Source organism: Nicotiana tabacum, chromosome 2, assembly GCF_000715075.1.
Source record: "Nicotiana tabacum cultivar K326 chromosome 2, ASM71507v2, whole genome shotgun sequence".
NCBI lineage: Eukaryota > Viridiplantae > Streptophyta > Magnoliopsida > Solanales > Solanaceae > Nicotiana > Nicotiana tabacum.
In genome coordinates this window covers 8,607,507-8,679,595 of record NC_134081.1, presented here as the reverse complement: position 1 = coordinate 8,679,595, position 72,089 = coordinate 8,607,507, and the positions used below count along the sequence as shown (strand labels likewise).

Here is a 72,089-nt window from a genome sequence, read left to right as displayed (position 1 = left end):
TTTTCTTTATTACATATATTCCTTGCTTTTCCAAATTTCTTAAAACAAGTTTAATTACAACTCAAAGGGAAACATCTCCCTTTTCTGCTGACAACTAGTAATAAGGGAGGTCCAAATATCCATTTCTTTACATGATTTAGAGACAGAATCATCTCACTTCTTGGTTTACTGATATTGGACCACCCTCATTTTATATTAGGCCTAATTTATTTCTTTACACCACATCAGCTAATAAACTCATTTAATCTATTTATCTATACTATATTAAAAATATGAATGCTCTTAGCGAAATGTCGTTCGCCTTTATTACTCTTTTAAAATAGAATTCACATTAGACGAAATAGTCATTTAATTATTCTCCTAGCTAATATTTTGGTGTTTGAATCAAATCAAATTTATTATTTTTATATCTTTCCTTATCTGAATTAAGTAAGAGGTCCTTATATTTAGGACTTTAAAATAATTAAAATTTTACCTAGATTGTTTCCAAGGCAATACCTTAATTTGCTGTAATGCATATTTCCGTCAACTAGATGAAAAGGACTTTTTTTGGCAAAAAAAAAAATGTTTATTATAGAATTTGACTTTAAGAAATAAGAATTAGCTTTGAAATTCGTCTCATAGCTAATAGGATCCATCACAAACCTATAGCTAAATTCTACTCAGCAATGAATATTTGCCTTTTAGCTACATAATTTATTTGTCATTTTTTTTATTTCTTTAGTTGCCCTGTCTAAAATACATATTACTTAGACAATTATTTTCATCCGAAGTTAAAATGAAATAAGGATAAATAATAAATTACTAAGCTATCAAAATTATTTTTGCTGACTAAATAGGATCAATATTCGTCATTTTCAAAAGCTTATATTTTTTAAAATTTTATTTTATAATTCAAACACATTATTTAATAATATTTATATATTTTTTAATGTTTACACCCATTGATATAGGGTACATGCGCAAAGCGCGTATCCTAAGACTAATATTATATTAAAAGCACGAAGGCCCTTAGCGAAACGTCGTTCGTCTTTTTTATCGTTTAAAAATAGAGTTCACACTGGATAAAATAGTAATTTAAATATTTTCATAATATGTAGGATTGGTCATTTTACTGTTTTTCTAATATTTGGGACATTGAAATCAACTATAATTTTCATTATTAAATTTTTCCATATTTGAATTAAGTTGAGAATCCTAATATTTAGGTTTTAAAAGCAATTAAATTTTTATTTTACATAGATTTCTTTATCTAAAGCCCATTAATATTAATGCTCTTATGAATGCTAAAGCCCATTAATTATCTAAAGCCCATATTTATCTAAAAATATGAATGCTCTTAGCGAAATGTCGTTCGCCTTTTTTACTCTTTTAAAATAGAGTTCACATTAGACAAAATAGTCATTTAATTATTCTCCTAGCTAATATTTTGGTGTTTGAATCAAATCAAATTTATTATTTTTATATCTTTCCTTATCTGAATTAAGTAAGAAATCCTTATATTTAGGACTTTAAAATAATTAAAATTTTACCTAGATTGTTTCCAAGGCAATACCTTAATTTGCTGTAATGCATATTTCCGTCAACTAGATGAAAAGGACTTTTTTTGGCAAAAAAAAAAATATTTATTATAGAATTTGACTTTAAGAAATAAGAATTAGCTTTGAAATTCGTCTCATAGCTAATAGGATCCATCACAAACCTATAGCTAAATTCTACTCAGCAATGAATATTTGCCTTTTAGCTACATAATTTATTTGTCATTTTTTTTATTTCTTTAGTTGCCCCGTCTAAAATACATATTACTTAGATAATTATTTTCATCCGAAGTTAAAATGAAATAAGGATAAATAATAAATTACTAAGCTATCAAAATTATTTTTGCTGACTAAATAGGATCAATATTCGTCATTTTCAAAAGCTTATATTTTTAAAATTTTATTTTATAATTCAAACACATTATTTAATAATATTTATATATTTTTTAATGTTTACACTCATTGATATAGGGTACATGCGCAAAGCGCGTATCCTAAGACTAGTACTATATTAAAAGCACGAAAGCCCTTAGCGAAACGTCGTTCGTCTTTTTTATCGTTTAAAAATAGAGTTCACGCTGAATAAAATAGTAATTTAAATATTTTCATAATATGTAGAATTGGTCCTTTTACTGTTTTCCTAATATTTGGGACATTGAAATCAACTATAATTTTCATTATTAAATTTTTTCATATTTGAATTAAGTTGAGAATCCTAATATTTAGGTTTTAAAAGCAATTAAATTTTTATTTTACATAGATTTCTTTATCTAAAGCCCATTAATATTAAAGTTGTAGTAAACTATATATCTTTTTATCATTCAAAACTTAGAAATTAAAAACTCATATTTGTTCTGCACTACTTTAAAGCTACTAAATATAGGCACACATAAGCTATATATAACACAAAATAAAATACTCATTATATTTGGCAAAATTAAAAGGAACACTGAATTATTAATAAAAATTAAAGAACAATAATTGTAATTTTCTTTTTTCCATTAATTGAATTTTTTCTTAAAATTTTAAATGATATTTGCCAATATATTTTTGGACAAGTTTGTCTAAGTATTGTTTTACATGTTGTATGAAGCGCAGGACTTTTTTAAAATTGAGTTGAAATATTTGCTTTAGCTTCTTATAACTTTTTGGGGCTATTTTCTTTCTAATGTCTTTATAATATAACATACTTAAGGTATTTAGATTCTTAAATACATTGGCACAGTAAAATCAGGGTTTATTTTCATCATACATTAACAATTTTATAATATTAATAAATAAATTGAAAGGAATAATCGAATAGAAAAAAATTAATATATATCATTTCTAAAGAGCAATATTCAGTTTAGGTAAATAGATATGCCACATGAGTGGAATATGTTAAAATTCGAGCGTGAGATGGAAGAGTTGTAATCCCCATTTTTATCATTTTAGAAGTACAAAAACTAGTATTTTGTACTCATCTAAATAATTTTGTGTTACTAGATTTAGTACTTAATATATAATTCAATTGAAGGACAATTTGAAACATTATATAGATGTTATTATCTTTTATCATGTGAATTTTGTTTCGCTATAAAAAATAAAATAAGAGAGGTAAGCGTAATTCTCAAACCGCAATAGTAGTTTGTGTTATAAAGAAAATCTCGGAGGGAAGTTTCCGACATTATCCAAATTGTAATTATAGCTAAATATTAAAACATGGGATGAGTTAATATTAAGCTTTAAATAAATGAAAAATATTTTCTTTAATGTTTAAATAAATAGTTAAGTAATTAAATTAGCTAAGAAGCAAAAGAATGCAATTCATTTTTTTCAAAAATAAGTAAACGTATTTTCAAATAGAAAAAACTCCTAGGATACATATATTTGTTCCATAAGAAGTGCATTAACGGTAAAAAAAATAAGAAATAGATTAAAATCAGTTATTATATAATATTGAGTCAAATCGGTAAAAATATAAACTTGAAACGAAAAAAATAAAAGAGTAGAAGACAAAATATATTCTATATGAGTTGTCACTCATTTTGTTTTTTAAACATTCCTACAAATTGAACTCCCTATATCCTTTTAATGTATTTAGTTGTTTATTATAAAATATTAATTTAATATTAGTCATTCTTAGACTTTAGTCACATGTACCTTGTTTCTAAGAGCCATAGGGCAAATCTATCATTCCAAAATCTCAAAAAGATCAAGAGATTATATTTCTAAATTTGTTTTATTTGCCAAATCTTTGATGATGGTAAGTATTTTTGTGTTACTTTATTGTTTCGATATTAGATACAAAAATAATAATAATTTTTATAAGATATTTCACATAATTCTAAGGACTTATAAGATGCATAATTTCTTCTTTTATTGAACTAGCTAAAGCGGAATTAGCATTCTATCAATTTTAGGAACTTACTTTTTTTTTATATCTCAACTGTCACGACCCAAAATCCACTATAGGTCGTGGATTGATTGATTTAATTACTCATTTTATTACTTTGAAATCATAATTTTCATTACTTAAATAGTATAAAGTGGAAAAATGTTAATAACTACGTGATCTATAATGACAAACAACAGTAGAAACCCCCAAAATCTGGTGTCACAAGTGCATGAGTATCAACTAGGAAATATAATAAAATACAACATCTGTCTAGAATATAAAATTAGACAGAAAAAATATAAATAACTCTGATGGGGACTCTGTAGATTGCGGAGTGTAACATGGAATGCAGCTCACAGTAAAGTCCCACAATAGCCGCTCCGTTCCGCCCAAAAGACCATCAGACACGTAAGTACCTGCACAAAAAGTGCAGCAAGTGTAGCATGAGTACGTAAATCAACGTGTACCCAGTAAGTATCTAGCCTAACTCCAGAGAAGTAGTGACGAGGGGTCGACATCGACACTTACTAGAGGTCCAATAAGACAGATACAGTAGGAGTAAACAGATATGAATCAGAGTAAGTAAACGAAAATAACATGTATAAATACGTGGTACAACTCTCTCCTCAAAGATATCTCAAGCGCCCAGCTAGTAGTTACCTCCTCAATCAGAGTATATATAATATGGACCTTACCAAATAGGTCGTCATAGTTCAATCGGGGGAAGCTCACAAACATGTTGGCTTCTTCCCAATTATTGCGCACGATTTCATAAGAGTATTTTATAGAAATGTCGAGGCGTACGGCCCAATCCATCATAACATTATCAAACCATAGATACATCTATTTTATTGCCGAGACGAACGGCCCGCTCCCATGAGAGTGTGGTACATAAATTCTGCTGTGGCGTACGGCCCAATTCCATTAGTGTGTGCACTGCCAAGGGTCGAACGACACGAACCATAGATGTATCTATCCTACCGAGGCGAACTACCCGATTCCATTAGAATAAGAAGCTTTGACGGGTCCTTAACCCTACTCACGAATAGACGTGTGAGTTATAAATTTTAAGGGAAACCTCTCGGTGAAAACGCATAACGTGGGAAAATTCGTAAGAGGAGTACAATTATCTCGCGGCTAATCATGAAGTCCGTCGAATCTCTACAATAGCAAGTCTATCACTCTACACAAGTCTAGTCTCAAGTCTCAACACAATATGAAGAAATTTAATAGGAAAGAGACAACTCAAATAGTACAGTCATAGCATGGTAGGAACCTAAGTCTACCCGGACATAACATGAATCTAGCTACGCACGGACTCTCATCACCTGGTGCGCACGTAGCCCCCATAACGAGTAACACATAACAAATACAACACCTAAGGGTAGTTTCCCTCTCACAGAGTTAGACAGGAGACTTACCTCGCTCCAAAGTTCCAAAAGCGGCTCCAAGGCCTCTCTAACGCCTCAAACCAATGCTCGTCGATTCAAAACTATGCAAACAAGATGCAAACCAATCAAAATATACTCTAATATTATGATGACCCAAAATGTCATCTATAAATTTAATAAATAATTATGTATTCTAAGACCTCAAAAAGTACTATTTTATCATTTCTCGACTTGCGTGCGCAGTCCGTAAAAGTTTCCGGGAAGTTTTTATGTGAAAAATGGATTAAAATGTGAAATAGAGCCTTAAAACTCAACTGAGTTGACTTTGGTTAATATTTCGAGCAAACAAATCCGGATCAATATTTTGATAGTTCCGATAGGTATGTATCGCGATTTGGTACTTGAGCGTATGCCCAGAATTTAATTTGGAGGTCCCTAGCTCAAGTTATGACCATTTAACGGAAACTAGTAATTTAAAGGCTAAAGATTTTCAAGTTTGACCACGGGGTTGACTTTTTGATATCGGAGTCGGAATCCAGTTCCAAAACTTTTCATAGCTCCGTTATGTCATTTATGACTTGTGTGCAAAATTTGAGGTCAATCGGACTTAATTCGATAAGTTTCGGCATCGAATGTAGAAGTTGAAAATTTCATAAGATTAAAGTTTCAAGTGAGTTCGCACAAGAGCTAACTTTAAATAAGCATAACTCTCATGATACGAAGTTGTGTATGGTGTATTACCTATCGAATGAAAGATCTTTGAGTCTAGTTTCTGACACTTCAAACCGTTTGTCATTTGGACATTTCTACAAGAAGTTATGACCAAATTACCAAAGGCTGATAGAATGCGATTCTGCGACCATTATGTGATCGCAAAATGGTTATGCGACCGCAAACTAGTCAAAAACACCCCGGTTCTGGGCACCGATTTGTGCGATTATTTTGCGACCCGCACACCAATTGTGCGGTCTATTGTGCGACCGCATACCTATTTTCGGAGGGGTAATTTTTCTATTTTCATAACCCTACCCCATTTTAATAAATAGGCTTTGGGATTTATTTTGGGGCATTTATCTGATGATTTTAGAGAAAAGTGAGACTGTTCTAGAGAGAGGAAGTAGATAAAGTGTCTTGTTCATCAAATTCTTGTCCAAGCCTTGAAAACCAACAAAAAATTCCTCAAGTTCTTCATCAAAAAGGTAAGGTTCTAACCCCTAATCTTCAATTTCGAGTTTGGGTAATGATGGGTGATTAAGAGTATGATTCTTGGGGTAAGTGTTCCTTATCCTATATTGATTATATTTCATGATTCCATACTCATTTACATCATGAATCCGTGAATTTAGGGAAGAAAAATCAGATTTTTATAAAATCTTCCAAAAACGAGAATTTAAGATTTGAAGGTCCATTTGATATCGGAATTGGATAATTTTTGTATGGTTGAACTCGTAGCGGAATGGGTGTTCGGATTTTGCGAGTTTTTCCAGGATTTGGGATGTGGGTCCCACTGTCGAATATTTAAATGAATTTAGGATTTTTATCCGGAAAATTAGAAAATTCATATGGAATTAATTCCTATGATTCGTATTGAGTATATCGAATTGTTTGTGAATAGATTTGAAGCTTTTGAAAATAAATTTAAAAGGTAAAGTTATGGTCGAGTAATTGATTGGAATTTGCGAAGCGAGGTAAGTGTCGTGGTTAACCTTGACTTGAGGGAATAGAATCCTAAACTATTTGTTATGTGAAATGCATGTGAACGGCGTATATGCGAGGTGACGAGTGTCTATACGTCGTCAAATTAATTGTTTGCATATTTACTTGAAAAATCATAAATTATTTTAAATCATGAATTAATTGTTATAATAATTATTTCTCTCATTTTCTTTGTCAAATATTAATTATTGAATTCCTGTAATAATTGCTACATCTTATTTGAATTATGTGTATTAATTGCTACTTGACATTTAGCATATTAAACATTAAACCGCCTATTTTCTCCCTGATTTCCATAATAAATTAATATTTGTCATTATTTATTTTATAATTAAATCATAGTTATTGTATGCTTGTTGTCTTATAAATTTATATTAATTGTTACATTTATTGGAAAAATTTCTTCTATAAAAATTGGTAAATGAATATGTTGGAGGAGCGGGTTGCACGCCGCAACAGAATTGATTGAAATGGATATATTGGAGGATCGGGTTGCACGCCGCAACAGACTTATTAAAAGTCCATATTGGAGGATCAGGTTGCACGCCGCAACAGACTTACTAAAATTTCATATTGAAGGATCGGGTTGCAAGCCGCAACAGACTTATTAAATGTTCATATTTGAGGATCGGGTTGCACGTCGCAACAGACCTATTAAAAGTCCATATTGGAGGATCGGGTTGCACGCCGCAACAGACATATTAAAAGTCTATATTGGAGGATCGGGTTGCACGCCGCAACAGACTTGATTAAAATGAATATATTGAAAGAGCGGGTTGCACGCTGCAATAGAATTGAATGTGAATATATTGTGAGAGCGGGTTGCACGCTGCAACGGAAATTGATGAAAATGATAATTGGTTATGACTGCTGAGTTGGATTCAATTATTATAAATGAGTTACCTGATTATTTCTATTATTTGTTGTTGTTACTAATATTGTGTATAAGTTAATGTAAGTGACCCGCCTTAGTCTCGTCACTACTTCGTCCAGGTTAAGCTCAGCACTTATCAGTACATGGGGTCGGTTGTACTGATACTATACTCTGCACTTCTTGTGCAGATTTCGGAGTTGGTCCCAGCGCCGTACTATAGACTTGCTCGGATTACAGCTACTTAGAGTAGACTTGAGGTATAACTATACGACGTCCGCAATTCTGAAGTCCCCGTCTACTTTTCTATAGTTGTGTGTTTATTTCCAGACAACTTTATTTTATTCAGGCCCTTATTTGTATTATTCTAGAATCTCGTGCACTTGTGACACCAATTCTGGGATGGTATTTAGACACCGTTATTTTTATGGATTATTCACTATATTTCAGACCTTACTTTCGTATTTGTTTCTTGGTTATTAATAAATTTAAAAATTATTTTAAAAATAGATAATATTATTTTAACATTGGCTTGCCTAGCAAGTGAAATATTAGGCGCCATCACGGTCTGAAGGTGAAAATTTTGGGTTGTGACAAATATCCATAATTATTCAATTTAATACATTCCCAACCCCGCTCGAAAGTTGATGAAAACAACCCCCGGGCCCACCTGCCCGGAATTCAAAAATTTTTGAAGATAACTTTACCCTTAAAATTACGAACTCAAATATATAACTTATCCCAAATTTTATGTCCAATTTCGTCGTTAAAAATTCAAAAATACCAATTCTAAGTTTTCTACAAAAATCCCATAATTTTTATAAATTTTCATGTTTAAATCCTTGCATAATTCGTGTAATTACCTAACAATGTGCGGGAATTACTTACCTTGCAATAGATGACGAAAACCTCCCCTTGAAACTCTCCAAAATTGCCAAAATCAAGAAAGAAATGAGGAAAAAATGAGCAAAACCCCGATTTAAATAATCTGCCCAACCGACTTTCCGCACCTGTGGAATACCAGCAGCATCTACAAAAATTCCATCGTAGGTGCGGTTCAAACTTAGTCCAGACACGTCCGCACCTGCACTTTTGCTTTTGCGGCCAAGGGGCGCTTTTGCACATGCGCTCATGCGGACCATGTCCACTTCTGCGATCAACAGGCCTTTCCGCTTCTGCGCTCCTTCCTCCGCAGAAGCGACTCCGCTTCTGCGGTCCTCGTGTCGCACCTGCGACCATAGGCCACCTTCTCCAGGTCCGCTTCTGCGTCCAAATGCTCGCTTCTGCGAGCTCGCACCTGCGTTCAATCTTACGCAGGTGCGATTACACCAGAGCTGGTGCACTTCAGCCATTCACACAAGTCCAAATTGATCCGTTAAACATCCGAAAATCACCCGAGGCCCCCGAGACCTCGACCAAATATATCAACCAGTCCTAAAACATCTTACGAATTTAGTCGAGCCATTAAATTACGTCAAACAACATCAAAATCATGAATCGCGCCTCGAATCAAACTTATAAATTTTTAATTTTTTAAATTCTATATCTTGTGCCGAAACGTATCAAATCAAGTCCGATTGACCTCAAATTTTGCACGAAAGTCATAAATGATATGGCGAAGCTATTCCAAGGCTCGGAATCCCAAATAGACATCGGTAACATTAAAAAAAATCCACTTCAAGTCAAACTTGATAATTTCTTAAACTTTTAAAATACCAACCTTCCATGACAAGCGCCGAAATGCTCTCGGATGATCGGATACTCAACCTGAATATACGCCCAAGTCCGAAATCATCATATGAACCTATTGGAATCTTCAAATCTCGATTCCGAGGTCGTTTACTCAAAAGTCAAATCTTAGCCAATTCTTCCAACTTAAAGCTTCCGAAATTAGAATTTTCTTTCCAAATCAATCCCGAACTTTTCGAAATTCAATTTCGACCACACGTGCAAGTCATAATACCTGAAGTGAAGCTATTCAAGGCCTCAAACCACCAAACGACGCACTAGAGATCAAAATGACCGGTCGGATCGTTACATCAACACTTTGTTTAATGCTACATATTTTAATCTTTTAAGACGGTATATTTATTGATATTGAAAACACGCGCTTACCCTAAGACTAGTAGCATTAAATATTAGAAGTACTTACTAAATTACCTTTATTTGTTTTTTAAATGAGTAATTAGTTATATATGCTTTTTTAGAATAGTAAGAAAAGGATTGGGAGAAACAAATTTAGTGTCTTCTTGATTTTATAAAGTAACAAATATTCAAAATCAAATATTTTTGAAAAAATAACGTTGTATAGTCACTCTCAAAATATTAGCCAAAAAATATATATATTTGTTTATATATATATATATATATATATATATATATATATATATATATATATATTATATACTTTTGCGGTTACCGGATGTATATAATTTCAACCGCGGGCTAAAAGTAATATTTTTCCAATATTTTTTATTAATGTGACAAAAAAAAATACCGGATGGAATTTAGAATTTTTTTGACAGATTGCAATATACCAGAAAGAAAAAAAAAATGGTGATTTCAATCTATTTAAGAATCAACAGATCTCATTTTCAAAGTACAACAGTACAAGCATGACGATATAATAGGAATTTCGACTTTCAGTGGAGGCATCTTTCTGTGATATTAATCACTCAAATCTTTATTCCAACTTTATAATTATTAGAGGGACCAAATTAAAGACAAGATTTTCAATATAAAGAATCAAACAATTAAACACCATGACAAAAGAGACATACCAAATCAACCCAACAAGGATTAATTGGACTTATATCTAAACCCTTTTATGGTAGCACATGTTGTATGGACAACACATTTTTTATTTTTAACACCCCACATATTAATTATTAAAAAAGCAAAGAACATTTCAGATGAAAATTAGAAACATATTGGGAAACTAGATCATACAAATAATTAAACACCATGACAAAAGAGACATAACAAATCAACCCAACAAGGATTAATTGGACTTATATCTAAACCCTTTTATGGTAGCACATGTTGTATGGACAACACCTTTTTTATTTTTAACACCCCACATATTAATTATTAAAAAAGTAAAGAACATTTCAGATGAAATTAGAAACATATTGGGAAACTAGATCATACAATAGTATTATATACATATCATTCAATTATTTTTAATTTAAGTTGTTAGGTGGACGGCTATTTAGGATAATTTTTCATTAGTTATTGAACTTTAGTGCTCACTTTCAAGAAAAGAACCACTGCGTGCAAAATTAATATTTAATAACCTGTTTTGCCAAGCTTCTCCAATTCTAGAAGTACTTTTTTTTTTTTCAAAAATAAATTATTTTTTTTCAAAGTTGAAGTGTGTGGCCAAGCTTTTGGAAGAAGAAAAAAATGCTTTTGAGGAGAAGCAGAAGCAGTTTTGGAAAAGCAGAAAAAAATAGCTTCTCTCCAAAAGCACTTTTTTGAAAAGTACTTTTGAGAAAAATGTACTTAGAAGCAGTTTTTTAAAACTTGGTCAAACACTAATTGTTACTTGAAAGTGCTTTTCAAATTATTAGCCAAACACAAACTATTTCTCACCAAAAAAATACTTTTGAAAAAGTACTTTTGAAAAAAACACTTCTCAAAATAAGTTGATTTTTGTAGCTTGGCCAAAAGGGATATAAGTCTTAAATAAATAATGTCTTATAAGGACATTCACACACGTCCTTTTTGTGAATATCCGGTGCGGTTTAAGTTTTTGGAAAACGTCAAATTCCCTTTCTAAGGGTGTATTTGGTAAAATATTTTCCAATTTTTTGGTGGTTGGTTGGCTAATTATTTGAGAAATATTTTTCATATTAACTCCCTTTTTCTCCAATTTTAGAAAAATAATTTTTCTACCACACGAGAAAATATTTTTCGAAACTCTCTTTCGACCCTCCTCACCCTACCTGCACTACATACCCCGCACCCCGCCCTCCCTACCCACCTCACCCACCCTCGACTTCAACCCTACCCATCCCCATTTGCGGGACCCCTCCCACCCCACTCACCCCTAGCCCACACCCCAGCCCACCCCACGCCTACCTCCTAGCCCAAACCCTTTTATTGAAGGAATTGTATATATAATTTTGAAGATGTGTTCTTAAATATTTAATTAAAATACTTTTTATTTAATTTTATTTTTCTTCAATTTCAAGAAAATGATTTACCAAGTAGAGGAAAAATATTTTTCGAAATTCTCTTTCAACCTCCCCTCCCCACCCCAAATCCACCTCGCCTTACCTTGCACCCCAGTCCCCCAACCTCCCAACCCACTCCTGCCCACCCCCACCCCCACCCTCGGTACCCACCTGCCTCATCTACCCCCGGCCCCCACACCCTTTGCTTGAAGGAATTATATGTGTAATTGTAAACGGGTGCGGATCTAGAGCATGAATATTGGGTTCGTCGGAATTCAATATAGCTTTTGTTCATACCTTATATATATAATAAGAAATTAATTAAATATCTATAAATATTATATTGTGAACCCATAAGTCATTGTATATTAACTTGAGATCGTTGTAGGAACCCATTAATTTTGAATCCCGAATCCGCCAATGTTTGTTTTAAGCAATCAAAATGACTCCTCAAAAAGTAGAGATGCTTTGTCCACATTAATAATAATTTAAAGGTTTTGCGTAATGATACAGAATAATTCAAACATATGGGGTCGTTCACGTTGGTGGGAAACTTATCATATAATAATTGAAAATAAATGTAGAAAAGATAGAATGTCTTCAAACATATATAGCTACCATTATGTCAGAGAAGTCAGTTTCACAAGCATTCACTCAAAATTCAGACTTTTCCTTCTTTCTTTTTTTTTTTTTCTACCCGACGTGTGGCATCCATATTGAAACCCAACTAAATTCGGATTCGATTTAAAAAGTCCCGCATTAAGAGATAAAGCGCTCTCTAACAAAGGCGACTCCATACTCAGGACTCGAACCTGAGATTTTTGGTTTAAAATGGAACACTTATTACCACTCCACCACAATCCGGACTTTTCCTTCTTTTAACATCTTGTGGGATTTGATAATCAAGATTGCAAATTAATATGATCTGATGTTTCAAGAAAAAGAAAAGGGTGCAGGGCATATATAATATATCAACTTATCAACATTCATTTTCATACACTTAAAATTATAATGCCAATATTGCCTTACCCACACGTCTAACATGGACAACCACATAGAAATTCTATAATCAATACGACAGGAAAACTCCTCTGAACTCATCTTGTTGTCAATCTTTGTTTCTGTGAGAACCTCTCCCTTCCCCATCTCCCTATCCTGATAAAGTTGGGGTGATGCGACATGACTTTTAATGATCGACCATATAGACTAAAAAAGTTAGTTCGATGCACAAAGTATTCCGCATTCACGCAGGGTCCAGAGATGATCCGCATGTAAGGGTGTGATATAGACAACCGACCCTAACTTTTTTTGATATATCATATGGACTCGTATCACTTTTTTTTTTAATACGAGACTAGAAGTTTCATCAAATTTTATTTTATAATAATATTGGATTAAGACGAACATGAATGGAGCGACAAGGACAGGGATGAGTCGTATAACTTAATTGAGGTCAACTTTCTTGGGATTGAGGTACAGTTGTTGTTGTAGTAGTATAAGATTAAAAGTTTCCTTTTTCTTTCTTTAGCAGAAGATTAAACGTTTCAATTCAGAAACTAAACCTAGAAGTACAAGATCCTCTAAGTGCTATTTGTACGTCATACCTCTTTACAATTTTGAATTTAAGAAAATTGACTTTTTAAAACTAAAACAAGTTTATAAAGAGCCAAAAAACCAATTCATCCCTCCTCCAATTGGTTAGAGCGAATATTGAATAATATTATTTATACTTGTCCATTAAATTAGTGAGTTTAGTTCACCCTCGCTTACTAGCAAATTCAAAGAGTGCTTTTTGTGGTGCTCAACTGAAACATAGTTCATTCTATACATCAGCAGTGTTTTGTTCGTGCCGATCGAAATATTAATCAATAGCATGTCTTTGGTTTGAAATTTATATTAAAATCTTGGGAATAGTACAGAAATGTCCCGAATAAGTCCCAACTTACTAATCTCTAGCTATTAATCATAGAATTACTAAAACTAGCCAAATACATAAAAATTGAAATCCCAAATAAATAAGGTTCTTTCTCTTTAAGAATTACACGCAAAAATCTCCTTCCATATATTTAAACGTGATTAACAACATTAGATGCAAAACGGAAAGAAAATTTTATGGTAGATGAACTAGTAAATATATATATATATATATATATATATATATATATATATATATATGAGTTTACAAAAATCTAAGCAAAAAGGGATCTTTTTCATTGGGTATGGTTGAAATTCTTTGAAAACATATAGATGAGTCAATATAAAATTTTTGAGGAAGATTGGATGTGATTTAGACTGATTTGGTATCAAAATTCGTAGTTAAAATATAGTTCAAAAATTCTTCTACGGCACATGTATCACGCATGTATCTCACACACAAGTATACATAGATATACATGTGATACACATTTGATACAAATATGATACACATGTGTGATACACATAATTATTTTTCATGTTCATCTTCTACTTCGAATTTTCAGTTCAAACCACCTCAAAACTCCACCAAATCATCCCAAAACTGAGATTCAAGTTCCTTAAGATGTACCCAACCTATTCTAATTACACTCACTCAAAAGAAAGCAAAAATTTGACCTTTTTAGCTACAAATAGCTAATTAGCTAATATTAGTAATATTTTATAAATTGGTCAATTTTTGTAATAAGCTACTTATAAATAGACATAGCTGGTAGTTTCCCTAAAATCAACCATTGAGCGTATTTGATACTCCCTTGTTATTAATTAAAGAGTTATAACCACAATTTCCTTAAATAATTTTTTAGAAATCTTTACAAAAATAGTCGTCGGATTCACTGTTTACTTTTTCAAACTGGTATGCATAGCTTATACACTCATTATACACAGTTACACACATATTATATATAAATTAGAGGAATTTTCATAAACCACTATACATATATTATACATCCACTAGCTATTTTTAGTTTAAACGATTGGGTGTGCGGCTGTTTAAGTTAATTCTTCTATTTTTCTTTTATTTTAGATGTGGTATTAATTATTAACTATTCTATTATATAGTTTTTTATGTAGTTTCTGAATATACATTAAAAAACTTAAAAATTTTATTTCCAAATTCACATAGAAATTTAAGTCCGAATTGAGTAGCAACATCCAGTGTCCTACCATGTTAGAAATTAACATCACCCCAATCCATATATATCACGACCCAAGTTCTCCCTCCATGAATCGTCATGACGGCACCTAGTCTCTACGACTAGGTAAGCCTAACACTTGCGAAAATGAAATAAAAAATATGAAAATTTAAAAAACTAACAGTAACAGATATTTTAATAAGCAATTGAGATGCCGCTCAACATATACAATAATCAACTCTCGAAATATACATAACACTCCCAAGACCCGGAACATCGTAAGTCACAAGTTTCTACGAAGTTCTAATTGTTCTATACATCAGTGTCTATAGAAATAAGAGAAGAATCAACATAGAGGAGATAGAGGGGGGGCTCCGAGGATCTGCGGTCCGGGCAGATATACCTTGAAGTTCTCCGAAAATAGCAGCGACTGAAATATGAACTACAAGGAACTAATCTAGCTACTGAAATCAAAGCTAAAGCAAGAAATTAAAAAAATGCCCCAAAAAGTCTCCCCGGGCCCACGTCTCGGAATCGGTTAAAAGTCACAAAATATGAACGCTCGCTAATACCAAAATCTCGATCAAAATACAAAAGTTCGGCCTAAGAACTTTTTTCAAATTTTTCCCAATTTCCCACCCAAATCACTAATTAAATGATGAAATTAAAGACATAATCATGAAAATTAACTAAAACTAGGTAAGAATCACTTATCCCAAACACCCACGTGAAAATCCCTCCAAAATAGCCTAATTCCGATCTCTCAAGTCCAAATGGTGAAAAATGACATAAACCCTCGATTTTAAACTTTTAAATCCGCCCAGGTGTTCACTTCTTCGCGAACGCGGCCATTATCTCGCGTTCGTGTATAACAAAAATTGCACTGACCAAATTTTCTCCTTCGCGAACGCGAGGGACCTCTCGCGAACGCGTACCTTTCACTTCCTGGTCCTTCGCGAACACGATACCTACTACGCGAATGCGTAGACCAAATGTCTAGGGTCCCCAACTGCCTCAATTCCTCTACGCGAACGCGTTCCACTCTTCGTGTTCGCGATGCTTCCACTGACCATAACTTCGCGAACGCGGGATACTTTGTGCGAATGCAAAGAACAAACTTGAGCTGGCCTCCCAGATGCCCTACACGATCGCTATACATCTCTCGCGAACGCGATGAAGAAATGTCTACAACAAAACACCAGAAAATCTGCTATCTTCCAAAGTCCAAAAGTGATCCGTTAAGCATCCGAAACTCAACCGAGGCCCCTGGGACCTCAACCAAACATACCATCCAATCCTAAAATACCATACGAACTTAGTCGAGCCCTCAAACCACACCACACAATGCTAAAATCACGAATAGCCCTCCAATTCAAACTTAAAGAACTTAAAACTTCTAAATCCGACAACCGATGCCCAAACTAATCAAACCACATCCGATTGACCCCAAATTTTGCACACATATCATATTCAACCCTACGAACCTATTTCAACTTTCGGAATCGGAATCCGACCCTGGTATCAAAATTTCACTTTATGTCCAAATCTCCAAAACTTCGACTTTTGTCATTTCAAGCCTAAATGAGCCACAGACCTCCAAAATACTATTCGGACACGACCCTAAGTCCAAAATCACCTAACGGAGCTAACGGAACCGACAGAACTCCATTCCGGAGTCGTATTCATACAGTTTTGACTACGGTCTGAATCCTAAGGCTTAAACCTCTATTTAGGGACTAAGTGTCCCAAAATACTCCAAAAACCAAAACTAAACCTCCCACCAAGTCACAATAGCAGAAATAGATATGGGAGAAGCAATTAATAGGGGATCGGGGATATAACTCTCAAAACGACCGGCTGGGTCGTTACATCCTTTCCTTCTTAAAATAATCGTTCGCCTTTGAACGAGCATAAAGACATACCTGAAGTGGTGAAAAGATGAGGATAACGGCTACGCATAACATGCTCGGTTCCCCAAGTCCCCTCCTCGACTGGCTGACCCCTTCACTGAACCTTCACGGAAGCAATGTTCTCTGACCTCAGCTTTCGAACCTGCTTGTCCAAAATATTCACTGGTTCCTCAACGTAAGATAGATCCTTGTCCAACTGGACTGAGCTGAAATCCAATATATGAGCCGGATCGCCGTGATACTTCTGGAGCATAGAAACGTGAAATACAGGATGGACTCCTGCTAGACTTGAGGCAAGTCAAGCTCATAAGCAACCTCCCCAACACGCCGCAACACCTCAAATGGGCAGATAAACCGTGGGCTTAGCTTGCCCTTATTTCCGAACCTCATAACACCCTTCATAGGCGAAAACCTGGAGCAAGATCCGTTATTCAACCATGAATGCAACATCGCGACCCTTCCGGTCCGCATAGCTCTTCTGTTTGGAGTGGGCTGTGCGAAGTCGATCCTGAATCACCTTCACCTTATCCAGGGCATCCCGAACCAAGTCTGTACCCAATAATCTAGGCTCGTCCGGCTTGAACCAACCCATTGGAGACCGACACCGCCTACCATACAGAGCCTCATACGGTGCCATCTGAATGCTCGACTGATAACTGTTATTGTAGTCAAACTCCGCAAGTGGCAAGAACTGATCCCAAGCACCCCTAAAATCTATCACACAAACGCGTAGCATATCCTCCAGTATCTGAATAGTGCGCTTGGACTTTCCGTTCGTTTGAGGGTGAAATGTTATGCTCAACGCAACCCGAGTACCCAGCTCTTGTTGTACAGCCCTCCAGAACCGTGATGTAAACTGCGTACCCCGGTCAGAGATGATAGATACCGATATGCCATGAAGCTTGACGATCTCGCGGATGTAAATTTGAGCCAGCTTCTCGGAAGAATAAGTAGTCATCACATGAATGAAATGAGCTGACTTGGTCAGCCTATGCAAAATCATCCAAACTGCATCAAACCTCCCCTGAGTCCGTGGGAGTCCAACAACAAAATCCATAGTGATCCGCTCCCATTTCCACTCCAGAATCTCTAACTTCTGAAGCAATCCACCCGACCGCTGATGCTCATACTTCACATGCTGGCAATTTAGGCACCAAGCCACATACTCCACTATGTCCTTCTTTATCCTCTTCCACCAATAATGCTTTCTCAAGTCCTGATACATCTTCGTAGCACCCGGATAAAAAGATTACCGCAAGCTATGAGCCTCATGAAGAATCAACTCACGAAAACCATCTACATTAGGCATACATATCCTACCATGATTCATCAATACACCATCATCCCCAATAGTGACCTCCTTAGCATCACCGTGATGAACCGTGTCCTTAAGGACAAGCAGGTGGGGGTCATCATATTGGCACTCCCTTATACGATCATAAAGAGAAGACCGAGAGACCACACAAGCCAACACTCGACTCGGCTAAGAAATATCCAATCTCAAAAACTGACTGGCTAAGGCCTAAACATTCAATGCTAATGGCCTCTTTGTTGCTGGAAGATATGCTAAACTCTCCAAACTCTCCGCCCGGCGACTCAAAGCATCGACCACCATATTAGCCTTCCCCGTATGGTACAAAATGGTGATATCATAGTCCTTAAGTAGATCCAACCACCTCCGCTGATGCAAGTTAAGATCCTTTTGGTTGAACAGATGCTGCAAACTCTGATGATCGGTGTAAATCTTACAAGGGACACCGTACAAATAGTGCTGCCAAATTTTCAAGGCATGAACAATAGCTGCTAACTCAAGGTCGTGGACATGATAGTTCTTTTCATGTACCTTCAACTGTCTGGACGCATACGCAATCATCCTACCATCCTACATCAACACCGCGCCGAGACCAATCCACGACGTATCACAATATACAGTATAAGACTCCGAACCTGTAGGAAATACCAATACTGGGGCTGTAGTCAAAGCCGTCTTGAGCTTCTGGAAGCTCTCCTCACACTCTTTTGTCTACCTGAATAGAGCACCCTTCTGGGTCATCCTGGTTATAGGTGCAGCAATAGATGAGAACCCCTCAATAAAACGACGGTAATACCCCGCCAACCCAATAAAATTATGGATCTCCATAGCCGATGACGGTCTAGGCTAACTCTAAACTGCTTCCACCTTCTTCGCATCCACCTTGATCCCATAACTAGATACTACATGGCCCAAAAATGCCACTAAGTCTAGCCAAAACTCACACTTAGAAAATTTCGCATGCAACTTCTTTTCTCACAAAGTCCGAAGCACAGTCCTCAGGTGTTGCTCGTGATCCTCCCGAGTCCGAGAGTACACTAGAATGTCGTCAATAAACACAATGAAAAATGAGTCAAGATAAGGTCGGAACACACAGTGCATCAAATGCAAAAGGCTGTTGGGACATTGGTCATCCCAAAAGACATAACAAGAAACTCATAGTGACCATACTGAGTTCTGAAGGCAGTCTTCGGGATATCTGGCTCCCGAATCTTTAACTAATGATAGCCTGAACGTAAGTCAATCTTGGAGAACACTCTAGCACCATATAACTGATCAAATAAGTCATCAATACGAGTCAATGGATACCTGTTCTTCACTGTAACTTTGTTCAGCTGGCGATAATCAATACACATAGAACCATCCTTTTTCTTCACAAACAAGACAGGAGCGCCCCAAAGTGACACATTGGGCCGAATGAAGCCCTTATCAAGCAACTCTTGTAACTGCTCCTTCAACTCTTTCAATTCAGGAGGAGCCATACGATATAGAGGAATAGAGATGGGTTGAGTGCCCGGCAATAAATCAATGCCAAAATCAATATCTTTGTCCGATGGCATGCCCGAAAGATCAGCTGGAAACACATATGGATAGTCCCTCACTACTGGAACTGATTCAACTGTAGGGGTATCAATACTGACACCTCTCACATAAGCTAGATACGCGTCACACCCCTTCCCAACCATTCGTTGAGCTTTAAGAAATAAAATAACTCGGCTGGGAGTATACTCTAAGGTACCTCTCCACTCTAATCGCGGTAAACCTAGCATATCCAGCGCCACGGTCTTAGCGTGACAATCAAGAATAGCATAATGGGGTGACAACTAGTCCATGCCCAAGAAAACATCAAAATCTACCATGCTGAGTAATAATAAATCGGCTCTGGTCTCAAAATCACTAAGAGCAATCAAGCATGACCGATACATGCGGTCCACAACAAGATAATCTCCCACAGGAGTAGACACATAAACAAGGGAACTCAAGGAATCCCGAGATACGCCCAAATACGAGGTAAAAGTAAGAGGATACATATGAATATGTAGAGCCTGGGTCAAATAATACTGACACATCTCTATAACAGATTGGAACAATACCTGTAATGACAGAGTCAGAAGAAACTGCCTCTGTACGAGCCGGAAGAGCATAATACCTGGTATGAACTCCCCCTCTAAGGCAACCTCAACCTCCCTGACCTCTATCTCGAGCTGGCTGAGTAGGTGGGGTGGTAGCTGGTGCTGGAATCATAGCCTTAGGACCTAGTAGAGCATGTGGTGGCTGAGAAGTCTGTGGAGGTGCAACCCTCCTAAGTCTGGGGCAATCCCTCACCATATGGCAGGTGTCGCCATACTCAAAACAACCCCTCAGAGGGCGTGGCTGCTGCGATTGACTCGGGCCAGGTTTGTTGGACTGACTACTAAAAGCACCCCGAGCAGGAGGCACACTAGATATTGGCGATGCATAATAAGGCTCTTGGGGCCTAGAAGGGGTTGGAACACCACTAGCGGCTGGAAGAGCTGAATAAACGGGGCGACTTACATGACCTCTGCCATGGTGAGCTGCTAGGGAACGAGCTCCAGAATAAGAATTAGTCTCTCGAGAACTCTTGGCCTCTCTCTCTTCTCGATCCCGGGCAAGCATGCCCTCCAATCTCCTAGCAATACTCACAACCTGCTGGCAAGGAATATCCATCTCCAACTCCTTGACCATACTAATCCTGGTAATGGGGTGGAGTCCCTCATTAAACCGACGAACCCTCTCTCGAACTGCGGCAACCAAGGCCGGTGCATGTCGGGCCAAATCACCGAAGCGGACTGCATACTCTGACACAGTCATAGCACCCTGGCGCAGCTGCTCAAACTCCGTGCGCCATGAGTCCCTGAGGTCTGAGGGACATACTCTCTCAAAAACATGTCCGACTGAGTTCATGTAAGTGAAGTTGCCTCAGCCGGACTACTCAACTCATAAGCACGCCACCACTGATAGGTTGCTCCTCTAAGCTGAAAGGTGGTAAAAGAAACCCCACTCGTCTCCGCTATGCCCATAGTACAGAGAATACGATGACACTCTTCCAGAAAACCCTGAGCATCATTTGTAGCCAATTCGCTGAAGGTAGGTGGGTGGTACTTCTTGTACCTCTCAAGTCTGAGTAGCTCCGCCTCAGAAGCGGCTGTCCTAGTCTCATGCTGAACCGGGGCTACCGGCGGCATAGGAATGAACTCTGGGGCCTGATCAACATGGACCCTCTGATCAGAAGTGCGGGCTGCGGGAGTTTGTGCCCCTCCCCCGGCCTGAGATGTGGCGGGAGCTAATGGAATCAATCCAGCTTGAGCTAAGGTGTTGAACATGCTCATGAACTGGGCTAGAGTCTCCTGGAGGGCTGGAGCAGCAATAGGAATCTCCGGTGCCTGCCCTCCAGCTGGAACTGCTGGGGCTTCCTCTGTCGCAGCTCGCGCGGGTGCTCTGGCTGCACCGCGTGGCCGTACTCTACCCCGGCCCCGGCCTCTGGCGGCTCTAGCAGGGGGCGCGGGTGCCTGGTCATCAGATCCTCCGCTATGGGTCCTCACCATCTGTGAGAAAGAATAGAATAGAGAATTTTTAGAATTTGATGCCAATAACTCGCACGACAAGGAATCAAAAGAAGTATGATTGTTCCTAACAGTTCCATAGCCTCCCGAAGATAAGTACAAATGTCTCCGTACCGATCTGCGAAACTCTAACAAATCGGCTTGTGACTCACGACACCTATGAACCTAGAGCTCTGATACCAATTTGTCACGACTCAAATTCTCCCTCCATGAATCGTCGTGACTACACCTAGTCTCTACTACTAGATTAGCCTAACACTTGCGGAAATAAAATAAAAAATATAAAAACTTAACAAACTAACAGTAAGAGATATTTTAATAAGCAATTGAGATGCCACTCGGCATATACAATAATCAACTCTCAAAATGTACATAACACTCCCAAGACCCGGAACATCGTAAGTCACAAGCTTCTACGAAGTTTAAACTGTTCTATAAATCAGTGTCTATAGAAATAAGAGAAGAATCAACATAGGGGGGATAGAGGGCGACTCCGAGGATCTGCGGCGCGGGCAGATGTACCTTGAAGTTCTCTGAAAACAGTAGCGACTGCAACTAAGGACGAGGCTGGTAAAAGGAACCTGGATCTGCACACGAAAAATATGTGCAGGAAAGGATGTGAGTACACCACAACGGTACTCAGTAAATGCCAAGCCCAACCTCGGTCTGGTAGTGACGAGGTCAGGTCAAGGCCCTACTGGTATATAATAAATAAGCAGGAGAGTATAACAATATAATAAGAGACTGGAATTTAAACAAAAAGAACATGGCAAAGTAGCAACGTAGAACACAAGGATAAACAGCAGGGGATCTCCCGAGATACCGTCTCGTAGCCCCAAAAATAAAAGTGCAAGGAGATCTCCCGAGGTATCGCCTCGTAGTCTCAAAAGTAAATATGCAGGGAGAACTCCCGAGGAACCGCCTCGTAGTCTCAAAAGTAAATGTATAAAGAGAACTCCCGAGGAACCGCCTCGTAGTTTCAAAAGTAAATATGTAGGGGGATCTCTCGGAATACCGTCCCGTAGTCCCAAAGTAAATACGCAGCTCAAACAAATGAATATAACAGTTACAACACGAAACCTATAATTAAGACTAAGTACAAGTCAAGAAAGAAGCAGAATTCTTTTAAACATGCTGCAAAGAGTTTAAATAGGCAATTAGGACACGTAGACATACTATTCTAGGCTAACAGGATAACTACACATGCTAGTATACTCAGATAAGATGAAAACATGCTATTACTCGGTAAAAATCAGGTTTTTCCACAAATAGCCCGTGTACACACTCGTCACCTCGCGTACACGACGCTCACATATCATAACAACACCAAATCCTAGGGGAATTTTCCCCACATAAGGTTAGGCAAGCCACTTACCTCAAACCAAGCTCAATCAATCCGTAACAATGCTCTTTCCATGAAAACTTCCGGAATCGGAATCCGGCTCCGGTATCAAAATTCCACTACCGATCCAAATCTCCAAAACTTCGACTTTCGCCATTTCAAGCCTAAATGAGCTACAGACCTCTAAAACACTATCCGGATACGCCCCTAAGTCCAAAATTACCTAGAGCTAACGGAACCGACCAAACTCTATTTCGGAGTCATTTTCACACAGTTCCGATTACTGTCCAAATCCTAAGGCTTAAACATCTATTTAGGGACTAAGTATCCCAAAATACTCCAAAAATCAAAATGAAACCTCCCGGCAAGTCACAATAGCATAAATAGATATGGGAGAAGCAGTTAAAAGGGGATCGGAGCTATAACTCTCAAAACGATCGGTCGAATCGTTACATTCCATGTGCTAGTCTATGAACTATGAAGTGAGACCCTACGAGTTTACAACACAAATTTTCCTTAACAAACTAGATATTCCCTCGAGTGTATACCTCTAAAAGTTGATACTCTTACATAAAAAAAAATAATCCATTTTTACATTGATAATGTGTGGAGTAGAAAGGGGAAAAGCTGAAGCTTATAATTGTGCACGAATTATGGATGGGTCCACTACCCCTTCTTGTTAGGGTATGGGCCATGTCATGTAACAAATGTATCCTTCCATGCTATTATGCTACCCCTTTATATTCATCTTGAATTAATATAGGGGTTGATTAGTTACCGGCATAAAGATATTAATCCTGATATAAAATTTCAGAGTTTATTTATTTCATGTTTGATTGTGGATTTAAGTTAACACTGTAATTAATTTTATACCAAAATATTAATATTGGTTATTTCGTATTGAATGTAGGACTATAATGTATTATTTATAATTCCTGGATAACCTTGTTTCGAAATTGGCGAGAGTTATAACACAAGTGACAAAACTATCAATTGGATTCTAACACGTAAATGACACAAAAATGTAAAATTTAGAGGCTAATCATGGATGTTTATATAATAATAAAAAACGAAAGGCTAATCGTGGAATTATTTTCAAATCCTCAAGGAAATAGTCCAAGCATAAATCGATTCACAATGTCTTCAATTAATCTAGTTCAAATATCATCAGTATCGTAGCATCACATTTCCTTCCTATTTAAAAAGAAAAAGAATAAGCGGAAAACGAAAGTTTAATCTATTAAAGTATATTAGTCATGAGATAAAACATCATACCGACCTTAGCTCAGTTGGTAGAGCGGAAGACTGTAGTGGGTGTTACCCGTTTGCCATCTTTAGGTCGCTGGTTCGAATCCGGCAGGTCGGATTCATTTTTTGTTTTACAAATGCGGTTTATAAGTCGCATTCAACCAATGCAGACCTATAAATGTTTTAATCTGTCATTGTATCCTTCAGCCAAATCACAAATCTCAACCTTTATGGTTTGAAAATTATGAGGTTATTGATTTATGACCGAAGGACGTATGAGTTATTTATATATGGGGATACCGGTGGTGACTGGTGAGTAGTGACTTAAATTTAAAAGCAATTTCTTCTGCATGTCAATACATAACTAGTAACTACTATAATACCATGTAAAGATGGGCTTAAACAAAGATTTGTGAATATGCTGGGAATCACGTTATTCTGTGTCCAATGCGATGTCCATTTTGTTACAGGATGGACAAGTGCTATACAAGATTAGCTAACTAGGAATTGTTGATAATAAATTATGCTACTTCACTCTATTCTTAAATCTTAACTTGACTCAATTTTGAATTCTATGTTCCAATAGTCTATAATCCCAATTCTAAAGTTTCAATGCTTTAAAATACGTCGAATTGTATTTAAAAGAAAACCTCAAAATTATCAAACATTTACTTTCCATAACCAGAGAGATCTCGCAAAGATAAGCCAACATTTTCAATATCGCAGTAGGAAAAAATACACCACCAAACAGTGATGGAATGAAATCCCCTTTGATTGAGTTCGGCACCCCCCCCCCCAAACACACAGAAAAGTAGGGTGTCTATGCCACAGATCTGGACACTAGAATCTAGATTGTTATACAAATTATGAAAAGAAAAAGGAACAAATATTTTTCTCCATTAGACTCATTTAGATGACAAATAAGGCGTCCCTGGACATTCAAACAGTTTCTTATGCATAGCTCTTTCCGTTTCACCAATAAATAATTTAAGTAATATATATAAATAGTGTAGAAAACTTATACATAACTGGTTGTTGAAAGTCAATTTTACTTGATGGCGTAATATTTTATTGGTGCATACAATTTAAGCTCTTTATTAAATAACTGTTTCAACAACCTGCTCTAGGACCCCAACTCTCAGCTGGGTCCTAAAGCTACAAAAAGGATGTTATTTCTACACTCTTACCTATTTCTACAACCAAAGATGCTATACTATACCATTGAAAAGTCAAAGTCGCATGAAGCATATAACATGCTGGTGATTTAAAGGAGTCTTCTGAAGCCAGCCTGCAATAAATTCAAAATCAAACTCACAGGACTGCAAAATCTCTGAGTTAATACCATGAGTGGTAGGAAGTAATTATTCTGCATCTACATAAATCTCTCTATTGACAACAGACGAACTCCAAATTCAAGACCGGGAGACTAAACATTGCAATACTTGCAGTGCACACAATAGGTATCAAACATGCATCTGCGGAAACTATTCTATTGCCTAGAGGCTAAGATAGGGCAATTAACTCTAGCAAAATTAGCAAGAGTCTAATTTGGAGTTCTGATGAGTGATGAACCACATTGAAATATGCAGGCAAAACTTTAAAGCACTCAACATCAATTCTCTTCTCTCTTCTTTTCCGCTAAAAGGCATAGAGATGTCAAGCAAGAAAGAATGAAAAGGCACTGTTGCACTGTAAACATAAACACAACTAAAAACAATCAAAGACAGAAAACAAGCTATGATAAGTTACCTTTCTTCATTGGAGCTTGGTTGAGCAAAGCTGCAAGTTATCATCACTCAAACAACCAAGCAATCCTGTGTTTAGGAGGCACGTATACCTCACATCACGAATAGGGCCGTTGAGAGATTTAATACGCTGAGCCACATTTAAAGATGGCAATTCTTGTAACACCAGTTCCATTGTTGCTTCATCACCAGAAGCAAACAAGGGGTTCTGATTCCCTCTATCTATTATAGCAGATTTTGGAAGTCGAATGCCACTCATTTTGGCACAAGAAGCTCCTAACTTCAGGTATCTGCTACCCACTCTCCTGTAAAGAACATGAGAACCCTCTACAGCTTGCTCCATTACTGGAGGAGTAAGCGGTACTTGCGAAGCAGCCATGTCGCCAATGATCTCCAGTTTAGGACGGAAAGAGGCAACTATGTCATCATTTCTATCTCCACAAGCGAGAGATATACAGATTCCTTGATTCTCTGATTCAGGAACCAAGCACGGCCTTCAGTGATAAATGCAACTCCGTTATCAACATGGAATTCATAGAAAGTACTCACATAGCTTCAAGATAATAACTCTTTTATACCAGCTTGAAAAGTCACCAAAACCATACAGTTGATCCAGGTTCAAATATATATACATATATAAGATGCACTCTGCCCCTCAACTCCTTTAAAGAAGATTCTGAGCATAGTCAGATCTATTCATTTGGAAAGCAATTCTGTCTACTACTAGGGAATAAGGCAAAACTTTCAATATAAGCACTCTTTTAGACCAGCTTGAAAAGTCAACTAAACACACAGTTGGCCCCGGTATGATTTACATCAATTTTTCAGAAGTTCTTATCTCTCAAAATCATCAATAACAATATGGTAGACCTTCACAACAAAAAATCTCTTGGACCAGCTTTAAAAGTAAACTAAAAAGCATATAGTTGATCCCAGTACGATCTATATCCATATAAATCGCCATAAGTGCCTGCTAACTATCCACTCAACTCCTCTTAACATGATTTTGGACATAGTCAAGTAGATTCAAATAATTTATCAGGAAAGCTATTGTTTCTACTACTAGGGCTTAAGCACATCGAAAACCAGAAAACAGTTGGTATGAGCAAAAAATTCTGCAAACAAAAAAAAACAATATACTTTGCCGCTAAGAAGGTTATATACCCTCGACGTTAGTGGAAATTGTAGGTTGAAATGTGAACAAGGACCTGAACACATTAACAAGTTTAAAGTCCTCTAGAATAAAAAGTAAGACTGTACTATTGACAACTCAAGTAGTGAAAGTTCTTTACAACAACTTCAAGATTCCTCCAATAAAAACGCCTCCAGGATGGCTTTGATCTAGTGGTAAGAGTGATACTAGTAATATGTGGGTTAGCCGCACCTCACCCTGCCGCCGCAAACAAAAGTCTAGTATTTGTGAAGAAAGGTATAGGGGAGTGCTTATTATTCACTGAATTCCCAACCGTGCGTCAACTGGTCCATGACGAATTTTGGTTATCAAAAGAAAAAAGATACTTTCTTGCAAATCTTAAATAATAAGTAAAGCCTTGCCACATTATGAAAACATCAAGAGACAAATTCATGCTTATCTGCACAACTAAACTAAGTCAATAAGAAATTAACAACCATGTTAAATCCTTGACATTAGACCAGAACCTTAACAACAACAAAAAACCTAGTGAAGGTAGAGAGGTTGTTTCCGATAGACCCTTAGCTCAAGGAATAGTGAACAGGAAGCAACCAACAATAACAACAAGAAAAACAAAGATACAACGTGTAATAACAACAACAACAACAACAACAACAACAACCCAGTATAATCCCACTAGTGGGGTCTGGGGAGGGTAGTGTGTACGCAGAATTTATCCCTACCCTGGGGTAGAGAGGTTGTTTCCAAATGACCCTCGGCATCCTTCCCTCCAAGAACTCCCCACCTTGCTCTTGGGGTGACTCGAACTCACAACCTCTTGGTTGGAAGTGGAGGGTGCTTACCATCAGAGCAACCCACCTTGTCAACAACGTGTAATAACAAAGATCAAGAAATAAGATGAGACCAAAACCTTGATGTTCCAATTAAGAGTATCTTTTTTACCAGAATGGAAAAGGATAAGAAGGATTTCCATGAGAAAAAATCTGAACCATCCAACTCATAGTTTAATTCTATTAGGAAAAAGGGAAATGCAATAACAAACAACTTCTTTGAAGATCTTTTCAAACAACCTCAGCAACAAGTTGATATGAGTAGCTTGGACTCTACAAAATTATCACTGACCAAGACAATGTTAACTTCACAAAAATATATATAGAGAAGGAAATTAGGAGCATTGGCTTCACATCGACAAGAGTGGGTTGCTCTAGTGGTAAGCACCCTCCACTTCCAACCAAGAGATTGTGAGTTCGAGTCACCCCAAGAGAAAGGTGGGAAGTTCTTAGAGGGAGGGAGCCGAGGATCTATCGAAAATAGCCTCTCTATCCCAGGGTAGGGGTAAGGTCTGCGTACACACTACCCTCCCCAGACCCATTAGTAGGATTATACTGGGTTGTTGTTGTTGTTGTTGTACTTTTTGAGATATCGAATCACCATAAAGTACATTTTGAAGAACCATAACCATTGAACCGTACTCAGTACCAGCCAGCTGGACTATTTAGTGAGAAACAATTTGCATTGAGCACAGTTCACTCTTAATCTCACCACAGTATGTAAGCTATTAGAAAAACAATTATGACAACAGTCTGCACCTTCTTGAGCAATTTCTCTTTCAAGAAAAACTGGAAAATGGTCAACTCAATGCCTTCATCCATTTCTTATTCTATACCACTCACCAGTTTTTCTACTTACTTCAATCATTTGTATAGGATGAATGAGTACTTAGAATGTACTCAGAGACCAGAAAATGCAGCCTTCTTTAAGAATATACCGTGGACCTAAATTTGCAGTTAGGCTCCTTCAAGAATATTCCTAAGATCTAAATTTGCAGTTAGTTAATGATTACAATTGTCAAGTTACAGGAATAATCTACTGAGAGATTCCAAAGTGCAAATAATCTTGAGTCGGTACTAAGCAAAGATTCATCAGAATCAGATCCTAACAGTTCTAAAGATACAGTAAGGGATGGTGCAACTCAGACGATATTAGATATTAAGAAAAAACTTGTTCACCTCAAGAAGCAACTAAGATAAATTTAGAAGAGCAGTAAAACATACTAGAATTCACCTTTCTTCACCGCTACCAAAGTTCCAGTGGCACAAGCCTACTGACGATGCAGAAAGAACACTTCTGACGCCAGCACCAAGTGTAGGATCAGCTGAAAGAGAGCACACGGTATGAACAGGATTTCCTGTCAACCCAGTCATACATTCCACTGGCTTCATAGTTTGACGCCCATCAAACTGCAAAACCATACCATTCTGCACAAGACAAAAAAAATATGATGCATTATTCAGAGAAAAGGAAAGAATAGAGACACCAACTATTTTTTCTTTTCGATAAATAACAATGCTGTTGCCTGTACTTGAAAGAGAGACTAACTAGTGAAAACAAATAAGTGCTCCCTCAATACCAACTTGCTTGTCACTTTGGATTCCTTGTGGGTCAATTTGGCAAATTTTCTCAGCTAAATTAGGTATATATTTATTCTTTTTTTTATAAGTATATATTTATTCTTTTTTTTTAACATTAGATATTTAAAAACTACATCAAAAGTAGTATAAGTTGTAATTTTCTACCATGTCAAAATAACGAGAGAATAGATTCACAATTATTAGTCAAAGTTACTTTGTTTGACTCCCAACAAATGAAAAGTGGGACCATTTTTTGAACAGACAATGTTTTAGGACCTGTAATCCGGCATACATGTAATGTGAATTGTTGGGATCCCACGAACATGACCAAGGAACAGTCTGCACATTCCAAATAGACAAACAAAAAGAATCAAATTAACTTGGCCAAGAGTATCAATTAGCAACAAACCTATCCTATAGAGAAAGGTCAATAACAGTAACAAATATTGGGGAAAGGGGGGTAACTAATAACAGTAGCAAAGGGATTATTATCAGGAAAGCACATTACTGAGTAGAAAAGTCGAAGATGCAGCAATTGAATCTAAGCAATCATTGCAGCAGGACATTCGGGGGCTTGCTATAAAGGCAGTGCTTTTTGCAGTTCAGGAGATGCATTTGTTACATTGTAAATCAGGACATTTTTTCCCTTTAAAGTTTCAAACATGGAATTGTCTTTGATGATTGTAAGAAATTCCCCACAGGCTCTAACAACTTCCTTCAATTACTTGACAACTTACCGAAATTTAAATCCAAGTTAAAGTAGCCTTGGACTTGACAAAACTCATGACCCAGCAACGGGACTTGGGGAATTATGCAGAAAATTTTACTATTATCCCAAGTAAACTGTTGGGCCCCCCACCAACAACTAGATAACAGGGAAAAAATGCAACCCCACCATTCAGACAAACATTCTGAACCAGGTAGAAAGTATAGATTTTTGAAAAATTCAACAGGCGTAGGTAGTATAGTCAACCACAAAGAAGAAGAAATCAAAACAAAAGAACAGAAAGTTCAAGAAAAACAAGGCAAGCAAAAATCAAACTTAGCACATAATCTTCTGCCGCAAAAAGACTGAGACTTGAGGTCTATGAATTAGGAGGGTGGGACAGAGGAAAAGCTAATTGCTGTTTTACGAAAATTTGCATTTTGTCAACTCTCAAGTTGTCAATCAAAAGTAACACCTTTCACAAGATGAATAGGTGGTGTTAAAGATCGGCTGATAGTGAAGGTCCAGTCAAATCAAATAGGTTGTTCTGTACATTTAACTCTGAAAATGAGGGACCTTATCAGGCCTTACCAGTTAGCGTAAAGTGTGTACACAGTAAGTACAGAAAAATTATTCCATAAGAACTCTAATCAACAATCATTCAAGCAGAGAGTTTCTCATCCAAAGAGCTTATCAACCAAAAATAGTACGTAATACGTTATCCAACAACTGTGCGAGCAATTTTATCTTTACACAAACTTAAGAATTGAAAGCAAAAACAAAACTATAAAAGGCCTAGAGTTATTACCGGTAAGTCATATGTCAGAACAGTATGGTTGTTTTCAGCACTGCAAAAAGAAAGAGATCAAATAAATAAGCTATCTACCGGGAGGGAAGCACAAAATCGAAGCTAAATGCTGTTCTACAGCAATTCTTTTGATCAAGTACATTTAGCTGTTATGCAGCAATTATTTGGCAGAAAGTGGATGAGGAAGGTTATCGACCTAAGAACTGACAACTTCTTCCCTAAGGAAGCCAAGAGTATGACTCTTTCATGAGGAGAAACATGCAAGTCCTTGATAGTTTTCATGCTCGCAGGAAGCAGAATGTCTTCTCTTTCATGCGGAGGTAATAGGCTGATCTGCAAAATGTAAAAGTAGAAAAAGTTGAAGCACATACGCAGAACGTAAACCAGCAGAGAATTCCAGTAAGGCGACCTAAGAAATATACTTTGGTAAGCATATGCTGCCCTCCCATTCCAGCGAGCCTTCTGGCAATCATCAAATTCTCACCGTTACTATCCACATCAAATAGGCGAGCGCCATCAATCTGAAACTCTTTCTACAAATGTATAAAACATAAGGTTACTAACTCATTAAAACTTCAGTCAATGGGGCCAATTGGACAAACATATGCTGTGTTCGTTCCCAATACAAAACCAGTAAGAAAAAAGAGGTAAGAGAGAAAAGAATAGAAGTCATATTTTGGGACAATAAGAAGGAAGGGAACTGACCATCCATACTACTTTCTCAGTCACCTAAAGACTATTGATGATGCAAGGTAAGTGTTAACCCAAAGGTGAGCATATTTCCAGTGCATCTTTGTACACAAGTTGCAATAAATGTGAAACAACAACGGATAAAGGACTAATGATTTCTCTGTTGATACTATCAGGTAAACAAGTTGCAACAGATGTGGAGCAACAATGGATAAAGGAGTAATAATTTCTGAGTTGATACTATCAGTAACCAAACATTAAAAAATAAAAATAAAAATATAGCTCAATTTTCACATTTGACAAGAGTACAGGAGATGGCAAACCTGTAAAACAAAAGCGTTCGCATATTCACGTCTTCCCAATTTGGAGTCAATATTGCGCCCTGCATGACATGGATAGGTACTGGAACTTCAGTGTGAAACGATGATAGAACATAGCCAATAGGATCAATATCCCAAAGTACAGATTTCTCAAGGACGGCTTACCAAAAATGCGTCCAGATGACCTGCACTGCATCTCGCTTTGTGAGCCCTCTACACAAGTTATTCTCTATGAAGAGCAGATATGCAGTAAGTAATATGCCGCTTTAGTGAACAAAGGTTAACAGAGATACCTATACCACTACTAATTGCACCGAAACTTGTTATCCAATTTTTCTCAAGCCAAAGAAACGACAGAATAAATCAAAAACCCAAAGAAGAAAGGGCTAAAAATAAACTAAGAAAGGGGATATACACATTTAAGAATATTTCTTAAAAAGCCCAAACAAGTACCTGCCTTATAGCATTGAAAGATGTCATATTCTGAAGAATGTTAAAAGGGAATGCTGGCAGGAAAAAGAGGGCCACAATATGTACTAAAGAAAGTGCACCAAAGTCAATCTGGTATTTCAGGACAGGAAGAGTGTGTGCAAATAATTTAACAATGGGTAAAGAGAATATAACGTTGGAGTTTTCAAACAAGGGAACAGCAATAATGAGTAAACACGCATGAAGTAGAGTTAATCAGCTCGTTTTGCAAACCCTAGGAGAAAGTTTAAACAAAATTTACAATGGGTGTTTTGGTAGTAACCAAATCACTTAAAGAGACAACCAAGACACAGGAAAAGTGATTCTAAAAACAATCTAATCTGATCCTCCCCTCCCCCATCTCCCCACCACTAAAGAAAAGCCCCCTACACTTTCAACCAAACAAAAAAGATGCATTGAAGAAGGGAGGTGTGAAGAAGCAGCACATAGCAAAAATAGCACACAGAGTGACACATACCTCTTTGAGGTGCCCCACTTGCTTATGCAACTCGGCTTCTCTCCTCCTCCACTCAACTTCTTTCTTACACCAATCACTGCACTGCGCATATTGAATATCGTCTTATAATCACCATGAGAACATGTGAAGAAAAATGTAATTTAGCACCTCCGGAGAGGGGACTAAATTGTTTTCAAAACTCAGTTAAAGCAGAAGTATCATTGTTGTGGCTAACCCACTGTGATTTTGCTTCCTGACGAAGCATAAGCTGACAGGTGACTTGAATGCCTTTACACAGAGCAATGAAGCTAGCTGTTAAAAGCAAACAATTCTGGTTTAAATAGTGAAGAATGTACAAGGGAGAGGAAGAGAACAGAAGGGAAAAGGGCAACAAAGGTGTCTTTCCTTTTGCTAAAAGCTTCAACATTATGAGGGAAGAAATTATGTTTATCTTACTCATTTCTGTCTAATTTTAGACGATTGAACTCTACACTGATACTCATCTTTCTCCTAGTGTTCCAACTAAAGAAATGAGAGAATCGCCCTTACCTATAACAATTGGTAAGAGGTTTCTATACAAAACATACATTGAGTTTTTAAATCGTGAGCAATTTGGTCCATTTGAAAACACTAACAATCATCTTCAACTACACTGTTTCTTTCTAAATTGAGTAAAGGAAAAGTCTAGCCTAAGACATAAAAAGATAACCATCATCAAATCGTCATTTTGTTTCTTTTCTTTTTCAAACATAAGGTTTCATCAAGCTTTCACTTTTTCTATCGATCTCGCCGACAGATGATCGAATGCCTTAGTTGGTCAGTCCTGTGCTTCTGCCTCTAGTAGTTTGTGTTGGCTACATGGAAAAGCTTGAAAGTCTCTACTGTGAATCTTCATTTATAGGTTAGACCTGAGATGTATCAGGAGATAGCAGTTACAAAATCAAAAACCTTTCTTCTTCTTTTCTCTTACCTCTTTTTCAAGAGAAAAACATCTAGATTCAAGAGACCGGATTTTCTGCAAAAGAGGAAGGGATTGGGTCACTATCTCATGGAGCAAGCTTCAAAATATAAGCATCAAATGAAGACCTTTTGAAGCTCTTCATCAACAGCATGAAGACGAGAAGCATAAAGCACTCGGACACCCTTCAATGTGCATTTCTTATTACATTGAGGGCACTACAAACAAAACAAAAGAAAGAATGTGAGGGGCCAACTGAAAAAAGGATGTCAAAATACTGCATAAAACAAGAACCAAATTATTATGAGAAATACCTTTCCTAAACTTCCTTTTTGTTGCAACCACTTCTTGATACATGACAAACCATATATATGCCCACAAGGAAGGCAGCTGCAAAAGATTAAAAGGTGGAAGATAATGGAAGTATTAACACTTGAAAACTGTATTTTCAGTTGTCAATTATATATCAACTTATCAAGCAATCAACTAAACCTCAACTCCAACTAGTTTGGTCGACTATATGAATTATCCATATACATTCCAATTTATTTGGGTCAATGTCATTCCATTACTAAAAAGTTGTGTTTACGTCAAATCAGGGGTTCTCTAAAACTAGAGATTTCTAAATACCATTTTTATCCCTACAGTGACATGTAAGTCTCTAACCATAACTCCAATTAGTTGATATTGCCGATACGAGTCTTTTACTTGCATTGTATTACATTCTTATCTAAGTCCGCATTGATTCAATAGATTAAAGGACTTTAATGACAACTGTTTTCCGTGTGATTTTAGTTCTTTATCTCCTTCTAACACCTTAAATCATCATATCTGCGCACCCACTAACTGATGCATTTGGATGGCCACATAGAACATCCACAAACAATATCAAACAACCTTCCATCATTTCATCCTCTGTGTATTACACCATCTGTCGGATGTGAACTGTGATCATTCAGCAGTCACTTATTCAAAAGAACAGAAAACTCAAGTGCTTTAATTGGGAAGGTGAAGATAGTTATTCAGTTTCATGTGTTACAGCCATATAGTATTTCATAGAATTTGCATGAATGTTAGTATAATCAAGCCAACTGAAACAAACTCCTATTATCTATAACACAACCCACAGACCCTCTAAATTTAGTATCCATTGTTTTCATCTTCAATTTAAACAAAATAGAAGTCCTCTGCAGCATCTCAATTTTTCTTTTCAAGTTACGTCATTGTACTTAAATTGTCAAAATAGAAGCTGCTTTTAAAAATCTTATTCCCTTTTACATGTTGAACTAAGCGTAATTTTTTTAATCAAATGGTAAAAGTTTCTAAACGAGACTAAGAAAGATTTTGACAAAAATAAAAAAGACAGAACGGAAACAGAGATCAGTACAGCAGAAATAACATTTTATTGTGCTATATCATTCCCCCAAGGCTTCACCTTGTCTGTTTCACAATTGAATATAGATGACTATTTTCTTCTTTTTCTTTTTGATAAGGTTGAATATAGAATATTTTAACATTCAAACAATCAGCACGAACCAACTTTTTTCAAAATTGAAACGGGTGAATGGATTATATGGATTCATATAGTTGATCCAACTAGTTATTGAACATAGTTTGTTGTTGAGGTTGTATGCTATAGACGTCACCACAATCAGATATGACTTAAGATATATGCACTCACAATGTAATGAGTGTAGATTAACCTGAGGTTAATTAGCATTTATTACAAGAACAACATACCCGATGTAATTCCATAAGTGGGATCGGGGAGGGTAGTGTGTACACAGGCCTTACCCCTACTTTGTGCAAGTAGAGAGGTTGTTTCTGATAGACCCTGGGCTCAAGGAAAGCAAATTCACAGCAATTTTGAAAAAGAAGTACGAAAGTTTAAAAGCCATGAAAAAGGAAGCAGCAACAACAACAATATAATAAGATAACTAAAGTAAAAGCATCAACAAGTAGTAGTAGAAATTTAAGATAAATGAAGTTCTAGCAACAACAACAACAAACACAGCGTAACCCCACAAGTGGGGTCTGGGGAAGTTAGTGTGTACACAGACCTTAACCCTACCTGGTGAAGGTGGAAAAAGAATAAGCAAGTACTAGAATAATACTAATACTAATGGTATGGAAAAGAAATACAGTCGACTGCCTAATAACTTTCTACCTTAATACTCCACCTCCACACCCTTCTGTCAAAGGCCATGTACTCAGTAAGCAGATGATGAGTCATGTCCTGCCTAATCACTTATCTCCAATACTTCTCCAGACCACTGTTTTAAAAGACGTTTCTGGGGCGAGCCCCGGGGCGAGGCGTACCAAAAACGCCCCGGGGCGATGGTGTGGGACGAAAGTCTCAAGAGGCGTATGCCCCGCAATTTGGGGCGTATGCCCGGGCGTTCAGGGCGTACGCCCGAGCGTTCGGGGCGCGTTTTTTTTACTAAGGAGTAAGCCACATAGACTTTTTCAAATTAAAACAAAATTTGTTAAATTAGTCATTCATATAATACCCGAATTCTCAAAAGTAAGTTTGGTAATTACTCAAAAGGTTTAAAAAGGAACTCAAAAGTATTAAATTTAAAAGTAAAGATCTTTTTATTGATTTAAGCCCTAATTCATGGTTTTCCCAATTTGTTATCTTGTCCGCTAGTCTGCTAATATCTCCCCAAAAGCAACGAATATTTAATTTTTTTTACAAATACAAAGAGAACTACATTCTTCTTCATAGCAGCAAATTCAAAGTTCAAATTGCAGGTTACTCATCCTTTTTGTTCCTCCATATAGAAAACTTTATTCTTTTAGACTCAAATTACTTGTGCTTGTAAGTAACGTATAATAGATTGTTTTGATTAGTTTTTTGTGTGGATGGAGCACACATATATATAGTTTTCTTCAATTTTTATGCAATTTTACCTGTTTATAAATATTTACTGTCATTATATTATTTTATAAAATATTAAAAATTAAATACCTATTGGGCTTACGCCCAATGACTCGGGGCTTACGCCCCGCTGAGGCTTATGTAAAACGCCTCGCCTTACGCCCACGCCTTTTAAAACACTGTTCCAGATTACCCCTACCTCTCCTTAGACCCACCATTGTCAATCCCTCACACCTGGGACATTTGTGCATCTCCCCTTCACATGCCCGAACAATTATTACCATTTATTTTAGGTTAATAATCAATGCTATTAAATAGATTATTTACCCGATTGCGTAAATACATCACCACAATCAAAAAGGACTTAGGTTGCACTCACAGTGTAATGACTGTAGATTAACATGAGGTTAATTACCATTTATTCTAGGTTACTAATTAATGTTATCAAATAGGTTACTTTGTGTAAATATATCACCACAATAGAAGGGATTTTTAAATTATATGCATTGACAGAATTATATGCATTGACAGTGTAATGAGTGTAGATAATCTGGGGTTCATTGCAATTTATTCTAGGTTACTAACCAATGCTACATTGCTACTACTAGGTTATTTACCTAGAATTACCATTAATTCTAGGTTGCCAGTCAAAGCTATTGAATAGGTTACTGACTTAATTATATAAATATTTTTTAAAACGTTAGTGCATAGAACTTGAAACTCAATAATTGTCGATGGAAGGGCAAAGAAGTAAATTACCAGATTTGGTGGTCGCCGTCGTTGGTCCAAGCTTCCATGCAAATAGGGCAAAACAAACCTTCAATCTCACTTCGATTCCACTCCCCTTCTCCTTCGCCTCCACCGTCTTCTTCCTTATCAACATCTTGCGACGCCTTTTCCCCGCCTTTGGTCCCCGTCGTAGCATCTTCACTTTCCATAGCGGAATTATCGAAATTCACAGCATTAATCGCCCGCTGTTGAGATGAAATTGCTGCACCACCACGATTCCCGTACAAAACCGTACGCAATGTCGTCCTTCCAGTACTCGACTCTTCATTTCCAATATCTTCGTCCTCCTCCTCTTCTTCTTCTTCTTCTTCGTCTTCTTCTTGTTGTTCTTCTTCTTCTTCGTCTTCTTCTGTCTCTTCTTCCTCTTCGTCTTCCTCATACTCTGCTTCATCTTCTAAAAAGACGACGTCGTCGGCCAGTTCACCCTCGTCGCCGCCGACGGCGATTAGGTGGAGGAATCTCTCGTAATCCGGGTCGGCGTCATCGGCCATTGCTATAATTGGATTATTATGCGCCTTAGGTCACACCATTCGGCACTCAATTTTGTGAGAGCAAAATTTTGGGCAAAGTGCGTTTGGCGCTGAAAAAAATAGGAGGGAAGTGAAACTCAAGACGCTCTCTTTTAATAGAGTAAAAAACAATTAAAAATAGAAAGAAAAAAATAGGGAAACCAATTTGGGATAGAGGGGAAGAATATTTGGTTTTGACTAATAAATTTAATTTAATACAATGATTACACATTAATCATAAGGGGAAGGATAAAGAATCAGAAGAATTAAAGAAATCAGTTTTGGATTTCTTAAGGCAGCTGTAGAGATTTTGTGGGCTTTTAAATATAGTGAAAATGAGAAGAATGAAGGGGTGCAAAAAACTGAGAAGAATGAAGGGGAGAAAAATACAGAAAAGGGAAAGGGAGAAGAATTGAAATACTTATTTCAAATAAAATATCTGAATTAATATTTGGTTTCGAAATTAATCTATTATTTCAACTTCAACTCGAAATAGAGAATTTAAAGTTTTTATTTTCTATTTTAGGAGTAATTCAAATGAAATAATGGTTGTCATATCCAAACACAATACCTTCCAAAAACCCTTTTTTCAACTTTAATTTCAAGTATTTCTTTTTTTAGCTTCAATGGAATATCATCCAAAACTCCTACTGGTTTGTAAATAAAATTATTTACTTAACCACCAAAAAAAAAAAGAATATCATCCAAAAACATGCTGATTTTTGGCATTTTAAATTGACATACTTGTTTATTAAGGGACAGCTTTATATTGCCATACTTGTTAGGAAAGCAGAACATGCTGAATTTTGGTTTTGAAAATTGCCATACTTGTTTAAGGAAAGTAAAATAAAAAAAATAAAATTTCACTTATAGATTTTCCATTCAGTTATGCATTGACATAAAGATAAATTAGAGATGAACAAATGATGTAACATGCCAAATAATAATTAATTTGCTTTGTTGAATCCCATCTGTTTATTTTGATTATATTTTCTTCGATAGTACAAAAAAATAAAATCTGAATTTCGAATCATGAATTAAAATTTTTAAAAATCCTCTCATGAATATTATTTTTTGGTTTCTCATCCGGTGTCCGGTACCCGTATTGGAGCCCAACTATATTCGAAATCGCGCCGCGTAGGGCCCCATTCGTGGGAAAGCGTTGCCTACCAAGGATTTTTTCATACCCAAAGCTCAAACCCGAAATCTCTAGTTAACGGAAGAGCAACCATATCCGTTGCACCACATCCTTTGGGGGGGTTTTCATGGATAGTTGAAATGAAGGAAATTGAGTTGATCTTTTCGAATAGAAATAGACTACATGGCATGCACGGGCCCAATACTGTATAATATGAAATTACTATTTGTGATTAATTTATTTTGATATGAAATTGTATAGAAGAGACAGAAATTGAGGCATCACCGGAAAATGGCACAATATTCACATCCATGAGAATACTAAATATACATATATAAACATATATTTATTTACATGTAGACAAAAAGAGATGCATATTACTTCGAAAGTGGCATAGCTTTTACATTCATGAGAGTATCTATATTCACAAAAGGTGATTCTTTCTCCATAGTGTAATTGTTCTACTTCTTTGTAGTGCAACAAAAGTATTGACATATACAAATCACATAAAAAGACCAAGTTTTAGTACCTATATAACAATGATTCTTTCTATAGTGTGGAATGATACCTCCCTATAAGATAAATATAAGTAGGCCTTCTGTTATTAGAAAAATACTTTTTCCACTTTCAAATGCATTATCAATCCAAACCGAGTTAGTAGCAAAACAACTTTCATTAAAGAACAAACTCCTTTAATAAAAAGGATGACGGAACGCACAAACACACACCAACAAAAAAAAGAAGCAAAATAACTTGCAAAAATCCTAGAGAGACATCATCATATAGGCCTATTAATTAATCCCAATTGTAATGAAAACCACACCATGATCCAACGGGTAGACAGATTCCATCTTCACGTATATCCCAAACGCAAAACTTGTCTTGACATAACTTAGCTACATTATCAAAGTTAAACAATAGGAAAACTTCATGGTTTGGTCCTCAACTTATGTTGCATACAATTGTATTATCCCCTTTGATAACTGTTGGTATTGAATTCGGATATCGGGTCGCTCTATATGGGCTGACCCAACCCATTTAGGAAAAAACAGAGTTTGGGAATAAACTAATTTTTTTGAAGAAGTTACTACAAGTTTGGGTGTAGTTGAGAGCAGTTTTCTCATAGCAGTTAATTTCTTTCCCTATAAAATTTATTTTGGTCTTCCTATTCCAAGAGGAATGAACGAACAACAACTAGGAAATTGCTCTGCCTTTCTCATCAATCTTCTTCTTCTTTAAGAGAGAAGATTTTTCTCCTTCGTTTGCAAAACACACATAAAGAAAGACATTTAGTTTGTAGAACTATACTTTATTTTCCAAGAGAATCAAAGTTGGACTTAGGGGTAATTTTTCTGGGTTGTGATTTTACTCTGTTGCGTAACAAGAACATGATTCTAATTCCTATTCTTACTGAATTTGATTAATAATGGCATCAGAGCATGAATATTGCTACCGCATTAGAGAAGTACGTATGATAATTATACTATGTTGTAAATTCTGTTTGTTCTGCCGCATATAACTTCTAGGTTTAAGAAATTATTCCAAGGTGTCTTTGTTCGTTACGTTGCCGTCATTGCCGCATATATTACTTTCAAAGTATAATGACCTTCAGTTTGTTTTTTCATTCAAAAGTGGAATCCTTTTCTTTGTGGATAAGGTTTCGAAGTCAAAAGTTTTCTGATTGTTTCAACGTATGCAAACTGAGTATTCCTTTTACCATTGATTCTTTGAACCACGTGCTTTGAGTATAGTTTATGTAATTACATCATTTAATTACAGAATGTATATAATGGTATGTAAATTACATTGAAATAGCGATATACTCATGTGTGCACTTTGTTTAATAAGAAGACATTGAATAATGCGTTATCAAAAAAGTTTTATATGTTAGGACCGTGATTTTTTTTATTTGGTCTGTATACAACCTACTGTATCTTAATATTAAAATAAGTTTAGTCTTAATCCCTCAATTGGTATCCTTATACAAGTAATTGTGATATATGTTGTCACAATAAATGGTTGTAGCCATTCTTATTGTTTCCTTGGTCCTATTTCAGACATGGCAGAACATGGACAAGTTCGAATTACTCCAAGTGGGAGTTCTCGAAGTCAAGGAAAGAGACAAAGCAGAATGATACATCATCACGAGACTTATTTCTATAATGATTTAGACTCGGAGCCTGAAGTCATTAGGAATGTCCCTAGAGCAATGCAAAATGAGTTAAGGGATCGAATGTTGAATGAAGGGAATGAGAAAAGAAATTTAGGGAATTTAAAATTGGCCCTGATGCTTCCATTCCTGAACATGTATACCTTTTTCAGTCAAAAAGAGTTGAATTGGCTAATTACATAGAAATTACTGACTGGAAAGCGTTAGCTATTTTAGCAGACTCTCTTCGAGAGCCTTGGGTGAAGTTTTAACTACGATTTAACATAATATTTGCCTAGTGCACCTTTTAGTATATATGTGCAAGAGTTAGTATTTGATTGGTACATGTATGTCCTAACAAACATGTAAATTGTTGTTATATATTTTATTTAAATAAAATTTAAATTATGTTGTTTGTCTCACCAGTTACATATATTATTTATTATTTTATTTTGTAATGGATTGAGACTTGAAATAAAGTACACACTAAGAACGTGATTTTAATGTTAATTAAAATATTTAGATATATATGATGACTGGAAACGTAGTGACCTTTCGATTCTATACTAAATGTAGAATTAATATCATAATTAATTTATTTTAGTGTGTAATCACATGCATAAATTGATTACAGTATATATTGATGAGTTAAACTTGTAATATTGTCTCTAATAACAGACGTGGCATCGAAAAGTATCATTGATAACTTGAACAAGGGTGACAAATTGAATGGTGAAAATTACGACATCTGAAGTCGTAAGATGTGGTATGTACTAGAAGAGCAAGATGCTCTTGAAAGTATTAAGCATGTTTTGAGTCACCCAGAGGAGGGTAACACTGCCCAACACAGGAAGGATCTGGAAACTTACAATATTTGGAAAAAGAAAGATTCCACTACACGTGAAATTATTGTAAGTTCAGTTGCTGATGATCTCATCCATGAATGTGAGCAATATTCTACTGCTCAAGCCATGTGGTCATATTTAAGAGAGGCATATGGGGATACAACTGTGACTCGCCTTCGACAGCTGACAGTCAAGTTTGACACGTATAAAAAGCACCATGATCATAGTGTCAAGAAACATCTAAGGGTGATGTCAAATATGATTGCTCAACTCAAAAGTGCTGGCCATGTTCTCTTTGATGAGCAGCAGGTTCAGGCAGTGATTTGGTCTCTTCCCAATAATTGGGAACATATGAAGGTTAACTTGACCCACAATGATATCATCAAAACTTTTTCTGATGTTGCCCGTCATGTGGAGCTTGAAGACAATCGGCTTGGTGCTACTAAAGTTGAACCTAGTGCCTTTGTGGCAGAATCAAGTGGTACAAAGAGATCAAGCTTCAAACGCAAGAGAAACTGGAAAAATGACGAAAAGGGTAAGGAAACCGGAGAAAGATCCTCCAAGAAAAGAAACAAGCCAAATTCCTAGAAAGAAAAATGGTTCTACAAGAAGAAAGACAAGAGTAAGATGAAGTGCTACAATTGCCAAGTTCTCGGGTATTTTTCTCGTGAGTGCACTGAGTCGATAAAGGTAGAATTTCAAAACGCATATCTTAGTGCTATATATGTTTCTAGTACTGTTTTACTAACTGAATCTTATCCTGTATGGATTGTAGACTCATGGGACACCAACCATGTGAGCCGTGATAGGGAAGCGTTTATAGAGTTTCGTCGAGTTCCACCTGGATCAAAGCATGTATATGTGGGAAATAATTCAAAGCTTGAAGTCAAAGGGATAGGCACTTGTAGAATGGACATGCGTGGTGGCCTATCTTTGATGTTGCATGACGTCCTATATGTTCCAGAGATTCGACGAAACTTAGTCTTTGTATTTCTTCTTCTAGATTTAGATTTCAATTTTAACTTTAGTCACAATGATCTTAGAATTACTCAAGACAATATTTTTTATGGTTTTGGACATCGTTATGATGGTTTTATTGTGTTAGATTGTAATCCTTCTACGTATAACTATTATGTTGACCGTTGTGTTATGGCATGTTATTCTAGTAATAATTGTGTTGATGTTATTACATGGCATGCAAGATTAGGTCACATAGGGCAGGATCGAATAAATAGATTGGCTAAGGAAGGACATTTATGTTCTTTCTCTAAAATTGAAACGCCAACTTGTGAAAATTGTCTTGCCGGAAAGATTACATGTAAACCATTTGGAAAGGCTACGAGAGCTAATTTTCTATTGCAATTAATCCATTCTGATATCTGTGGTCCAATGAATGTGAGGGCTAGGTCTGGTGCTTTGTATTTCATTACATTTATTAATGATTTCATGCGCTTTGGTTATGTCTATTTGATTTCTCATAAGTCTGAAGCACTAGAATGCTTTAAGAGATATTTGAATGAAGTTGAGAATAAATAAGATAAAAGGATTAAGACCTTAAGAACCGATATAAGACGTGAATATCTATCAAATCAGTTTGAAGAATTATGTAATTAAAAGGTGTAACGACCCGACAAGTCATTTTGAGAATTAGCGATCCGTTCAGTGGCTTAAGGTCTCAAGCAGCTCCGTATTGTGTGTTATGATATGCGTGCGTAGTCAAGTTCGGATTTCGGATGATTCAGGATTGATTTGGAAGAAGGATCCGTGTTTTAGAAGCTTAAGCGATAAGAGTTGGTCGGAATTTGACTTTTGTGTAGACGACTACGAAATGGAGTTTGATTCAAATAGTTCCGTATGGTGATTTTGGATTTAGACGTGCATCCGAATTTAGATTTGAGGTCCGTAGGGTAATTTGAAGCATTTCGGCGAAAGTTGAAACTTTGGAAGGTTGAGAGGTTTGACCGAGAGTTGACTTTTGTGATATCGGGCTCGGATTGCATTCCTAGAGTTAGATTAGCTCTGTTATGTCATTTGGAACTTGCATGCAAAATTTGGCGTTATTCCGAGTTGATTTGATATGTTTCAGCACGAGTTTTGGGAGTTAGAAGACTTGGAAATTCATAAGTTCGAATCGTGGTGCGATTTATAGTTTCGACATTGTTTGATGTGATTTTAGGCCTCGAGTAGGTCTCTGTTACATTATGAAACTTATTGGTATATTCGGACGAGGTCCCGAGTGGCTCGAATGAGTTTCGGACAGGGTTCGGATCGTTGGAGCATTATTTGGAGCTGCTAGAATTTTCTGTTAACTAGTGTCTTCGCACCTGCGCGTGAGGGACCGCAAGTGCGTGCACGCAGAAGCGTGAATTGGTCGCAGAAGCGAAATGGGCAGGTCTGGGCTGTTACCGCATTGTGAAGGATATTCCGTACCTGCATGATTGCAGAAGCGGAGGGGAAAGGCACAAGAGCGAATAGGCAGCGCAAGAGCGCAACACTGGCCGCACCTGTGTTAGCGTAGAAGCGGGGCTTTTTTCGCAAGTGCGTTGAGCGGCCTCCAGTGATTCTCCACAAAAGCGGACGTTTTGTCACAAATGCCGCCGCAGAAGCGGCTAATGCGTCGCAGGTGCGATCGTGTCTGGGCAGAATCATATAAGTCGAGGGTTTGGCCATTTTCTCTATATTTTGAGTTGTAGACCTCGGATTTGAGCGATTCTTCGTGGATTTTTCAAGTTAATTTTTGGGGTAAGTGTTCTTCACCCGAAATTGATTATACTTCGTGATTTTATCTTTATTTTTATCATTAAATTAGTGTTTTGAGTTGAGGAAAATGAGAATTTTTGAAGAAATCTTTCAAAATGTAAAAAATGATGATTTAAAGGATGAATTGGTGTGGGAAATTGATAATTTTGGTGTGTTTGAACTGGTATCAGAATGGGTGTTCGAGTTTTGTAAATTTTACCGAGTTTCGAGGTGTGGGCCTGGGGTTCGACTTTTAGTTCTTGTTAAAGATTGGAGCTTTATTATCCGGAATTATTTTCTATGAGTTTAATTTATGAATTGAAGTTATTTTGACTAGATTTGAGCCGTCCGGAGGTTGTTTCACTCGAGAAGGTCATTTTAGAGTAATTGTCTAGCTTCTTTGAGGTAAGTATCTTGCCTAACTTTGTGTGGGGGAACTACCCCTCAGGATGTGAGTTTTTAGTGCTAATTGTGTCATGTGAAGTCCGTGTACGCGAGGTGACGAGTACGTGCTCAGGCTTATTTGTGAAAATTTGACGGTTTAGGACTCTTAGGTTCTTATGTTCATTATATATGAAGTTGTTTTGTTATGATAAATCTCTCATTTACTAGTTTCACCTCTACGTGTCTTTATTTTGGAATTAATTGCTTCATGTTCCACCCTTATTGCCGATTAAACTTTTATGTGTCTTAACTGAAGTTGTTTCTTCTTTTATTTCTATATTATCTTTTCCGCAATTGCCTATCATTAGTTGAAGTTATTATTATCTTTCCCATGATATGATTATCCTTAATTGAGTTTGTTGAATCTCTTCCGTAATTGCTCAACCCTAATTGAAGTTTTGTTATCCCTTATCAATGTTGACTTACCCTTAATAGGAGTCATTGATTCACGATATCCCTTTTATCGTTGAATTGTACTTATGTGGAATCATTTATACACAATATCTCTTCCTTGTTGAGCTATTGCTATGTTGTACCATTATTTCCTGTTGTGTCTCTCCTTGCGAGCTCGTTCTTCCGTCTCTTTGTGTTCTGGAGTTCCTGAGTTGATTTACTTGTTGTATTCTTGTGTTATTGTCGATGTTGTTATTATATGCAGTGTTGTGTTTGCACGAGGTTTCTGTCGTGGGTTGTTATTGTGGCATGAGGTTTCTGTTGTGCTGTTGTTATTGTGGCACGAGGTTTCTATTATGCTGTTGTTATTGTGGCACGAGGTTTCTGCCGTGTAGCCGTTATTGTGGCATGAGGTTTCTGTCGTACAATTATTATTGTTTGCACGAAGTTTCTGCCGTGCCATTGTGATCATTTTACGATTTGAGACTACGAGGTTGTACCTCAGGAGGGCTTTGTTGTCATTTCTCCTTTTCTGTGCACTTGTCTTTGACTGTTGTTTTTCTTAGCATATTGCTAGTTGTTTTCCTCCGTGTTGCTCTATTTGCTCAGTTCTATGTAGCTAATCTTGTTGTGCTTGTCGTTACATCTACTTCATTGCTGTCCTATTTACACTGTATATTTTGTGGTGATCGTTTCTTATGTGTCATTCCTTATCTCCACTCTTAATTGTGGACTTGGATTGTGGTAGAACACTTGCACAAGCATACACACAGATATATCACCCATATCGGTTTAAGGAGATGAGCCTTGACGTTATTGACCATTACATGTACTCTTGTCTACTTGCCTTCTGTGTGAGAGTTGTCCTCTTGGCACGTGAGTCGTCCGTGCAGTTATGGATTGAAATGTGGGCACAAGGTGCCAAGTGATTGGGGTTTAAGAATTGAGACTCGTGAGTTTTGATTATGAGGTTCGGTACCTCGTGAAAATGCTTGAATAAATCTGGTGTGAGAGCGGTTGTTCTTATTGAGTTATTGCTAGTTTTCTTTTATTTGGTTTCACTGACTTAGACTGTGTTCAGTTTACTCTACAACATTATTACCTGACTGCTTCCTGTTAAATATTGTTGGTATTAGTGTATCATTGCAAGTATTAACGTGTGTTCCTTATCCTACTTAGATTTATATTAATATTGTTTCCTCTGTTAGTTCACCTTCACACTTGTTCAGGTTGTTTTGTCCGGTAGGTGTTTTGACTGTCTCTCGTCACTACCTCACCGAGGTTAGTCTTCATACTAACTGGGTACCGCTGTGGTATACTCATACTACACTTCTGCACATTTTTGTACAGATCCAGGTGTCACAATTGTTGTTGATTATTAGCTGGCGGGTCGAGCTGTGGAGACTCAAGGTAAACCTGCCGTCACGTTCGCATGCCTCGTAGTCACCTTTTGATTTTGTTTTTGTACTGTTTGATTTCCATTCCGAACAATTGTACTTAAGGATTCTCTTAGCGAACTCAGTAGAGCTTATGACTTGTACTACCGATTTTGAGAATTGTAATTGTGTATAAGATTTTTATCTCATATACTTCATTTATTGGTTGATTTCTTCTATTAATTCAGTAAGCATTAGGCTTACCTAGTCTTAGAGGCTAGGTGTCACGACCCAAATTTCTCAAAGGCCGTGATGGCGCCCAACGTCGCCGCTAGGTAATCCAATAGTGAACTAACCGTGTATCTACTCTTTTAACATTTTTGAAATAGTTGATTTTTAATTATTACATAAGTAAGAGACGAGAAAATTTAATAAAATAAAGCGTAACAAATTGTAAGATCAAGTGTAGTGAAATAAATACTCAACAACCATTAAGTGTCTACTAGCAAAATTCCAAGAGATGGTGTCACAAGTGTATGAGCTACTAGTAGAATACACAAAATACTAAACTACTATCTGAAATAAAGTAGACAGAAAGTAAATACGAAAGAAAGACTTCGGGTGCTGCAGAACGGCTCAGAATGCAGCTCACCGCTAAGTCTCGATGTATTAGGAGTGCGATGATATCCAGATGCACCTGCCTCAGATCCTGCACGGTTAGTGCAGAAGTGTAGCGTGAGTACATAAACAACAAGTACCCAGTAAGTATCTAGTCTAACCTCGAAAAAGTAGTGACGAGGAGTTGACTTCGACACTTACTATGGGCTAACAATAAAATACCGAAATGCTAAATAAGCATGAGTTATGTAAACAACCATAAATCTCTATGACAAGCGATAAACAAATATTTCTTTCACTAATAATAAATCCCAAGTCAATTTCCATCATTTTGAATAATTGTAACCTCTCAAGCCAATAAAATCATATCAAGAATATTAGGCTCCAAGTAATACTACGCACGATTTATGCCGAGGTCGTACGACCCGATCCAAAATATATGTATATATACTATGTGCACTACCGAGGGTCGAACAACACGAACCATAGATGCATCTATTAACCTGCCGAGGCGAATGACCCGCTCCCATGAGAGTAGAGGAAATTTAACTCGCTTGCGGAAATACTTGCGACGTGAGTAGACATAAATTTCTCAAAGTTATTATAAAATTCTTCCATTCTTCCCCACACATAATAAATTTAAACGGGAGACTTTTGTAACGACCCGACTTGTCATTTTAAGAATTAACGTCCCGTTCGACGACTTAAGGTCTCGAGCAACTTCGTAATATGTATTATGACCCGCAGGTGTGGTCGAATTTGGTTTTGGGATGATTCAGGATTAAATTGAAAGAACAATTCTTATTTTTGAAGCTTAAATGAAAAGAGTTAACCAAAGTTGGACTTTTGAGTAAACGGCCCAGGAATAGTGTTTTGATTATTCCAATAGCTTCGTATGGTGATTTTGGACTTAAGAGTGTGTCTGGAAAATTATTTAAAAGCCCGTAGTTAAATTAGGCTTGAAATGGCAAAAATAGAAAGTTTAAGTTGGAAGTTTGACGTGGGAGTTGACTTTTTGATATCGGGGTCAGAATCCAGTTCTGAAAATTTTTATAGGTCCGTTATGTCATTTATGACTTGTGTGCAAAATTTCAGGTCAATCAGACTTGATTTGATAGGTTTAGGCATCGAATGTAGAAGTTAAAATTTCTTAGTTTTATTAAGCTTGAATTGGGGTATGATTCGTGATTTTAGCGTTGGTTGATATGATTTGAGGTTTCAACTAAGTCCGTAATATGTTTTGAGACTTGTTGGTATGTTCGGACGGGGTCCCGAGTGGCTCGGATGAGTTTCGGGGTGGTGTTGGACTATTCTTAGGCCATTTTTAGTTGCTGGTTTTTGGCCACAACGGTATGCATCATGATCGCGGATAAACGGTCGCGATCGCGAAGAGCAATTTTTCTGTTTGGACACTGTGAATCGCGATCGCGGAAGCCTTTTCGTGATCGCGTAGAGGAAAATCCTGCTGCACTGACCCGACTTTGGAAGCTTATATCTCGCAATCTATAAGGAATTTGGAGATGATATAAAAATAAAAGTTGTAGATCTTTGTGTATAATTTTTAGAAAATCAAACCATTTGGCATTTGAAGTTGTGTACTAAAGGTATGGTTGATATACCATAGGCTGTCTGGGAAAAGTTTGGAAATCGCTAAGAAGAAATTTGTGTTGCACATGACTAAATTTGGCAGCTTATATCTAGCAATCTATAAGGAACTGAGAGATGAGCAAAACATAAAAGTTGTAGTCCTTGGTATTTCGTTTTCAGAAAGTTAAACCATTTACAATTTTGAGTTTTGTACAAAAAGTTATAACCATTATACTAGAAGCTGCCTGGAAGAACTGACACTTGTTCTTCGCGATCGCGAAGCATTTTCCGCGATCACGAAAGGCAAATTTTGGGCTGATAAAAGTTTTGCTTCACAATCGCGAAGCATTTTCCGCGATCGCGACGAGTAAATACCTAGGCATTTGCTATATTTCGAGGTTTCAACCATTTTAAACATATTTAGAGCTATGGAGCTCGGATTGAAGCGATTTTGAGGCGATTTTTACCATATAGATTGGGGTAAGTGTTCTACATACGAAAGTGATTATACTTCGTGATTCTATGGTTATATTCATCATTTATTTCAGATTTAAATGGAAGAAATCAAGATTTTTGCAAAACGTTTCAAGAACGAAAATTTCAGATTTGGAGGTCGAGTTGTTATCGGAATTTGGTAAAATTGGTATGGTTGAACTCGTATCGAAATGGGTGTTAGGATTTCGATTAATTATGTCGGGTTCCGAGAGGTGGGTCCCGCGTTGACTTTTGGGTGACTTTTTAATGTCAAATTTTAAGTCGACATTTTGTTATCCGAAATTATTTTCGATGAATTTTAATGAAGTTATATAATTAATTTGGATATATTTGAGTTGTCCGGAGGTCAATTCAAGCAAGAAGGATATTTTGGAATATCGACATAACTTCAAAAAGGTAAGTATCTTGCCTAACTTTAAGTGAGGGAATTACCCCTTGGGCATTGAGTCTTATGTAAAAATTGTGTGATTGGAAGCCGTGTACGCGAGGTGACGAGTACGTACTCGGGCTTATATGTGCAAATTTTATTGATTTAAAGTTTTAGGCATCTTTATGTATTAAATTGGATAATTTTTGGCATTTGGTAAATCCTTGAATTATCACGCCTCATTCCTTATTTGTCGAGTTTGTATTTTATATAATAATTTGGTGTTATTGTCACTTGGATTTTATGTGAATTCTGTGTGTTTGTTGATTTGATATTTTTCTTGGAATTAAATTCATGATGGAATCCTTATCGGCAAATATTTATTAAATAAGTTTAAATTGAGGAGTTAATATAATTATCAAGAATTTGGATTAATGAAGGCGTTGCCCTATACTGAGTATTTTTCACCTTTGTTGATTGTTTTGAGGTTTTATATACGTTGTGTGGAGCCTTGAGCTATTTATTGAGAAATTTATTGATTCTGCCTCTTATTTGGAATTTGGTTGTGGTCAGTGGCAAGTTGTGATATGAATTGTTATATTGTGTGTTGGTTTAAACACTCTCCTTGATGTTATTTATGCTTCCTACCTTGCTTGTTAATGATATACATGTACTTGGTAAGGGAGAGTGTAAAGTACGAAGGGTGATGCCATGCCATTGAGAGTGTAAAAGCACGAAGGGTGATGTCGTGCCATTGAGAGTGTAAAAGTACGAAGGGTGATTCCGTGCCATTTCATTTATATTATCATGTGAGGGAGAGTGTAAAGCGCGAAGGGTGATGTCGTGCCATTTGAGAGTGTAAAGCACGAAGGTCCGTGCCATTTTATTTATATTATCAGGTGAGGATGTGAGTAAAAGCACGAAGGGTGATGCCGTGCCATTATTTTTATATTATCATATATTCATGGCACAAAGGGTGTTTCCGTGCAGGCGAGGACGGGAGACATATATTATATTATGATATCATTTTGTTGTGTATACATTCATGCCTTTATCTTGAGATGTTATTGTGCATCTATGTTTTCTATGTGACGTGTAGTCGTTGTTGCTTACTGTGTGCCTCCCACTTTATTTCTTTTATTGTTATTGACTTTTCTCCCACCTAGATGGTATTGTTATATGTATGCACGGTGAGAAAGAGATAAAAGTGCGAAGGGTATTGCCGTGCCAATTGATTTGATCTACACATATATATTGGGTGAGAATGAAATAAGTGCACGAAGGTATTGCCGTACCATTTGATGTGATTATATTGAATATATTTCTCACACTAGGAAAGTTAAATGAGGTGTCACATGGTGACTTTTACTTCAAAGAATTATATTCGAAAGATATTTATTTGAAGGGATTATATTTGAAAGAGATTTATTGGAAAGAATTATATTCGAAAGATATTTATTTGAAGGGATTATATTTGAAAGAGATTCATTGGAAAGAATTATATTCGAAAGATATCTATTTGAAGGGATTATATTTGAAAGAGATTTATTTGAAATATATTTGTTTGAAGGGAGCATATTCGAAGTATATTTATTGGAAAGTATTGTATCCTGAAGATTATTATTTGAAAAGCATATAGGCAAAAGATTTATATTTGACGGACTTAATTATTTGGTTGTACTTGTACTCATTATTTGCTGAGCAATATTAATGGCGTTCCTGTTGCCTTGCTGTTTAAATCACTAGTTGATTGGTGTTGCTATCACTTCTATTATTTTTTATTATTTTTTGTATGCTATATTGCACATGTTATTTGACTAGTGAGTGTCTTGACTGTACCTCGTCACTACTCCACTAAGGTTAGTTTTGATATTTATTGAGTACCTACTGTGGTGTACTCATACTACTCTTCTGCACATTTTTTTGTAGAGCCAGGTATTGGAGAAATTGGATTCGGATAGGGATTAATCGCAAGGATTCAAGGTAGAGCTGCTTGATCATCGCAGTCCCTTGGAGTCTTTCCATTTTATTGTACTGTTAATTATTAATCAAACAATATTGATTATTTGATCCTTGAGATCATTTCATGTATTCAGTTAGAGTTCACGACTCAGTATTACCAGTCTTGGGAGGTTGTTATATTTGTAATTATTTCCGCTGTTGGTTTATATATAAAAAAAATAGCTTGAATTGTTATTATAATCGGCTTACCTAGTCTTAGAGACTAAGTGCCATCACGACGCTTGTGGAGGGATTTTGGGTCGTGACAACTTTAAATCTTAAAATTATTTAATCTCAGCTCTAGTTAAGACAATTAATATGTATGACCAACATAATAGGGCAAACAAAGCATGGTGTAAGCCTAGGACTACTTGGACATCACATAGAATATAGCTACGTACGGACTCTCATCACCTAGTGTGTATGTAGCTCCCTACACATATAATTTACAATAAAATATGCCTAAGTGGATGAGTTCCCTCTTCAAGGTTAGACAAGAGATTTACCATGTTCTCAAGCTCACTCCCGATCCACAAATATGCTTTAAATCCTCAACTCGTTTCCAAACGACCCGAAATTAGTCAAATGTTATATAAATTAATCAATACATGTTCAAAAGTTCATAATCTAACTATTAGAGTAATTACCCAACTCAAATTGAAAGGTTCCTAAAATTCACCCCCGGGCCCACGTGCCCGGATTCCGGAAATATTTGAAGAAAGTTGTTACCCATAACTTTACGAACTCAAATATATAGTTTTCACTCAATTCCATAACCAATTTCGTGGTTAAATCCCATTTTTATCAAAACCTAGATTTTTCACCTAAACCCATATTTTTCACAAATTTACATGTTAAAATCTACCCTTAATCTATGTATTTAACTTACATTAGATAGAATTTACTTACTACCAAGTTGCTAGGTGAATACCCCTCTCAAGAATCTCCAAAATCGCCCAAAATATGAAAGAAATGGGTTAGAAATGGCTTAAGTCCCGTAATAAATGAAGCTCACTGCTTCCAGGACTTCCACTTCTGCGGCTCTGCATCTGCGGAAAGGGCCTCACAGATGCGGTCCTCCCCTCAGCTGGCTTCCTCGCTTCTGCGACCAGAGGCTCGCTTCTGCGGTGAGCTAGTCGCACCTGCGCCTTCCCCCTTCTGCGATCATCTTCTTTGCATCTGCGCCTCCGCAGGTGCGGTCCTCCCACCGCTTATGCAATTCTTGGGCAGCCTTTCTTGACCGCTTCTGTGGTTGATGTCTCGCTTCTGTGAGCTTGCACCTGTGGCTGGCTTTCCGCAGGTGCGATTACACCAGAAGCTGGATGCTTCAGCCATTTTCTCTAAGTCCAAAACTTGGTCCGCACCTCGTCCGATTAACACCCGAGGCCCCCGGAGGCTCGCCCAAACATACCAACAAGTCCATAAACATGAGACGTCCCTGCTTGAACCCTTAGAATGCGGAAAACAATACCAAAACTAAGAATCACACCCCAAACCAAATTGAATTAACTTATGAACTTCAAGTTCTTCCAACTTACTCTGAACGCGCCGAAATACTTAAACTACTCGGAATGACTCCAAATTTTACGTATAAGACTTAAATTACCATACGAAACTGTTCCAAGGCTCGAAACCCCAAAATGGACCTCGATAACACCAAAACCTACTCTAAACCAAATTTAAAAAACTTTAAAACCTTCAAGGTGTCAACTATCAATATTAAGCGTCGAAACGCTCCCGGGTCATCTAAAACCCGATCCGAACATACGCCCAAGTCCAAAATCATCATATGAACCTATTGGGACCTTAAAATCCTCGTTCTGAGGTTGTTTACTGAAAACATTGACCAAAGTCAAATTTACCCCTTTTTGACCACCTTAAGAATCCAAGTGTTCCGATTTCAACCTGAACCCTTCCGAATCCCAAACTAACCATCCTCGTAAGTCATAAAATAGTTAAAGAACATATATGGAGTCTTATTTAGGGGAACGTGGATCTAGAAAGCAAAACGACCGATCGTGTCATTATATTCTCCACCTCTTAAGCAAACGTTCATCCTCGAACCGGTCTAGAATCATACCTGGAGTGCTGAACAAGTGTGAATATATGCTCCGCATATCCTCCTCGGTCTCCCAAGTCGCCTCTTTAACTGGTTGACCCCTCTACTGAACCTTTACTCCCGAAATATTCTTGGACCTCAACTGGCGAACCGAACTTGTTTGTCAACAATGGCAACTGGCTCCTCCTCATAACCCAGGCTCTCATCTAACTGAACCGTGCGGTATTTCAATACATGCGACCTGTCGGCATGATACCTTTGTAGCATAGACATGTGGAAAACTGGATGAACTTCCGATAGATTGGGAGGCAAAGCAAGCTCATAAGCAACCTCCCCAGCTCTTCTCAACACCTCTAACGGACTTATAACCCTTGGGCTCAACTTGCCCTTCTTGCCGAACCTCATGATCCCCTTCATCGGCGAGACCTTCAAGAGAACCTTCTCGCCCACCATAAAAGATAAGTCACGCGCCTTCTAATCTGCATAACTCTTCTGTATGGACTGTGCTGTGCGATGTCACTCCTGGATTAACTTTACCTTTTCCAAGGCATTCTTTACCAAATCAGTACTATATAACTTAGCCTCACCGGGTTCAAACCATCCGATGGGCGAACGATATCTCCGACCATATAAAGCCTCAAATGGGGCCATCTCGATGCTAGACTGATAACTGTTGTTGTAAGCAAACTCAGCCAAAGGCAAGAATCGGTCCCACTACCCTCTGAAATCAATCACACATGCTTTGAGCATATCCTCCAAAATCTGAACTGTCTTCTCCGACTGCCCATCAGTCTGCAGATGAAAGGTTATGCTGAGCTCTACGCAGGTCCCCAACTCACTCTGTACTACTCTCCAAAAATGCGAAGTAACCTGAGGGCCTCTATCTGATATAATGGATACATGCACACCATGCAACCGAATAATCTCCTGAATATAAATCTAGGCCAACCTCTCTGAAGAATACGTGGTCACAACCGGAATGAAGTGTGCCAACTTGGTCAACCTGTCGACAATGACCCAAACTGTATCAAACTTCCGCAAGGTCCGCGGCAACCCAACTACGAAGTCCATAGTAATGCGCTCCCATTTCCACTCAGGTATAGTCATTTGCTGAAGTAGGCCACGTGGCCTCTGATGCTCATACTTGACCTGCTAGCAATTTAGGCACGTTACCATATACTCAACTATATCCTTCTTCATCCGCCTCCACCAATAATGCTGTCTTAGGTCACGATACATCTTCGTAGCACCTGGATGAATAAAATACTGAGAACTGGATGCCTCATCTTGGATCTTCTCCCTCAAGCCACCAACATTAGGAACACATAGGCGACCCTGGAGTCGTAGAACACCATCCTCGCCGATAGTAACTTCCTTGGCACCACCCTGTAGTACCATCTCTTTGAGAACCAACAAGTACGGATCATCAAACTGGCGAGCCTTGATCTGCTCGAATAGTGAAGACTGAGCAACGACGCATGCAAGAACTAAACTAGGCTCTGAAATATCCAACCTCACAAGTCTATTAGCCAAGGACTGAATGTCCGAAGCTAATGGCCTCTCCTCTGCTGAAATGAAGGCCAACCTACCCATACTCCCCGTCTCTCTGTCAAGGCTTCCTCAACTATATTCGCCTTGCCCGGATGATAAAGGATGGTGATATCATAGTCTTTTAGTAACTCAAGCGACCTGCGCTGCCTCAAATTGAGATCCTCTACTTGAACAAGTGCTGCAAGCTGCGATGATCGGTGTAAACCTCACAGGACACCCCATAAAGATAATGCCTCCAGATCTTAAGAGCATGAACAATCGTAGCCAACTCCAAATCATGTACCGGGTAATTCTTCTCATGGGGATTCAACTGACGTGAAGCATATGCAATAACTCTCCCCTCCTGCATCAGTACACAATGGCAGGTTGACGAAGGCACATCAAAGTAATACTATATCTTCTATCCTTTGTACATAGTGTTTTGAGGTATATTTGGGTCCTTGTCGCCGACATTGTCATAACACTCTTTTGTTCCCGTTAGAGGATCCGTAGACATAGTGTGAGTTGTATCTGTTTTTGGGAAGGTTAAACTAAAAATGTTGTAATTATATCATCTGTTCCACTTTAGCTATGATTGTACAACATACTGATTTGAACATTTGTTAAGGACGTAACTAATGGAAAAGAAATGGTGTTGTTCACATGATTTCTTACTGACTAATTAATAAAATGCATTCTTCTCTTTATTTGTGGGTGAGTTAGGTAGATGGCACTATGCATGCTTGCTCGACCGAGATAACTCTGTTGAGCGCCGGTCGCGCTCCCGAGTTCGGGGCGTGACAAAAAGTTAAAGTTTTGAATCAATATCATATATATTCACTTCAAATTAGACAATATATAGGCATTGTTAGAGAATGCAGAAAAGACAAACTAACATCATAGTTGAATCATGTGCAATCCTTTTTTGCCACAAAACGACAAAACCAACAGCTGCAACCGAAAAATGAGAGGTGGTTGAGGAGGGGGAGGAGGAGGTGAGCGAAGATAAGGAACAACAAAAGAAACAGAGGAAAGGAATAGAAGGAGGTATATCCTTACTACTTATCCATAATGATAAATTCTTGAATTCTTCTTCCATTTGCAGCATATGTTGAAGGACTGCCATTAATCACAATAACAAGGACATCTTGTGTTAAACCAAAAAAAAAAGAAACAACAAATAAGTTAATACATTATGAAAATCATTGTGTCATAATAATAAAAAGATTTTTGAGAAGGTATAATAAATGGATTGTATATACACAAATATAGATAATTAAATATTTAAATACTAAATTCAAATTCTTTGGGTTGATACTCGAAAGTGTCAAACGCTGTGAGAGTTAGCCGCGTTGGCGGAGGTAATGGATCCTCATGAGGAGTGAATTTGTTAAGTGGATTTCCATATATATAAGATGACTCCTTCACATGTGCAACTGACACCAAATAAGTGCGGAAAGGATCAAATAGATCTTCAAAATGCATTATATCAGCATTGAACATGATGACCTGAACTTGATTTTCTTGTAAGAAAATAAGATACAATTAGATTATAATCATATTCAAATAAATTGGGGGAAATTATACCAGCAAAATATACCAAATTTTAATATGAACAAACTCTAATATATGAGCAAAAAATGGATTAATTCAATTATTGTTGGCAAATTTGTGAATTTAAAAAAGAATACTTCTTCATCATGTAGAGTCATGAGTTGAAATATTTTGGTTTTCTCTTTGTTGTCTTTGGGACGACCTTTATCAACTACTTGGATCTTACAGGTCCATTCTTCTGTTTTGGGAGTGATCATGTTGATAATTAACCTTTCACCCATAATGGAATTAACCTGCAATTACAACATATTAATATTAGTATAATAGTATACATTAACAGCAAAAATAGACTGAGTTTAATATAAAATGAAAGAATATAGAAAATAATCAAATTATTATTAGATTTACCATAAGAAATTATAGTATATGATAAGGAAAAAGCGTTTTTAATAATTTCATCATAGACTATATTATATGTAGAGTGATCATCATCGACACCAGCTGTAGGTGGTCTAATTAATACTTTCACACAATTAGAACTTTTGGCTCTTGATAAAGCAACATAAAATTGATCATGAGAAAAGATAGGTTCGCGCAAATAGATACTCACAAAATCTAATGTTTGATCTTGTAACGACACGACCGGTCGTTTTGAGTATTACAATCCTATTTCCCTATTTATTGCCAAATTTATGCGTTACAATTGTTATGTGATTCGCCGGGGTGATTGGTTCGGGTCCGATGAGGTTTTGGAATAAATTGGAATACTTAGTTTCCAGATTTAAAGCTTAGGTTAAAATAGTGATCGGATGTCGACATATGTGTAAACGACCCCGAAATAGAGTTTTGATGATTTCAATAGCTCCGTATGGTAATTTTGGACTTAGGAGCATGTCCGAAAAATATTTTTGGAAGCCCGTAGCTAAATTAAGCCTGAAATGGCTAAAATAGAAATTTAAGTTTGGAAAATTGACTGTGGAGTTGACTTTTTGATATAGGAGTCATTTATGACTTGTGTGCAAAATTTGAGGTCAATCGTACGTAATTTGATAGGTTTCGGCGTCGTTTGTAGAAATTGGAAATTTCAAAGTTCATTAGGCTTGAATCCGTGGGGAATTCGTACTTTTGATATTGTTTGACGTGATTTGAGGGTTCGCCCAAGTTCGTATGGTATTTTAAGACTTGATGGTATCTTTGGTTGAGGTCCTGGAGGCCTCGGGTGAGTTTCGGGGTGAGTTTTGAGCGAGTCCGGACATTTCGGCACTCTGATGTTGTTCTGAAACGTTGGAAGTGCGGACTACACAATTTCATGTGTTGAGGCACATTTTTGAGTGTTGTAGCAGGTGAAAAAGTACTACAGCAGATGAAAATGTGCGGACCGCAGAGGAAAAATATGGGCCGCACAATTTTGTCTGCGGGTGCACTTCAGGGTGTTCTGCGGGTTCGCTGGTTCGACTTCGGAAACTTATAACTTTTGATCCATAAAAAATTTAGAGATGATTCAAAAATAAAAATTATAGCCCTTCGTGTGTAGTTTCCCGAAAGTTAAAGAAATTATCATTTGGACAACTGTAGAGAAAGTTATGATGAATTTATTGAAGCCTGGTAGTGGAGAGGCTATGAAGTCTAGCCGCACAATTTTTTGTGCAACCGCAGAACTTTGAAATGTGCGACCGCACTTGGAAATGTGCGGACCGCACATTGGGAGGTCAGAGAGTGTAATATATAACCGAGTCCCAGGGTATTATTTCATTTTTGGGACCTAGAGAGCTCAGTTTGTGGTGATGTTTCGTGGAATTTTCAAGAAATTTATCAGGGTAAGTGATTCTAACTCAGATTTGGTTAACATGCATGAATATATCATTGTTTCCATCATTTAATCAGTATTTTGAGATAAAAATTTAGGGAAAATTGTAGAAATTTCATAAAACAATTTTTTGGAATTTGAATACCGATTCGGAGTCGGATTTGAGTGAAATTAGTATGGTTGAACTCGTAATTGAATGGGTTGTCGGATTTTGTGAGTTTCATCGGATTCTGAGATGTGGGCCCTATGGATGATTTTTGAGTTAAATTTTGGATTTTGTTGGAAAATTAGTATTTTCATATGGAATAAATTCCTATGATTTGTATTGACTGAATCGAATTAATTGTGACTAGATACGAGGCTTCCAGAGGTAAATTTGTGAGGCAAAGGCATATGGGAGTAAAGAATTAGACGATTTGAGGTAAGTAACACTTCTAAACTTGATTCTGAGGGTATGAATCCCTGAATTTGTGTTATATGAATTGTTTGGAGGTGACGCATACGATAGTTAATGAGCGTGTGAACGTGTACCATTAAAATTGTGACTTGAATAAATTCTGTGAAGTTGTAAAAATTAAAGAATCATGTTATTATCTGAACATTTTTCCATGTGTTAGGGAAATTGAGCTGAGACTTTTATTAAAGATCATGTTTAGGCTATGTGCCAATAGTTTGGGACCCATGTGGTCGTGTTGCTGTTGAATTAATTATTTCAAATATATACATTTCACACTTAGTCATATTTGTCTATAGTGAGGATATCTATGGCATCGAGATGCGCGCCGCAACAGGCCATATTGGCTTTACATATATGATTACTATATGGAACGGGGCTGCCCACTTGCAGCAGGCTATGATGGCTTTATACATTATTATGATATGGATCGGGCCTGCCCGCCTGCAGCAGGCCTTATAGGCTTTACTATTATATGGATCGGGGCTGACCGCCTGTAGCAGGCCTTATAGGTTTTACTATTATATGGATCGGGGCTGCCCGCCTGCAGTATGCCTTATAGGCTTTACTATTTTATGGATCGGGGCTACCCGCATGCAGCAGGTCTTATAAGCTTTACTATTATATGGATCGGGGTCGCCCGCCTATAGCAGGCTTTATAGGCTTTACTATTTTATGGATCGGGGTTGCCCGCCTACAACTGGCCTTATAGGCTTTATTATTATACGAATCGGGATCGCCAGCCTGCAATAGGCCATATCGGCTTTATATCACGCTTGGACTGAAGGAGCCCCTCCGGAGTCTGTACACACCCTCAGTGAGCGTATATGATTATATATTCGGGATGGACTTTCCAGGGTATGGACTTGCCTTACTTATTTATATTGTGATAAATTTTCCTGGACGTGGATCTTGTCCATATCATTTACATTTGGAGATAAATTACCCCAGGGCTGGATTGGCCTTATACGGTACTGAGTGGCTGACTGTCTGTGTGTGTGTGTATGTGTATATATATATATATATATATATATATATATATATATATATATATATATATATATATGCGTGAAAGATGAAATAAAAACAGATTGGCCATAAACAATACCGAGTGACCGAACGATTTGTGACCAGTATTACATGAGGTCTTTCCACTGAGATGTCATATTTCTCATATCATGCAGTAATGATCTATTTCACTTGTACTGAGTTTAGTTGTTGAACTTGAAAGCATGCATACATTTCTGTATCATTATTTATACTGGACTGTACCTGCAGAGCTCGTCGCTACTTTCAGCCCAGAGGTTAGTCTTGTTACTTATTGAGTTGATTGCACTCATACTACACTTTGTACCTCGTGTGCAGATCCAGGTGCTTTCGGATACGGCGGCTGTTAGACCTCAGTGTGTTACCAGTTGGAGATTATCAAGGTAGCTTCCTGGCGTCCGCTGACCTTGTCTCTCTTTCCTTCAGTTATTGTACTGTTCTATACTTCCAGACAGTGATTTTTATCAGTTAGACATTGTATTCATATTAAATACTCATGTACTCAGTGACACTGGGTTTTGGGAGTATTATATTTGTATTTGTGAGTTTTCTTCTGCTGAATTTAATTATTATATTTTCAAATTTAAAAGATATGGTGGTTTATTGAGATTTTCTGCTTGCCTAGTATTGAGATAGGTGTCATCACGACAGGTAAAATTTTGGGTCGTGACAGATCTTGAGCTTTGTTTATTGTCATGGAGAAACATAACCGAACTAGAAATTGCACTCTTTTAAAAGGGAGAGGTAATTTCTCATCTTCTGATGTCATGAGAGGTATTCCGGAATAAATACAGGTGTATTTTTAAAATTGCCGCTAGATATTGTTGCACTAATGACATGAGTTTTAAAATCATTACATATTAATCGTGTTCCATTGCATAAACCTTCACTGGGATTCAGATTTCTTAATAACATAATCGGTAACTTTTCTTCAAAGATAATTTATAAAGAGGCAAACCAACAGGATTTAAAGTGTGCAAAAAATCTTCATACTCACTCTGATCTTTTGGATCAATTGTCTCATCAGTAGCAATATAAACTTTTTCGGTAGTTGAAAATTGAGCAAGAATCATGTCATTTATTTCACCAACAAAATTATTTTTGGTTGTTAGAATAGCACGAGAAGTAATAAAATAAGCATTTGAATGACATCCGTATAAATCAGGATAAGTAACTCGGAAGAGCAGATTCAACGATTCTTTTACAGAAGTAAAAGGAATAGTGAGAGAATGAGGATTTTCAATTTTTCCATGGTCATTTTGTCTTTTTTTCCATCACCAATTCTCATTAAATATTCACAAAAAACAGGAAATGTTTTCGCACGAATGTTCTCTGATAGTTGTAATTTTTCAAGTTGATTCTAAATTTCAGAGCACAATAAACTTTCACGAATAAAATTTTTCTTTTTTTCACTACAAATTACGGGAAGAATTTGTCTAAAATCACTACTGAAGACAACTACCTTTCCATCAAATAGTATATTAGTTTCCATTAAATCTCTTAAAAGCAAATCAAATGCTTCTACCATTACCTTTTTTGCCATTGAAATTTCATCCCATACCATTCGTTTTGCATCTCGTATTAAAGATTCTAATGAACTTTGCTTACTAATATTGCAGCTGAAATTCTCATTAACATCTACAGAAATTTTAAAGCGAGAATGAGAAGTTCGACCTCCAGGAAGAAGTGAAGCTGCAATACCGGAACTTGCAGTTGCTAAAGCTATAAATCCTATGTGCCTCATTGTAGCTAATAAAGCATGATATAAAAAGCTTTTACCAGTTCCACCGGGAGTGTCAATAAAGAATGCCCATGGTCTATTTGAAAATATTCTGTCAAGAATCATATTGTTAGCTCTTCTTTGTTCAATGTTTAATTCATTTTTCTAACATTAAATCTTGTTCGCTAACAATGATGTTTCTTTCGAAATGAACAACTTTAGCTTCTTTTGCTATTGCAGATGGCTTTATCATTTGTGAAATTAGTTCAAAATCATTAATATTATGGCCCATTAAATGAAGAATATTGTTAATATGGTTTAATACTTTGTAACGAATTTCTCTTGTATCAATATTCAATATTTTTGAAATCTTCAGACATTGGGTTCTTAAAATTTTCCCATAATTCTCCTGGATTAGTTGGATTACAATAGATTAATAACATATCAAATAATTATTTTAACTGGACGACATTAAATAACTTACAGCTTCAGACATATATTCTACCAAATTATTATCACAAAATAGTAATCCTCTTTTTTCTGCATCTTCTCTAAATGTTTTACATTGTACTCCATTTACAATTCACAAATCTTCATATGATTTTGGTCGTCTTACATTCATCAGAAGCAGTCTAAGATAGTATCTTTCCTTTTCAGTTGGATGACATGTCATCACACGACCAATAACATTTCCTCGTTGACGACATGTCCATGTTTTATCGTTGTTGACCATACAAAGTATTCTGGAAATTCTCGATATAATAAATTTAAGTCCATAGCATCTTTGCTTTCTCGATTCATTAAAATAGCTCAGTTAACATTATTTTCTCAACCATAGGATTGTTCACACTTTTACTAATATTGTTCGTATTCTTGAAGGAAACAAGTTGTTGCCCATCAAGATGTAGATGAAGATGATATATATTTGGAAATATTTCACTAATAGGAAAAGCAAATATATGCCATGCAGCCTTAGGTGGTGACACCCACCGAGCAGATTGATATTCCGTTATTTTATCTATCTCTATGTTTGTATCATTAGCATGTATTTGAAATGAAATTTTATCATGTCCATCGCAAATATACTTATAAATTTACTTAACAACTTTAATATCAGAGCAAATCTCTACATTCATACGACAGTTATAATAGAAAAATGAGAAGTTGGTCGACCAAGGGTGTAACGACCCGATCGGTTATTTTGCGAATTAGCATCCCGTTCGGTGGCTTAAGGTCTCGAGCAGCTTCGTATTATGTATTATGACTTGTGTGTGTGGTCGAGTTCGATTTTTGGATGATTCAGGATTGATTTGGATGAACAATTCTTGTTTTAAAAGCTTAAGTGAAAATAGTTTACCGAAGTTTGGCTTTTGTGTAGACGACTCCGGAATGGTATTTTGATGATTCCAATAGTTTCATATGGTGATTTTGGACTTCGGTGTGTCTCTAGATTTGGATTTGGAGGTCCGGAGGTTGATTTGATGCATTTTGGCGAAAGTTGGAAAGTTGAAGGTTTGGAAGGTTGAGAGATTTCAGCGGGAGTTGACTTTGTTGATCTCGGGTTCGAATTGCGATTCCGGGAGTTGGAATAGCTCCATTGTGTCATTTGGGACTTGCATGCAAAATTTGACATCATTTCGGGATGATCTGATATGATTCGGTGTGATTAGTAGTTTTAATGTTGTTTGATGTGATTTGAGGCCTGTTGGCATGTTCGGATGGGGTCCCGAGTGGCTCGAGTGAGTTTCGGGTGGTTTCAGACCATTTTTAGACCATTTTTAATTGATGATTTTTGGCCATAAGCGTATGCATTGCGATCGCGGACTTTAGATCGTGTTCGCGAAGAGCAAATTTGCTGTTTGGGCACTGTTAATCGCGATCGCGGAAGCCTTTTCGCAATCGCGTAGAGGAAATTCTGTTGTCACTGACCCGACTTTGGAAGCTTATATTTTTCAATCTATAAGAAATTTGGAGATGATCAAAAATGAAAGTTGTAGTCCTTTGAGTCTAGTTTTCAGAAACTCAAAACGTTTATTATTTGAAGATTTGTACAAAATATTATGGCTGTTACAGGGTAATGGGAATTTGTTCACCGCGATCGCGAAGGGTAAAATTTGTGTTGGAAAATTTTTGAATCGCAATTGCAAGGTTGGTGACCGCGATCGCGAAAGGTACCTCTGGAGCATTGTTTAAAGTAATCTATTTTGAGGGTCTTGGTCATTTTATCATATTTTGAGCTTTGGAGCTCGGATTTGGGCGATTTTGAAGAGGATTTTCACACTTTTGATTGGGGTAAGTGTTCTTTATCCGGATTTGATTATATTTCATGATTCCATCTTTGTTTTTAATATTAAATTAGTAATTCTAATGGGAGAAAATGAGAATTTTTGTACAAGCTTTCAAAAATGTAAAATGAGGTTTTGAAGGCTAATTTGATGTTGGAATTAGATAATTTTAGTATGGTTGGACTCGTATCGGAATGTATGTTTGGATTTTATAACTTTTGTCGGGTTCTGAAGTGCGAGCCCGTGGTTGACTTTTTAGTTTTCATTAAAGATCGAAACTTTATTATCCGGAATTATTTTTTATGATTTTTATTTATGATATTAAATTATTTTGGCTAGATATGAGCCGTCCGGAGGTTGTTTCACATGAGAAGGTCATTTTAGAGTATCAGTTTAGCTTCTTTGAGGTAAGTATCTTGCCTAACTTTGTGTGGGGGAACTACCTCTTATGAATTGAGTCGTTTGTGCTATTTGTGTCATGTGAAAGCCGTGTACGCGAGGTGACAAATATGTACTCGCGCTTATATGTGAAAAATTTACCGGCTTAGACTCTTAGGCTTCTTTCATGTATTTATTTGGAATTGTTAGCACATGTTATATCTTTTATTCGTCATGTCTACTATCACACGCTTTATTTGAAATTGTTATTACATGTCACATTCTTTACTTGTCGAGTTTGCTATTATATGCGTTATTTGAAGTTGTTATCACTTTTATCATTATGTGATTTTTTTTATTGTGGAGTTACTCTTAGTTGAAATTGTTGTTACACGATATCCTTTTGTTGCCGAGTTATTCTAATGCATTTAGACGTAGTTCTAGTTCGTGCCATTTCTTTCATTGTTAGCCTATTCATACACTAGAATTCGAAGTTTGCCATTTCATAGAAATACTTTCACTATTAAGTTTATCCTTAAATAATTAATTGGGATTTAGGTTATCGAAAGTTATTAATCTATTTTAATTGAAGTTGTGTTTAAAGGGGGTGTTGTTCCTTGTTGAGTTACTTTCCCGTTTATTTTGTTGTTATTGAGATTCTATACACATGGTGTTGAGCCATGGACTGTTTATTGTAAAAATATTGATATTGTTGGATCTTGGGAAAGGTTGTGCCCTATAGGTACTTGTGATACGAGTTGATATGTTGTGTTATTGTGATGTTAGCACATCTGAATTGTTGTGTGGTTGGTTGTTGTTATGCGGAGTATAAGGATAAAATTTCACCGTTGTTGTTATGCGGGGCATAAGGGTGGCATCTCACTATTGTTGAATGTACGGAGTGATACGAGTGGCTATTGTGTTATTATCCGGGCGGAGCGATAAGGGTGGCTATTATACGTAGTGATATAGGTGGATATCAGAGTGATACGTATGGCTAATGATATTGTCAGGGCGGAGTAATACGGGTGGCTATCAGAGAGATACGGGTGATAATGCCAGGGATGATGTGTGATGGCTTGGGAACATTGTGTTGGTGATTTTCGTCTGATGGTGTGCTTTTTCCTTGTGTATGTCATACACCTTACGTGATTTGTTGTGTTGCTTCAATGAGCTACTCGATGTCTTTGATTTTACTTGTTGACTGGGGCTATAGTAGTACACTCGCACAAGCATACACCGTAGCATGCCACTTTTACTAGCTCAGGAGCATGAAACTTGACATTTATTAATCACACCCATGTGTTCTTGTATTATCGATTTCATGTTGATATTGAGCCTGTGACCACGCCAGGCGAATTATGATTATGATCATGTGACCATGCCAGGCGGATTGTGATTGTGAGCCTGTGACCACGCCAGGCAGATTGTGATTGTTAGCATGTGATCACGCCGGGCGGATTGTGAATGTGAGCCCGTGATCATGCCAGGCGGATTGAGATATTAGCACGTGAGTTGTCCATGCGGTTGTGATTTGAAATGTGGGCACAAGGTGTCGTGAGCACAGGATGGCGGGTTGAGACCCGTGAGTTGTGATTATGAGATGAGGTATCACAGAGTGATTTCGTTATGAAGCTTGTGTTAGAACATCTTTATTAGTTTGTTGTCCTTTGTGTTCCTTATTTGGTTTTAACATACTTCACGGTATTCTTATTGCTTTACTGTTTATATCACTTGTTGATTCTTGTTGCCATTTACTGATTTCGGCTTTCATTATTAACTTTATACTTCTATACTGCACATGTTATTTTGTCTAGTGAGTGTCTTGACTTGTATCTAATCACTACACCACTGAGGTTAGTCTTGATACTTACTGGGTATCGACCGTGGTGTACTCATACTATACTTCTGCATATTTTTGTGCAGAGCTAGGTATTGGAGATATCGGACTTGAGTAGAGTTAGCATATTGGTCACGGGGATTCAAGGTAGAGCTGCTTGGTCTTCACAGTCCCTTGGAGTTCTTTCCTTTCATTGTACTGTTAGCTTGTTATTTGAATAGTATTGTATTTCGATCTTTGAGATCTTTCCATTTACTTAGCTAGAGTTCGTGACTCTGTATTACCTAGTCTTGGGAGGTTGTTATGATTATTGCTGCATAGGCTTATTTCGCTTTTGTTTCAGTATTCTTATTAAACTCTTTTTAAAATTATCATTGTTAAAAACTGGCTTAATCATTGTAAGTAATTGACTTTTCTAATCTTAGAGGCTAGGTGCCATCACGACGTCTGTGGTGGGATTTTGGGTCGTGAAAAGTTGGTATAAGAGCTCTAGTTTCATAGGTTTTACGAGTTACAAGCAAGTTTAGTAGAGTCTTGTGGATCGGTACGGAGACGTCTGTACTTATCTTTGAGAGGCTACAGAACTATTAGAAAAATTCCACTTCTCTCATTCCTGTCGTGCGGATTTGTTGATTTTGAAGTTTGATCCTTTGTATCTCTATTCTCTCATAGATGGTGAGGACACGCGCTACAGGGTTAGTTGAGCAGACACCCGCACCCCCTGCTAGAGCCGCGAGAGGCCGAAGCTGAGGTAGAGGCCTAGGAGGGGTATGCGCCGCAGCTAGACAACCTGTCAGAGCAACAATTGAGGAGCTGCCAGTAGCTCCGGTTAGGGGAAAGGCACCGGAGGAGCCTGCTGTTACCCCCAAACGTCAGGAGACTTTAGTGCAGTTCCTGAGCATGTTTGGTACATTGGCTCAGGCGGGACTGATCTCCGTTGTCCCAACTACTTCACAGATTGAAGGAGGAGCTCAGACTCCCATCGCCCGTACTCTAGAGTAGCGTGATCATATTGGTCAAGTTCTGGGTGTGGTGCCAATACAACCTGTTACTCCGGTTCAGCCTGAGGTCAGTCTAGGGGCATCAGAGGAGGAACAGAAGTGGCTTGAGAAGTTCAAGAGGTATAGTCCACCTACTTTCAGTGGCACAACTATCGAGGGTGCACAAGGTTTTCTAAAGAAGTGCCATCGTATTCTCCGCACCATGGGTATTGTAGAGGTAAGCAGAGTTTCTTTTACTACATTACAGTTATCGGGAGTAGCGTATCAGTGGTGGTAGGTTTATGAGGTGGGTAGACCAGCCGATGCAGCACCACCCACTTGGGCTCAGTTTTCAGAGATGTTTTTGAGGGAATTTGTTCCCCAGACCCTCTGGGATGCGTGGCGTACAGAGTTTGAACAGTTGTGTTAGGGCACCATGACGATGTCAGAGTATGCCATCAGATTCAGTGAGTTATCCCGTCATACACCTACTTTGGTTCCTACAGTCAAAGAGCGAGTCCGCAAATTCATTGAGTGGCTTAGTTATGATCTTAGATTCAACATGGCTCGGGAGTTACAGACTGATACTCCATTTCAGCAGGTGATTGAGATTGCTAGGATGTTAGAGCATATTCGGGGTGAGGAGAGGGAGGATAAGGAGACCAAGAGGTCTCGAGGTTCTGGAGGGTTCAATGGATTCTACTCTTTAGCTATGACCCATCATGGCGGAGGCTCGGACAGTCGGGCAGTACGATACGACACTTCAGACTACTCGTGGTGCGCCAGTTAGTTCTTTTAGTGCACCACCGACATGGGGTTCCTATAGCGGTTATTCCAGTTATTCGGTATAGACTCAGTATGAGCAGCCACGCCTGCGGAGAGGTTGTTATGAGTGTGGTGATACTAGGCACATCATGAGAGATTGTCCCAGACTTGGGAGGGGCGGATTTTATTAGAGTACTCAGGCTACGGGCTCCATTCCAGTTGCTACTCCACTTGCACAACTAGTTAGGGGTGGAAGACAAGGCGGGTAGAGGGCGCCCTAGAGGGGGAGGCCCGACCCATTGATATGTTTTCTATGGTAGGGTTGAGGCCACTGCACCAGATAGTGTCGTTACAAGTATAGTTTTGATTTGTTATATATGAGCATAATTCTTATTTTGATTCGGTTTTACGTATCAAGGTTAGTCCTCCTATCTTGCTTCACATATGGGTGAGTTTCATGATTTTGTACTCTGCTTATGTGTTTACCCATGTTGGGAGATTCTATAATGGTAACCCGCGTCTATCATTTTATTTTGTTCACTATTAAGAGCTATGAGACTAGAAGTGACTTTCTGTTACTCATTATGGTAAGTTTTGATGTGATTTCTGGATGGTTTGGTTACAATTTGTGATTTAGGTGCTCTACCTGTATGGGAAGTCCATTATGTGTTGTGATTTTATTTTGCGAAATTGAATTAGTGGAAGTTTTTGGTTGGTGTGAGGTGTATTATACTTCTAATTCAGAGTGAGGGTGAGACCCTCGTGTTTTTAATATGGTTTGATATATTTGAACCGGGCTATGTGTCGGGGTGGAGTTATATTAGGATGAGATCTTTGTGATTAGTTCATATGTTTTGATTTTCCCTTGTGGTATGGTACTGATAGGGAGTTGTGCCTATCGGATGTTTGATAGTTCTCTCATGTGTTTCTCTTTTCATATTCAGTCATATTCGTGTTGTGCTTATTGGGTTTAGCTTGCGAGGTGTGTGCCCATGTGGTAGTTGGGCGTGACTTGTTGATTTGGGTGAGTGGTGATGAGATATTCATGTTTCTTGCATCATTGTCAGTGTTGTGAAGTTTTGGAACAAGGTTCTACTCGATATGAGGCTATTTACCGGTACCTGGTTTGTTAATGGATAGTTATAACAGTCAGAGTTGTTGTTACGGGCATATGGGCGATGTATTACGTCGGGTGGTCATACCTTGTGGGCGTGTGCATGAGTTGTAACAGCTGGTTGAGGTTGATAGAGTGTGTTTAGCGGGAATCATGTATTCGGGAAATGATCGGTTGATGAAAAATTTGGTTCTAAGGCTTATCGGTGTGGGTGGAAGGAATAATATTCAATTGAGAGGGTGTTGTCGGGCTTATGTGGGTTGGGGTGACGTAGGATCACCCGCAAGTATATGTATGGTGAGATCATTCAGTGATTTCGTGGCTTCACACTGGTTCTTGGCACGTTCGAGGACGAACGTTTGTTTAAGAGGGGAAGAATGTAATGACCCGACCGGTCATTTTGAGAATTAACACCCCGTTCAGTGGCTTAAGGTCTCGAGCAACTTCATATTATGTATTATAACTTGCTTGTATGGTCAAGTTCGATTTTTGGATGATTCAGGATTGATTTGGAAGAATAATTCTTGTTTTAGAAGATTAAGTGAAAAGAGTTGACCGAAATTTGACTTTTGTGTAGACGACTCCGGAATGGTGTTTTGATGATTCCAATAGTTTCGTATGGTGATTTTGGACTTAGGCGCGTCTCCGTATTTGGATTTGGAGGTCCGTAGGTTGATTTGATGCATTTTGGCGAAAGCAGGAAAGTTGAAGGTTTGGAATGTTGAGAGGTTTGACCGGGAGTTGACTTTATTGATATCGGGTTCGGACTGCGATTCTGGGAGTTAGAATAGCTCCATTGTATCATTTGGGACTTGCATGCAAAATTTGACGTCATCCAGGGTGATTTGATATGATTCAGTGCGAGTCTTAGAAGTTGAAAGTTTATCAGTTTATTAAGTTCGATTTGAGGTGCGATTCGTAGTTTTGATATTGTTTGACGTGATTTGAAGCCTCGAGCAGGTTCATGTTATGTTATAGGACTTGTTGGTATGTTCGAACGAGTTCCTGAGGAGCTCGGGTGAGTTTCGGGGTAGTTTCAGACTATTTTTAGGTTATTTTTAATTGCTGGTTTTTAGCCACATGGGTATGCATCGCGATCGTGGACTTTGGGTCGCGTTCGCAAAGAGCAAATTTGCTGTTTGGGCATTGTGAATCGCGATCGCGGAAGCCTTTTCGCGATCGCGTAGATGAAATTATGTTGTCACTGACCCGACTTTGGAAGCTTATATCTTGAAATCTATAAGGAATTTGGAGATGATCTAAAAATAAAAGTTGTAGCCCTTTTAGTCTTGTTTTAGAAACTCAAACCGTTTGTTATTTGGAGTTTTGTACATAGCGTTATGATTATTACACTATAGATTGTCCGAGAAGAGTTTGGGAAGGGTAATGGGAATTAGGGTAAAATTTGTGCTGGAAATTTTGTGAATCACGATCGCGAGGTTGGTGACCGTGATCGTGAAAGGTACCTCTGGAGCATTGTTTAAAGTACTCTATTTTGAAGATCTCGGTCATTTTATCATATTTTAAGCTATGGATCTCGAATTTGGGCGATTTTGAAGGGGATTTTCACACTTTGGATTGGGGTAAGTGTTCTTTATCCGGATTTGACTATATTTCGTGATTCCATCTTTGTTTTTAACATTAAATTAGTGATTTGAATGGGAGTAAATGAGAATTTTTGCATAAACTTTCAAAAATGTAAAATGAGGATTTGTAGGCTAATTTGATGTCGGAATTGGATAATTTTGGTATGGTTCGACTCGTATCGGAATGGGTGTTCGTATTTGGTGTATTTTGTTGTAGTCCGAGGTACGGGCGTAGGGTTGACTTTTTAGTTTTCATTAATGATCAAAGCTTTATTATCTGGAATTGTTTCCTATGGTTTTTATTTATGATATTAAATTATTTTGGCTAGATTTGAGCCGTCTGGAG

The 72,089-nt window shown here is 37.2% G+C and overlaps 1 protein-coding gene and 1 non-coding gene across 4 annotated transcripts; one reads left to right on the top strand and one right to left on the bottom strand.

The window, feature by feature from the left end:
- The first annotated feature begins 24,603 nt into the window (after nt 1-24,603).
- Nucleotides 24,604-24,695, top strand: TRNAY-GUA (transfer RNA tyrosine (anticodon GUA)). Its single transcript is given in 2 exon segments — nt 24,604-24,640; nt 24,660-24,695. It is a non-coding gene; the product is annotated as a tRNA-Tyr (tRNA).
- A 914-nt stretch (nt 24,696-25,609) lies between these two features.
- LOC107791476 (uncharacterized) lies at nt 25,610-38,764 on the bottom strand. Of its 3 annotated transcripts, none has more exons than XM_016613560.2 (14): nt 37,934-38,764; nt 34,608-34,683; nt 34,422-34,511; nt 34,306-34,350; nt 33,357-33,437; nt 32,576-32,639; nt 32,414-32,472; nt 31,823-31,933; nt 31,597-31,733; nt 31,401-31,440; nt 30,163-30,225; nt 29,540-29,733; nt 26,327-26,816; nt 25,610-25,865 (listed from the first exon to the last, which is right to left on the bottom strand). In XM_016613560.2, exons 1-13 carry the CDS (start codon nt 38,452-38,454, stop codon nt 26,333-26,335), a joined length of 1,965 nt encoding a protein of 654 aa, XP_016469046.2. In that variant the 5' UTR covers nt 38,455-38,764; the 3' UTR covers nt 25,610-25,865; nt 26,327-26,332. The 3 variants fall into 3 exon arrangements, with proteins under 3 accessions (XP_016469046.2, XP_016469047.2, XP_016469048.1); XM_016613561.2 differs by having other exon boundaries at nt 32,414-32,492; nt 32,576-32,595; XM_016613562.2 differs by lacking the exon at nt 25,610-25,865 and having other exon boundaries at nt 26,678-26,816; nt 29,530-29,733.
- Nucleotides 38,765-72,089: the final 33,325 nt, after the last annotated feature.

What these genes read in the sequence shown, in the direction of transcription:
- LOC107791476 (XM_016613560.2), bottom strand. Translation starts at nt 38,454, where the DNA reads ATGGCCGATGACGCCGACCCGGATTACGAGAGATTCCTCCACCTAATC. An exon ending in AAAAAGGAAGTTTAGGAAAG is followed by an intron (nt 34,512 to 34,607) that starts GTATTTCTCATA and finishes TTTTGTTTGTAG; the next exon opens with TGCCCTCAATGTAATAAGAA. An exon ending in AAGAAGTTGTCAGTTCTTAG is followed by an intron (nt 31,441 to 31,596) that starts GTCGATAACCTT and finishes TTCTTTTTGCAG; the next exon opens with TGCTGAAAACAACCATACTG.